At 40.9% G+C, this 60,196-nt stretch overlaps 3 protein-coding genes and 2 long non-coding RNA genes across 6 annotated transcripts; 1 reads left to right on the top strand and 4 right to left on the bottom strand.

Moving 5' to 3' along the window:
- Window positions 1–548: 548 nt before the first annotated feature.
- LOC133708203 (uncharacterized) lies at window positions 549–2,281 on the bottom strand. Its single transcript, XR_009845656.1, has 3 exons — window positions 2,195–2,281; window positions 1,551–1,641; window positions 549–887 (listed from the first exon to the last, which is right to left on the bottom strand). It is a non-coding gene; the product is annotated as an uncharacterized LOC133708203 (long non-coding RNA).
- Window positions 2,282–2,630: 349 nt separating this feature from the next.
- LOC133708583 (protein BLISTER) lies at window positions 2,631–14,963 on the bottom strand. Of its 2 annotated transcripts, none has more exons than XM_062134055.1 (13): window positions 14,486–14,963; window positions 13,076–13,769; window positions 12,369–12,949; window positions 11,387–11,506; window positions 11,078–11,143; window positions 10,371–10,481; window positions 9,962–10,038; window positions 5,676–5,743; window positions 5,001–5,114; window positions 4,645–4,808; window positions 4,315–4,383; window positions 3,486–3,641; window positions 2,631–3,180 (listed from the first exon to the last, which is right to left on the bottom strand). In XM_062134055.1, exons 1-13 carry the CDS (start codon window positions 14,552–14,554, stop codon window positions 3,100–3,102), a joined length of 2,370 nt encoding a protein of 789 aa, XP_061990039.1. In that variant the 5' UTR covers window positions 14,555–14,963; the 3' UTR covers window positions 2,631–3,099. The 2 variants fall into 2 exon arrangements, with proteins under 2 accessions (XP_061990039.1, XP_061990040.1); XM_062134056.1 differs by having other exon boundaries at window positions 4,645–4,805; window positions 14,486–14,962.
- Window positions 14,964–15,907: 944 nt separating this feature from the next.
- LOC133711766 (uncharacterized) lies at window positions 15,908–16,710 on the top strand. The gene is made up of 2 exons (XM_062137860.1): window positions 15,908–16,524; window positions 16,695–16,710. Exons 1-2 carry the CDS (start codon window positions 15,908–15,910, stop codon window positions 16,708–16,710), a joined length of 633 nt encoding a protein of 210 aa, XP_061993844.1.
- A 17,266-nt stretch (window positions 16,711–33,976) lies between these two features.
- On the bottom strand, window positions 33,977–34,672 carry LOC133710091 (uncharacterized). Its single transcript, XR_009846514.1, has 3 exons — window positions 34,607–34,672; window positions 34,466–34,518; window positions 33,977–34,025 (listed from the first exon to the last, which is right to left on the bottom strand). It is a non-coding gene; the product is annotated as an uncharacterized LOC133710091 (long non-coding RNA).
- Window positions 34,673–45,274: 10,602 nt separating this feature from the next.
- On the bottom strand, window positions 45,275–47,017 carry LOC133712474 (glutathione transferase GST 23-like). Its single transcript, XM_062138579.1, has 2 exons — window positions 46,592–47,017; window positions 45,275–45,896 (listed from the first exon to the last, which is right to left on the bottom strand). Exons 1-2 carry the CDS (start codon window positions 46,904–46,906, stop codon window positions 45,528–45,530), a joined length of 684 nt encoding a protein of 227 aa, XP_061994563.1. The 5' UTR covers window positions 46,907–47,017; the 3' UTR covers window positions 45,275–45,527.
- Between the last annotated feature and the right edge of the window lie 13,179 nt (window positions 47,018–60,196).

Genomic DNA, 60,196 nt, shown 5'->3' with positions numbered 1-60,196 from the left:
AATGTTATTTTGGAAGAGATACAATTCAAATATGCAATAAGGTCCATTATAATTCGATCTATCAAGATTTTATCAAAGTACCAATTTGACATCTTTGCCCGTGTAAAATATCGAATTTTTTGTTGTTATACAATTTTAGCTAGAAATATTTTATTATTCCTCAACTTTTGTTCCTATCAAATATGTTTCAAGTAGTTTTCTTATAGTCCATAATGCATAACGGTGAAGCAATTGAAGGGCTACGCCGCTACGGTATTGCTTTCAAATTGGCCTTATAGCTTCCATGCGCGTGCGAAATTCTTTTTTTTTTTTTTTACACATTTTTTTCTTTTTTTAAACCACTAAACAGAAGGCACTCATCTTTGGAATAGTGGCAAATCAACACACATTAAGGACTAAATTCCAAGTGAAAATCCTTTTACACCCCAATAGATATATACTCAAGGATTGAGTAGTATACATCTAAATTCTTAACTGATAAATCCTTGAGCAGGTAAATCCTTGAGTACACATCTATATGGATTGAAATTCAATATTTATACCACAACCACAATTCACAATTTACCCATGAATCTCGCCAGTAAATCAGTAACCAACAGAACAGCTATACAAAAAGAAGTTCAAATCCAAGATAAAAGTAAGAGTAATAATACTAACATAAGACATAAAAAGTCAAAATGGATTTGGTTTGTGCATAAACAAATCAATTGAAATTCGTTGCTCATTCTATGGAGGAGCAAAGTAGAGAATGCAAGTCATCCATCCAGTTAATACCATTCCCCAGGTGATTAGGGACATCTGCAAGAGTGCAAGGCAAATGAAGTATGTCACCTCTGAAAATGTGCTTGAATCGCCACTCAAAAGCATGGAGATTTTTGGCATGGCAACTGCAAAAAGAAGACATGACATGTGATGAAAGGATATAGACATAAAGATCAACATCAGAGAAATAATGAGACATCAAAAATCGTTCACAACAAAAAGGTAGAAACTGGAATGAAAAAAATTCCAGTGGAGGAAGGCAATCAGCAGTGAAATGTAGTTGTTATATCCTTCTAGAACTTAGTGGTAGAAACAATGTCAAACTGAAAGAAGCGCAGCTGTCATAATCCTAAAGGCTATAACACATTAAACCGATCTAATAATAGGCGAGTACAAATTATAAATCATTCGAAAATCACTTTAAATAAAAGTAAGGAGAAAATGCATTGTGATCCTCACTGCCATCTCGTTTCATGGTATTGATAAAAACTTCCCATTATGCAATTCAAAAGATTGGCAAGAGAAAGAAGCAAACTTGATTCAAGTTAATACCTGGTAATTAACACAACCTATAAAATATATACGAAAACAAAAAAATAAAAAACAACCATAAACAAAAAACAGGGAGTTGCAACGGAGACATCGTGACAACTCGAACACAAAAGAGACTGTATATTACAGAGAGTTTTGTTAAAAGGCTTCAAAAACGTTCGCACAATTAGCTTTAAGCCTATGGGTAACTGAACATGAAACTGATCTAAAATGTACATGAATTAGAAGAAAGACACCTTGAAACTAAGAAACCCTTGTTGGATGATCTGAAAGGGACACATCGCCTGGCAATCAACCTTCATCGTTTGTGGATTTCCTAGAACTATTCTGCAAATAATAAGAAGAATAATCAGACCAAACAACGTATAAGATAAAAGAACAGAAATAGATATGCCAAGAATTCCTATAGGCTAACAAAGAAGAACCATACCCTAATATATACACACAAAAAAGAACCCATCAACCAATATATACTCCATCTACCATTCTCAGAATCAAAATCATTCAAAAACACACACAAAAAAAAAAAAAAAAAATCATTCATTATTAACTTAGCATTGCTCATCAATCGGAATCTCATTGTACTTCTGACTAAAGTAATCGTCTTAAACCTCGCTCTCCTACTTTACTTTTTTCTTCCCTACTGGCAGTCCACCCCAGTTTCTCCGTAATCACAGGTTTTCCTTTATCCACCAAGCATCCTTGATCCTCTTCATAATGGATCATTCTTGTGTACATAGCCTCCTAAATGATCCACTCTTGCAAGACAAAATTATTCCATGTTCAATTTTCTTCCAATACACAAAGAACCCCAAAATTGGTTGGATGAGATTGACGCACATAATTGACAACCATTTCAATATATACAGAAAAAGCATACCTTATTGGTCGAATCGTAGAGTAACAATTAAAGAGATCACTCTCATTCTTGGTTCTCTGATTGCAGTTGCAGAAGTGAGGAATCGATTTAGTGGGCAAAAGCATAACTGCTGGGCGGTTTGGCACTCTTCCTATTATACGTGTCGCGTCCTCCTTTTTCTGTTTTTATGTTTGTTTTTCCTTTTATGTCCTTCAGGTATTAAAATTCGCTGGTAGTAGGTTAATATAAAGGGAGGGCAATTTTCGGGATTATCAAAAATTTAACCATAAGCTTTATTGGCTTAATTAATACTGATGTTTACCCAAACATGGTTTTCCATTCTGAAATTATCATGGTTTAGTCAAAAACTTCATTTCCTTGAGAACAGCAATCTTATACTGCTCTTCTTTTCAAATTTTCCAAGTAACCACATTCCACATAAAATGAGAGGGGCATCTGAAAAGCCAAATCATTTGTTTCATTTCTTGAGGCTTAAGCTAGCCTCAGTGTATATTACAAATACAACAACTATGGGCAGTATATCGCTGCAAGGAAAAAGAGAAAGAAAAGAGAAGAAAAAAAAAAAAAAAACAGAGACATAATACAATCTCTCGTCTGTATATCGCTTCTAATCCTCTCTTTGGGTATCCAATTGCCCCCTAAATCTACAAAAGTTCTAAATCGATAACAATGAGGACTCTATAGTCATGTCTCAGAGAAATGATAATTATATAATATTTTATCAATCAATGGGAAGGCCTCTCAATTCGTGAACATATTTCTACTTTTTTTGGAAGAAAAAAAAAAAGAATTGACTATAAATGGACTCAAAATATACAAATTACGACCTCCAATACATCAAGGGAGTGCAGGAAAACAAAACCAGATCTTATCATAGGGACTGACGAGCTTTACCGACTTCCATGTCACAGAAGCTTACTAGTTCTTCGTCTGGATGGCCCTCCAGGAAAAAGTTTCATAATCCATCCCAAGACCCTTTCCACCACCTACATACGAGAGCATGGAAAAAAAATGATATTTCTTTCATGCATGTAGGAATCATAATGCAGGCAGGAAAAAAGAAAAAGGCGTTTGAACTCAACCGAATTTTTTTTTTTTTTTTCATTTTTACTTTTTCTGGTAGAAGAAGGCAACCATCAGCTTGGATCAGAATATACATTTGTCATTTTAAACTCAATGTTAGCCGTCCAAAAAAAAAATACTTGAGAGAGAACTCTATTACTTCTGGAAGGATAGTGTGTATTTCTGCAGCCAGTAAAAATGAATTCAAATTAAACGAAAAAAACAGTACCTCATCCCCTTCATCTGCATATGGAGTACTGTCAGGCACATCATGCGAAATAGGTTGCCTCATTGGAACACTCTCATTAGCCATACTTTGGGCAGTCAAAAGCTCTAATCTCTGAGTTTGAGCTTCAAGTTTCCGGGATAAATCATTATTCAGTTCCTTCATTCATGAAAAGCAAAGTCAGTAAACATTTCAATGTCGCAAGACCTACATTTTTATCCGTAGACTAGTGAAACATTATGAACCAAACACAGATCAATATATAAGAAATCAAGTGACAGCTAACTGAGCATTGTAACTTCAACCCAAATTTTCCTGAGTACGGCACTGAAGATATGGAGACAAATAATTCATGTTATATACTACACAGCCTTGAAACTACAAACAACACAAACATCCTGAAAAATATTACACCATAAATCAACCCATCTACAAAGATCTGTCAGGTCAAAACCAAACCGATGCCTCTTTTCCTATAGGTAACACGACCTCAGTTTCAAAATGCATGGAATGCTATTGGCATAAGTATCTAGTATCTTGAGCATGAGACAGTACATGTGCATGCTCCCTATGCAAGTCCACACTTCACAGTCAGATAGTACATGTGCCTCTTTTGGCAACAGTACTTCATAAGTCATAACCCATATTTCATAGTCACTTCCTTTTCAATGATTGTATACTACCTTTTCAATGACGTATCAAACATCATGGCCTCAACCCAGAAACATATCTAGCAATCCCGAAGAAACATTCCGTTCACCGTAAGGGGCCGAGATACTAAGAATAAAAGAGGAGTATATTAATATACGTTTAGAATGTAAAAGTATGCTACCTTCAACTTGGAGCAATGTGATGTCTCAGATGCCAAAGATTGTATCAACTCTTCTTTCTCTAATGCTAACTGCAACAAGAAAACTCTAGTAGTGATTATGATTGCTATACTCATTAATCTATTTCACTAGAAAATATATTAAATTGCAAAAAGAAAGGTGGAGTACTGATTTTTGGGGTGACAGAGGGAGAGAGAGAGAGAGAGAGAGAGAGAGAGAGAGAGATCCACTTTAATGGTGCTTGATTTTATGAGCAACTAGATGTCAGGGCAAAGAAAGGACATAATGATCAATAGGTTGACCACTCAAACAATATAAGGGGTCGAAGGTACCTCAGAAACTAGTGTATTGATGTTCTCAATTGTTCGCTTCTGATCAGGAGGTATATTTACAGATGAGACATCAACACTTGACTGTCCATGTTCAGGGAGCATGGGGAAACAGGATACATCACGCATTTCCTGGTCTACGGTGTCGGGACCAACCTCCTCATCTGCTTCAATTAGGGAATTAAAGACCCAAAAAAAAAAGAGAAACCAGAGTCATATTTTCTCTAAAAATTCAAATGTCATCACTAGTACAGTTATATATTCCTCAGTGAAGTTAATATCTGAACACTGTACTGTGTACTTATGGAGAATAAGCAATGAACTTCCAATAAAGACACAACAAAACAACAGTTATTTACCTAGATCTTCTGTAGAAGTAAACACATCTTTCTTGTTAGTAGTACTCTTGCTAACATCAGCTTTCCTTTCATTAGTGGAAGCTTTCCTTAGCATAGACTGCAATAGCTTCTTCTCTATACCAGATAAATAGCAACAAATATGTGTAAGCATTGCAATACTATCAAAAATGTAAAGTTCAGGTTAGTATAAAGGTTAAAATTGAAAAAAAAAAAAAAAAAAAAAAAAATTATGGTCTATCACAACAAAGAATACAGGAGCCAAACTAGAAAGAAGACGCTACTCAATCATTGCAAAATAACCTGCCCTTGTTGGCATGCACAAGGACCTCTGAGAGACCTCGCAGCCAAAGAAGGTGGAAGAACCATCAAAATAAGGGCTTAACAAGTGACTACATATATCATACACCTTTCATTGCTGTTTAGCATACCCACAATAATATAGAAACCAGTTTACCCGCACCCAGAATTTCAATCAAGGTCTTCTGCTACATGAAACTCCAGGATATCTTAACTTTATTTTGTTATTAAACTAAGACAAAAAGTTCTGCAACTTGGCAAAACTCCATGGATCAATACAGAGTTTCCGTATTAGTGACGACTCCAGCAGTCTCCATTTTGCTTGTCTATAAAATAACTTTAACCTGATTTTCAAAAAAAAAATACAAGCACACTTACCTTCCTGAAGAGCACTGATAGTTGACTGCAAATCCGAACGGTCTTTTTCTAGGCTAGACAATCTTTTTCTGCAAAAATTCAGTACAAACATTCATATTAAGAACTTTGTGAAAAAATATAAAGAATGAAATCTTAATCAAGAAGATAAATAATTGTATTGCAACGGAAGGAGGAGTGGACAAGACTTCCCATTAGTATTACTTTCTCTTAGAAAGCTAGTAGCACACAGCAAAAGTCAGCATACTTAAAAGAGAAAAATGCTAGAAACTAACTATCCGAAATTCAATTGGCTAAAGAGGATAGACACTACACCGAGCCAAAGTTTGCTTATGAAAAGCCTACGAGCAAACTATCCACACTACACTCATAATACTGTGGCACTTCCCCTATAGTATGCAAAACTATCCTTCCATATTTTATTATACATGGCTAATGGGGGTAGACAGTACATGAAACCCTTACGTGGGTCAAGAAGATACCAATGGTTTTACTACTACCAATTCAATTGCAAGGAGCACCAAACAAGACCGTCAATAGCATATAAAACTAAAACCGTTTGGCCACCATAAAAAATAATTCGATGATCAAAACAGTTCATTCTTTAGATTCTTATGCAAGGATGATTGCTGCAAAAAGTCAACCAAATCAATCACCATTTGGTCATCTAAACTGCAAACAACTACAGCCCATTGGATAAAATTGAAATGAGATGGTAGTCAAACAGCTAAAGGGTGTCTGGTTTAGCTGAATTTTTGCACAAACAATGCTTGCAAGGAAAACAAGAGAGTGAATAGTCCAATTAATGAATTAAATCCTGGAGAGAGAGAGAGAGACGGGGGGGGGGGGGGGGGGAACTTGATGTAAATGAAAACACAACAGCAACTAAGTGTGGAACTGACACTTAGAGCTAGGAAAGATTACTCCAAACACCGTTGGAACCTAGATTTCTAAGGGAAATCAGGAAAAGCCTTGAAGTATTTCAATATGGGAATACTTTGAATAATGCTTCAGAACTGAATCATACAGGTCTGGGCTAAACACTTTTTAAAATACCACCAAACATTCCCTAGACCTTTCTAGAGCCCCACAAACAACATTAAAGACTCTTCCCAGATTACATTAAATGCTAAGACAGCTATTAGACAACTACCCCTCTTAGACTCTCTAAACAACAGTTAATAAAGACATTAAAGCAAAACAAACAACTACCAAGAACTACATCTTAATTACTTGCATCATTCTCCCCTTCCTCAAAAAAACTCGTCCTCGAGTTTACGGCTGATCAAAGCTTCCTTAACATCTCCGCTGTTGAGTGGATATAGATCCGAAACCTTGAATGTAGAGTGGATACCCAATTGCTTTGGTAAATCAACCTCATAAGCATTGTCTCCAATCTTCTTCATAATCTTGTAAGGCCCAATCTTTCATTTACTTAGCTTAGAGTAGGAACCAACTGGGTGCCTTTCTCTATGCAGATGAATCATGACCATATCTCCTTCTTGGAAACTGCAGGGACGTCGTTTCCTATCTGCATACTCCTTATACTTAGCATTTGACTCTTCAATTTTCAGCCTTATCTCATTGTGCAGCTCTTGCATTTTTGCAGCCACTGTTTCACCCTATATGCTTCCTTTTCCAACTTCTGGTATAGGGATTAAGTCATGAAAATGCAATGGCTGTTTCCCATACACTATTTCAAAAGGGCTTCTACCTGTAGTGCAATTTCTTGAATAGTTGTAAGCAAATTCTGCTTGTGCAATAACTGCCTCCCATTGCTTCGGGTTTTCTCCAACTAAACATCACAGCAAGCTACCCAAACTTCTATTAATAACTTCTGTTTGCCCATCAGTTTGAGGATGGTAGGCGCTGCTGTATTGTAACTTTGTTCCGAGCCTTTTCCATAAAGCTCTCCAAAAATGAGACAAAAACTTGGAATCTCGATCAGAAGTGATTGATTTAGGCACTCCATGTAGACGGATGATTGTTCCACACTTAGTTGCTGTTGCTGTGTTTTCATTTACATCAAGACTGGAAATTTCAACCCTGTGTGAGTCCTCCTTAGATCCAGCCTGTATGTATATATAAATAACATAAAATACCATAGCTCTCATGTCTCTGATTTCTCAATCTCAAGAGCACTGAAAAGTCGGATTCAATTTCTAATTCATTCAAATGTCCTCCGTCCCAAAGTTTTAAATATCGTAACACGCTGCATGAGACCAAAATTTGGTTAATGTCATCTGTTAGCTATGATAAGCCACTGAAGGATCATAGAAAGTTTGTTCTCAGTGATTCAAAGAGCGAAAGCAGTCAGCAACACTGACACGAGCATTCGGTTAAACCAAACCAGTTCAAGCCCTCCCATATCAATCAGTTATACATCTTAGCGCTGAACAAATGAATACAAATTGAGCGTCTCTTTAGAATGGCATTATTTTAAGAAAGTTCCAGCGTTGACAGAAGATACGCTAAAGAGGTGGCCACAGTTGGCCAGACCCTAAGACATACAAACAGCAAGAATAGGGCTACCCTAAAAATTTACTTACAAGCGAGTTTCATAAATATTCCAGATATCACTCAAATTTTGATAAGGTGCAACTACAAAAATTTCCATTGACTGGGAGATACTTAAAACCTTGCAGACAGGATCACATCCTCTAGAAAAGAGACAACAGAGTGTCAAACCCATAAAAGTAGTGCAATAGCTTACGTTGACACCAGGTGTGTTTGGCCTCATTTGTGAGCTTTCCCACATTGAAAATATGTAAAATATGTAAATGAGAGGTAAGCTACCTTACTTAGAAGACACCCTCTAGCACACTCTTATCACCATCATTCCCATGTGGCCTCTGGCAGACTAGTACAATGACCCTTTACCCTCTCTAGTGATCACTTTGTCTCTCACACAGATGCAATCCCCTTTGGGCTGAACCACTATATCTTAGTCTTTATATGTGATGTGCTACCCTTAACATGCATAAGCCAAGGGGCATCCAAAGATTGTTAGAACTTCTGCTACCATCTCACCAATGTGGGAAGAGACGAGCAAAGCCCTTCTCAGTCCTTACCCGACCATCCTTCACCAAGAAACTACTGTTGTGCAACAGACTTATGGATTTGTAGTGATATCATAGTGCTGATATTCTCCCCACTTAACCATCTTAGCAACACTAGATGTGAAGATTTATCTCATTAGGGTATGGTACTATCACACATAAACCACCCATCTAAATTTCTCAAGTTGTTTCATCTCTTTGTCGATGTGGGCTTTCAATTTCACATCCTTAGTTTGAGTCAAGCCACACAGCCCCAACAATTTCCTACTTGCTTAAATGCAACCTACGTCATATCATGGTCCCTTGCAACTACGCATTGACTAGAATTTTTCCAATGTAGCTCACTCCACCTATCGACTCCTTTCAATTATGATTTTCCCTGCGTTCCCGACCCGCTCCAACTTGCTAGAAATTTTTTGTCAAGCCCGCTCTACCTATCAAAAATCCTAGATCATTTGCCATACTCCACCTTGAATGACGTGTCCTAGTTGGCTCTGATAGCAATTATTACGTAACAAAATCCACGTGACCCATTCCAATGGTTTCATAAAGTACTGATATTCTCTTACGCTAAACCACCTCAAAAGAAATTGATATTATTAGAAATAAACCACCAACTTATATTCCTAACGTTGCCTCTTTTGGGATTTGGGACAATCCCTTTCCATATCCTTGGTTTGCATCAGGCCACGCAACCCCAACAACCACCTCACGCTACACACCCACGAGGTCAACCTGTTGGTCACACGTCGTTAGATCCTGCACAAACCTGCACCCGATCCCCAGCTAGGAAACGACATTGCCCGGCCAAATGCACCCCTGGCAAGCCCAAGCAGATTTACTTTTAGCATCCAACCATGGAGCAAATCTTCGCTCTTTACCAAGGCGATGGTTGCAGCTAACCTATCAGGTCTGACAACATAAGTCCAACAGCTAGGCCCTAGGTTACTATCATATCCTAATGGGCTCAGCACCCACTCCATTCCAGACAGATCTCGCTCTTTAACTCGGTAGACCACCTAGTAGCTCATAAAAACAGACAAATCCTGGTCTTTACCCCCTATAGTCCACTTTTCTCTCCCAAGTAGTAGCCCCCTTTAGGGGTGAACCACTATATCTTGGTATTACATGTGATGTGCTTACTTTACCATATACCACCTTGCCAAGGCACCCAAACTTATGCCAAAACAACATATTCTTATTTGACATCAAACAAAAAGAATAGCTTACTTGTATGAAGAGATTTCGGCTTGTGAGTTCTCCAATTGCCTCTCCAGCTTTAGCTCACTTGACCTTAGTCTGAGTGCCTACATAAATCAATATAACCATTTGAACTTAAAAAGAAAAAAGAACAAGTACACACTGTCAAAAATGTGCAAATTTCAGTACCTCACTTCTGTCAGTTTTTGCACAGAAATAACTACAAATACTTGGATATACTTTTATATTAATCAAAAGTATAAACATAAATAGTTTTTTGCTCCCATCCAGGGGAGACATATCATATGTGTTTCTGCCGATATATCAGTAAAATTAGACCCATATATCACTTTCTTCCGACCTCAATAAAATAAAATACAATGGATAAGTTATTTTAAAATGCAGTCCTAAAAGCCAACATACCAAGAAGAATCACTACCTTCTCCTCCAAACTAATAACTTCAGAAGCCAATAACTTGGAACGTTCATCGGCTGCATTACATTCTAGATGGGCATTTGCATATTCATTTCTGACGGCCTCAAGTTCCACCTGTTAAAGGCAAGAATTCCAAGGTATGAATTTAGATTAACAGAAGATAAAATGAAGACAACTGATAGGTGGTACACCATCCTATGCGATCAACTGACCAAGAATTGCTTCAAAAGTTTCAAAAAAAAAATCATCTTTTTTTTTCTTTTTCTGATAGGCTCAAGATGGTGGAAAAAAAATTTCCAATTTTTGCTTAATTTGAAAGTAGTAACAAAATGTCCAAACAAATTCAGAATGGGAAAATATTATGGCCTAAGAGGATAAAGGCTACTCTGAAATAAAAGAATCGAACTGGTGCTCCTTCTTTAACAAGTAAAATTTACAATGAAACATTGTCAACTGAAATAATGGCATCCTTATATACAATCCCTCGTACTTGTAAGGATATCCTTCCCGATTCTGTAAGTTAGTCACTTAACAATTTTCTGTCAGTCACCGCACCATTCTAGGCATTCTCTTAACACTCAAAGCATAACTGCATTAAAATGTATTCTATATAGATCTATCTATCTATATATATATGCGCATGTTATATAAACCCTTCAGATGTAAATGAGATCCAGAATGACCAGAAATAAGGGATTATCAACTCTAACCATCTGGGCCTTGATCTCCGCTTGTAACGTTTCCAAGTCAGATTTTAGTTGGTCAACAACGCTTCTCTGGAGGACAAGCAAACAGAAGAAAGTTAGATTGAAGCAATGACATGTTTAATGACCTTTCTAGCGGAGGTCATAACTATTGTCCAACAAAACATATAATGATATTTTTACTAGAAAGCAGACATAAAATAATACCACGCTGTATATCCATGCGTCATATATTACATGCTGCTACTAATGCACAGACAAACTAAACAGATAGACAAATAGAATACCCCGAAATATCATGTTATGCAGCCAAACCTGTTGGTTATAAGTCTCTGTCAAAGAAGAATTTTCAGAAGCCAATGACTCAGCTAAAGCACGTGAAGCCTCGAGTGCTCGTTGCAAAGAAAACTTTTCTTGTGTCAAATCTTCAATGTGCTGCATAACATGAAACGATAAATGCAGAACATACATTATCAAAAAATTATTCCAACCAAATGAGCTCAGCAGAGCAAATTTACCATTAAATTTAAATGTACAGAAAGCAAAAGTGTTAATTAAAGCTTTCTCTTTGCCAGTATTCCAACCTAAGATCTTCCACAAAAAGACAGAATAATTGCTCACAAACTATAATTCAAACACAGAATGGTAATGAAACTTAATTAACTAGATGACTAAAGAAACTTAGCACATAATGATTTAGAAAGATGAAATCATCTCACTAAAAAAAAGGCCAAATGGATCAGGTGAATAGGTATTGGCTTGGTAAACTTATCCTTCTCTGCTATGCTAAAGCTATTTTTTTTTTTTCTTAACAGAACAATGGCAACCTTGAGAAGTATTCTAGGAGCACATATGATCCAAATAGCCCCCAGTACCTTCCTGATGCATTTGAAAGACAGGTACTTCATGCTCTAACTATATATGTCAGTATCTCCATGTTATAGACTTCATTACAATCTACATCTCTTCATTCTAACTGTAGCCATGTTTACTGCCCCTCAAAAATTGTATCTCACAACTATGTCATCAGTATAACTTATTACTTGGGATGAACTTTAACAATCAACCCTATATTTCCATCAGAAAGGAATTTCAATAAATCAAACTGCAAATCATTCCATTCCTTCTTCATGCTACATGTGTATTGAACAAGGGCTCACAGTGACCAACTACTTAAATGCTTGAGGACATTTTTAAGCTCTAAATTAGATACATGTATATATATTTTAAATGGAGAAGAAATGGAAACAGTGGACATTGTAAAGATTCACCAGCAGATAATAATAGAATACAGTACCTGTTCCAAAGCTGCAAAATCATCATTTTGCTTAGATGAATAGAACTCGTGTTTTCTGTCCACGCTACTTTCAACTATTGGCCTCTGCTGGTCCACCCCAGCACTAGGAGAAAATGAAAACTTATTGGAATGCTCAAATGAATGAGGTGCAACAGGTCCATCGTCCATAGATGGCTTATGGAAAGGCAGTGATCCCAGGAAGCTCATGCCATTTGATTTAGAACTGTTGGAGAAATATGACTCCTCAGGCTCAGCTTGTTGAAAAGGACTCCCGGAAGAAGCCTTAGGAACATTAAGAGAATCAAGGAATGATGGACGAGATCTCCTAGAACTAGTATCAGGTGTAACTGACTCTAGCTGTACATGATTGGACGAACTTCTACCATCATATCCAAAACCACTGGATTCAGTTGTTTGCACTTGTGCACGCTGCAAGCTAGGCATACCACTTGCAGAGCTACTTAGTTTTCCTTCTCCAAATCTGAAAGTTACAGGATCACCAAAGTCTGCAGTACCACCACGCATGCTTTTCCCAACTTCTTGAGCAAACTCTCTTGCACTGGTACTAGGTTGAATCAAGTCTGATATGAATCTCATAACATAAATCCAGTCAGAATCTTACTCCAACCAAACGAATCAGAGATATTGTAAACAAACACTACAATTATTAGATAAAAAAAAATGGAATAAAAAACGAAATATGTTACCTTGATAAAGCGAAGATGATGAAGCAGGGCCACTAGCCATTGTGCTGAAATTACTGGCCTCACTTTGTGGAAATGTGCTGACAGAGTTCTGAGGTGAGATTTTTGCAACAGATTGTTGAGAAGTACCCAAACCTGCACCTACGGAATCCCTCGAAGAAAGTTTATGTTCTGAGGACTGAATCCCATAAAAGCTGGATTGGCTTGTGTTGCTTTCAAATTCTTGACTTGCTTGTGGACGTAGAGCAATAGGATGGTTAGAAGTGGGTCCATATGGTAAAACATCTGAGGTACCAGTATCTTTTTCAACATCATTATTCATCCCTTTTATATCATAGCTATAACCAACATCTGAGGGTCCAGAAAAACCTGAGACACCAAATCTCTTATATTCTTGATCTACAGAAAATGCATTAGAATCATTTGTTGAAGAACTACTGTGTGTATTATTTGAAGAAGCATGTTCCTTTTGGTGGGAAAAATCAATGGCGTTGTCACCGTTGCTCGATATTACAGAAGAAGCTTCAGTGAAACCACCCACAGGCCCATCAGATGTACCAGCTCCATCTGAGACTGTAACCCGTACAGTTTCTATAGGTTGTTTCTCATTTGAGCTAACTTCAGAGACATTGACCTGGCTAGAAGATGACGTCTTCTTAGCTCTTTCTGCTGCTTTTTTCTTACGGAACTCCTCCAGCTGCAAGAGAGAACAGGAAAAAGAACATGTTGAGCAAGCAATCATTCTCCAAATTGGCTAAAAGATTTCTAAAAATGTATTAAAACAAAGATACTTAACTATAGAAACCAATACCTAATGGTTGGTGAAATAAACCAATACCTAATGTCGTAGTTTAGTGGACATTATACTATGAATCTATCTATCGTCTACCTTCCTCTTTCTGTTTTGTACCATAAGGTGTCCATATATAAAGAATGTTTCTTCAAGAACTATGACAACCTACTGGAATTTCCCCGAAAGAAATTCATCATCAACCTGTTTTAAGTCTTTGTTCCTAATCTGATGCAACAACAATACCATTAGAATCAGTTCACGCCCTGTAGCTACAAGCAATGTTTAAAGGTTGAACTTCGACACTCAAAAACATATCGATCGAGCAGTCATCCTAATCCCACAGAAAACCGCTTCAAGGACCAGACTATGTCTTTAACATACATTATGAGCAACATCATATACATTATGAAAGCTAGCTAAAGATAATTAAGATTACGACTCATACAGATTACCCGGAAGAGAAGAAAAAGAAAAAGAAAACAATTGAATCAAATTCAACATGAATTAACAATGTTTCACATTTCTGACCTCACAGAATGCATCTGTATACATAAACACAAACACCAGACGCCCAATTCCAATAGAACAAAAAATGAACGAAATCGAAATAGAAACAATACCCGGCGCTTTCCAGCTTCCAAATGTTCTTGTTTCCGCGTCGAATTGGGCAACACCTGAGCCGAAGCCATTCAATCCCCCCAAAAAAAAAATCAAACAATTTCCAACATATATATATATATCTCCACAACTCCTCACACAAACCCCTAACGAAGCAAAACCCTAAGGACCTAAAAATTACAGCAACATCTGGATCAAGGAATTGAGAATAATGCTCAACGCTGAATCCTCAATTCGAATTCGATCAACGGTCGGATAATTTGGAATTCAAAACGTAAAAAAAAAAAAATGGAATCTTGAAGGAGATATGAGAAGGTATACGAAAAAAAAGCCCTAATATTTTGAGACTCCGATCTGATCGGAGAGAAGGAGAGGGCTCTGTGAGATTTCTCTGGTTTCTGGCAGATCTCTCCCTCCTCCCTCTCTTTCTTTCTCGCTCTCTCTCTGTTTCTGTTTTTTTTTTTTTTTTTCTGGGCGTTTTTGTTTTGAAATTTCTTTTTTAGTTTGATTTTTATGTCATGACGGTTACGTGGCGTTACCAATATTTGGGGATCTTCAAAAAAATAGAGAAAATAGATTACCAACTGTTTGGCAGATGTCGACGGTTTGCTAAACGGTGCGTACGTGAAATATATGCATGAACCGTCCAACAAACAAAATATTAAGCATTTTTATTTTTGAAACAGGTTGATAAGTCCATTGATAATGATAAGAAAAATGACAACTGAGTAATGTGAAAGCTACATCAAAATGAGAGATAACAAGAAAAAAAAAAAAGGAAACTACTAGTCAGTAAGAAAACTTTTGGAACGCGCCTCACGCGCCTTCCCCAAAATTCCCTTGCTGTACCCATCTGCTACAGTGATTGCCCATAGATTTCCCTTGACTCCGGCATCTCCCCCGCTCTTCTGAAGGCACTGGTGGCGTCGCCGGCTTTCATCTTCTCCGCCCTTCCACCGGGAAGCGGCGGAGCCTCTAAATCTCTGATGATGCAACGGAAACGCACTAAGAATGGTAATGATATTTCGACTGATCTCAAAGCTCTTCGCATGGAGGATCTGGACTCCACCGTCCAACCCCCGTCGCTCCCTCAGCCCACTCTGAGCTACGCCAGCATGCTGAAAAACCCAATCAATCGCTACCACACAACCATGACTGAGGATTTCGAACTCACTGATGCTGATTGTACCTATACCCAAGGCAAGCATGGACACAATGTCTCGTTCTCTTAGAAGGTCCACAACAAATTGGATTTTGACTGGCGCTGTGCTGTTGTTGTCAAACTTATGGGTAAGCCAAATTCCACCAACACTTTTGATTTCATGCTGAAAGGTCTGAGGCGTAAATGGCAAACCAAAGGTGGTTGGCATCTTATTGACTTGCCGAATGATTTTTTCATTGTTAAATTTAACCTGGAGGATGATATGAATGCTGTCTTGTGTGGTGGACCTTGGATTTTGGCTGGCCAAACTCTGATTGTGAGAAAATGGAATCCTGATTTTGATCCTATGAATGAAGTAATTGGGAAAATGGCTCTATGGGTCAGGATTTGTGGTTTGCCAGTCAAGTACTTTAAGGATTACACTGTTGCTAAGATTGGCAAAATCTTGGGGGATGTGGTTAAGGTTGATCAGGTCACCATTGGCCAGGCTAGAGGTAAATTTGTGCGGGGTATTGAAGTTGACTTGAGTAAACCTTTGCGTCCTTATGTTGAAGTTGAATCTGTGGCGTATAATGTTATCTATGAAGGAATTTCCTTGATTTGCTTCGAGTGTGGATGCTTTGGCCACTCTAAAGACAAATGCCCTACTGTGTTTGATGTGTCTCCTGCTCCTCCACATGGTGATGGTCCTAACTGTGGTAACAATGATCAGACCTTGGCTCCTACTGAGAATTGTGTCATGCAGCATGAGATGAATACTCCTCAATCTTCTTCTTCTGTGATTAAAGAAGATATGGGCCCTTGGATGCTTATGAATTACAGAAACAAAAAGAAAAATGATACTAGTGGAGCAAAGAAAAGTGTGAGTAAAGGTTCTAGGTTTACTGTGCTGCAGGATGATGATGCTAACGTTTCAAATGAGAATGAGACTATAGTTGACAATGATACCAAATTTGCCACTCCTTCTATTGTGAAACTCTGGACAAATTTCCAAGATAAGAAAAAGAAGCTCTCTAAACTTAGCTCTGCTAAACTTGGTACTGTGACAGATACAAAAACTCCTGACTCTAGTTCCCTGCGTGGAACTTGTTTGGCTCCAATTTTGTTGCAGCTGGTCAACAGTCTCTTTTCTGCGCGGGCGTGCCAGCACCGTTCGGGTGCGGTCGTCGGGGGTGTCCCTTGACCTGACTTCCATCAAGCGATTGTAGACGAGGAGAGCACCAACCTCGTCGTGGGATTCTTTGTGCCTCGTGGTGAGGACTTTGCTGAAGTTTCTTCTTGTTCACAAGTCGATACTCAATATTGCAGATTGAGCAGAGCGAAATCACCGAGAAGTATTGAGATCTTGCTAAAGCGTGACTTTAGCTTGGTTGGGTTGCTAGGGCGCTACCCTTGCTTGGCTGGTTCTGTAACCGTTGTGGTCGCGGCACTACCGTCGGCTCCCGAGGAGACTAGGACCGAAGCACGTTGACAGAGGGTTTGGTGGCACTGAAAGTCGGCTTCTGAGAAGACTAGGACTAGGAGTGTGATCACCGATAAGAGAAAGAGAAGGAGAGGAGTTGCTCTTAGAGAGGTTGCTCTAGAGAGAACTTAGATCATCTTAGAGATGTTGTTGAATTGTGTTTGTTCTCATTGATACTTGTTGTAGCCTCTATATATAGGCTACCAAGCAACACTATTTGGCCTTAAACAACTCATAATGGGTTAGGTTTTAGCACTTAAACATTAATGGAATGTTAGGTTTAAGCACTTAAAACACTAATGGAATGTTAGGTTTAAGCACTTAAAACACTAATGGAATGTTAGGTTTAAGCACTTAAACACTAATGGAATGTTAGGTTTAAGCACTTACTGCTCCAATTTTGCTGCAGCTATATCTCCACCAAGAACTCAAAATGGGCCTTCGACCTCTTCACATAAAATGATCCAAAATGAGTGCAGATCATTGTGGCAAATTTTCAGAGCTTTCTTCCATGTGGTTGGGCCGGAAATTCTGCTGGACCTCTTACAGGTCCAGTTTTCCAGTTTTGCTTCTGCAGAAAATTAGATTGATTGTTTGAAGGCCTTCCACTCAAAACTAGCTCTGGCACTCTTCATAAGAAATGATCCTTGGGCTGTGTAGAATGGATCTGCAGAGTTTCAGCTCATTTAGAGTTCATTTGGTCAGGCGGCCGCTCCTTCTGTTTAGCTCGGTTTCTCCTAGCCGAAGTAGAAAAATGTGCTAAAGTTGACTTTTCATGCTTCCATAGTAGGCTTTATTTAGCCTCTAAATATATATTTCGAACTTGTCGACAATATATAGCTTGAGCCACTAACATTGGCTCAATTTCTCTAAGACGTGCCTTGTCAGGCTAAAATGCTCATTTTGGGTCCAAACATTGCCCCCCAGACCTCGAAGTCAAAGGTCTTCGTCTTGACTGAAGAGGTCTTGAATCAGCACTACTCTTATAATGTTGTTGCTCCAAAGCCACTTGTATTGGCTTGAATGTTTCCATATAGGCCTCTAAATAGGCCATAAAGCTTGAATGCCACAATCTGGATTGTCTTTGTCATGAACTGACGCATCCTTTGCCAACTTTATTGCCCCCCATGGATCTGGCGAAACTTGGGCAGGTTGTAGGAGATCAGAACTTTAGCGTGCCCCCCATGTCTTATGCGAAGAAACTGTCTACGACTCCTCCGAGTCCCAGACATTGGGAAAGTATTTCTTCAAGTATCTGCCATTGATAGGGTTATGATAGACAACTCCATCCAGGTCCTTGAGATGAAAAGCTCATTTCTCTAAGATTTTATAAATGAAAAGCTCCAGATATTTCTTCGCTAACCACTTCTAATGTTGCGACTCGATCATAGGCCTCTTTCTCCACTAAGTACGAAGATAACCTATCGTACAAGGAGTGGAAGGCCTCTACCCCTTCTTCTGGAAGGTCGTAATCCATTAATTATCCATTGTGTGGGGCACAGCATGGCCGGGCCTCGCTAGGTCTTCTTTTGCAAGCGTGAGCCCCCACTGTGCCAACTCAGAAGCCGTCACCCCTGTGGGGCGGCCCTTGTTGTCGATGTTACTGACTTGCAATGGAGTAATTGGCTCAAAATAGTACCTGGCATCTACGTAATTCGCTGAAACAGGGAAAGGGCGAGGGTCTGCTTTAATTATCTCAGCCTTATCTGTCACCCTGTTCCACATGATCAACTCTTGGTGGAGTGTTGACGGAACACAATAGCTCCGATGAATCCAATCTCTTCCCAGGATGGCACTGTAGGCCGCGTAACAATCCGTAACGAAGAACGCATAAACGCCTTCCGCGGGACCCACCTTGATTTATAGGAACAGTAAACCTAACGTCTTGGTTACTGTGCCCGCGAAGTTCTTCAATGTGAGAGAGGTAGACTGGATCTTCTCCTTCTTGATTCCCAAAAGCTGCATGGTCCTTGTAGTAATGACATTCACAGCCGCGCCGGTATCAACCATTATCTTGCTGACCTTAGTCCCATTAATTTCCACTGTGATATACAAAGGTCGCATGTGTTGCACCATGGCGGGCGTGGGTCTTGTGAAGCTCATGAAGAAACCCTTGCTGTTAGCATCTTCAGTCTCAAGGAACACTGCTTTTTCCACCGGTGTTGTTGCGGCTGAAGTGATCTGCAACTGTTGTTCTTCAATAGCGTTAGTTTCTACGCATTCCAGCGCAGCGACTGTAACGCCCTAAACTGCACCTCACCAGCTTAAGCACGTCACAGTGCCGCGAATCTCTAAAACATAAACCGAACGCTCGATTTACATTCTAAAGATCGCTAGGCATTTTATTTGAAAAACTTTTTGTAGAAACACAGCGGAAGCTACAAATACTTTTGAGGTGAAAAACTTGAATTTGTTAAAACCTATCCCATCCGTCCAGAACTTGGATAAAAGCTAGCATGGGGTACGAATCCCTATGAAAAGAATTCAACTCATTGTGACACAAGACTAGATTTCAACAAGTCCTGAACACGAAGATTGCGAAGTATAATTCAGATTGGAAACCAAACAAAGATTTACCGAACTTGTTCCGCACACCCAGCTCCATCCGCTACTGTCCCGTCACCAGTGCACAGTACCTGCATCCATACTGTTGTAGGGGTGAGCTTTCGTCCTCGCTGCTCAACAGGAACTCTAACTCGACTAGGTTTGAAAATCAATAGACCAGTATTGGGAGCGCTCCAGTATGAAACATACTTAAACCAAATATTTAGAAAGAACGACAAACTTTATAAGAATGCTTTTTAACTCGAAAATCGATGCATGATACAAAATTGAATACGCGCGCTGAATCTTACCAGATGGCCGGTCCCATAGACCCACTACACGACCTTACCTCAATTTACTTCATCACCAGGTAAGCGTAGCGAGAGCGTCCGCTACCTAGCTACGCACACGTACCGAGCCCGTCATTACGATCGGAATACCCGGACGACCGGCGTAACTAACCCTCCGGAGGTTTTGGGGATCGAACCCAAGGAAGTCAGAGCCACCCTTCGCTCTCAAGCCATCACACATTTTCTCACGGATTGGTTAGTATGCATTGCATTTGAACTTAACCAAACCGTACCACTTAACATGCATCGCTTAAATAACAATATATAAGAAAACAACTAACCGAGGAGAGTCCTGAATCCCTACCTGGACTCCGATGCTTTCTCTCACGTACTCCGAGAGTTGCGAACCTTCTGTTCCTCGGATAACTGGAGTCCTAGATTCCGACATTTCGATAGTTAATAACTTTTGAACAATTAAACGAAATCTCGACGATTAATATATCGTCCAAACCAACTTTTCCTGGTTTGACCAGGACTTGACCAAGGTTTGACCAACCTTTCCTAGTTTGACCAGGATTGACAAACTTTGACCATTGTTTGACCAATCGTTAATGGTTCGATAATTACCTAAATTATCGAACATTGACTTGAAGTTACGTTATCGACCAAACATATATTGAGTGCACCCGATTACTAAGGCCACCCAATATATATATACTTATATATTAATTTCTTTCACTTTCTATCCATTTAACATAAGTACAAGCATAGAACATGTTTCCAATTTCATCAACATTTTATCTCAATCACGCTACACTTGGTCTTTTACTTCCATTTCGTATCTTGTCGCATAGTAATTACACGGAATTTACTATGGACACCCAATACTTTCCAATTTCCATATAAGGTGTACCCAAAACTACTATTTCACACAAGGTGTGCCCAAATTACTAAGGACACCCATACTCACACTTGACCATTTTCATCCTTCACAACCATTTCCTGATTCACAACAAAACTCAATCCACAACTATAATATCAACATTCAAACATAAACTCCAAACACCCAGAACTATACAACTCGATTAGACTAGGCAAAACACTACAGTTCATCCAATATGCCAAACGTGCCAAAAGTGCAGAACCTCGATTTACCTTGGGTAGCACGAATTGCAGGTGGAAAACCCAAGCTTCTACTTCAACTCCTTTCCGAAACCCGGCTATGAATACACTGTCAAATTGATGCCCACCAATTCACAGTTTCTGGAATTTCATCCCCACCAAAACATCAACCCGTCAACAGCGTAACAACCATCACAATTCACCAAAGCCGAAAGCAATTCAACTCACCTTGTTTTGATCTCGAAACCGAAACCCGACTGACGATGAACTGAGGTGGAGAGCGAACCAAGAGAAACCAGAGAAGCCGCCGGCGTCGAAGAACAGCGCCGGATCACCAGCAGCTCAGACGGTGGCCGGAGTAGTCGGAAATTGCAGAACTCGCCGGAGGAGACACAAAGCTTCCCATCGTCGATTCTTCTTCTCCCATCGTCGATTCTTCTTCGCCGTCGTGGGGTGGCCGGACGCAGTAGCGCCGGTCGGATCCTACTGTGGGTTTCTGGGTTTCGTCGGGTCAGAGAGAGAACTCTGGTTCTCTTCCTCTCTCTCGATCCTCCTGGATCTCCCAACAGAGCTACACTTAGATATATAAACTGAGATCAATTAAGGATGGACGGCTTGGATCAAGCGGTGGATGGTCCAGATCAAACCACCTAATTTCTATTTCTTTAAGCAATTTCCTTAATCCCAAAACTTCCAAAATACTTAAAAATTAGCTCGGGTATCCGGAAAATTCTCCGAAAATTTTCACGAACTCGTCGTGACGTGTACTTCATTATCCAACTTCTAAATTGAGGATTTCACTTCACGAAACTTTCTGAAAATATTCTCGCGTACTTTACCTTTTATCGAAATCGATAAGTAAATTATCGAACTATTTCGCTTAAGCTCGATAAATTTTTCCGGGGCTCACAGTTCCACCCCCCTTAAATAAATTTCGTCCTCGAAATTTCATGATTGGTCAAACGGTCAACCATACTTCACCTTTCATGTTGGACTCCAGTACCCATAACATTTCCAATTCCTAATTCCTTGTGGTACAACTCGACTATTTCTAGTCATACATATCGACACCGGAGCTAACATTTCTCTTTACCAAGTGTTCCTCATTTATTACCAACAGGATACACTTTGCTCCGCTAGTTTTCACTTTTCTGTAACCACAAGACCTTTCTCATAACAACCAGAATGAGGAAGTTAACCATTTATCACTCTCCTCCAAACACTGCCATACCTGGCATTTCCATAGACAATCTATGTCTATACCAAATAAAACTGGGTAACTACCAACCCTATTACCATTATTCAATACTGCCACAGCTGGCAACTCGCAGACGATTCACGTCTCCAACCAATCCCCGCTCACAACAAGCACACCGTGATCCGGGAATTTGAACTTAACCAGAGACATACGTAACTACCCGTAGGTATAATTAGGTTCCACTCGTGGAACTCTCATTAACCAGGAACAACAAGTAGACGTTGTCGTCGCTAACATGAAATTCGCAATTCACAGTGGAGGATATCATTGTCCTCAGAAGGACAATACCCGCGAACTTGGCTGAGCATCCGTCCTTCTAGTCAAGCTATACGAGAAAAGCACGACGGAACCTAACAGCCGATTTCTAGAAGTTATTCCACGAATTGCCACGCGACGACACATTACCGATTTTTCCTTGCTACGAGCTCACTACGTAGTCATTTATGACTACTACTTTAGCTAACGCATGCATTCCTCGAACTCGAAGGCGAAGTACTTCCTATAACTGTGTGAAGAATATATCCCTTGTTAACAACATCGAATCATGTTGTCCTTCCCGCGACAGCCACGTGTCAATGGATTTCTTGGAACACTAACTCAGTTGAACTGACGTTCCACCTTGATAACAAGCTCCAGCAAGGGTTTCTGTCACGATTCGACGAAATTCGAGGATCACCGTTTTAGGTTTACCTCATAGAGACTGAAGCCCACACGCTTCCATGTATAGATCAACGTCGATCTTGAAAGCTTCGTAAAAATTCGAGGAGCTTATGGTTAAGCAATTACGAACAGCATTCATAACGTACCTGTCGTCAAACATTTTTCCAGGTTGCACGCTGTTCGGACCAAAACAAGCCATGTCGCTGAAGCTGTCAGTTGCTTTTCCAGCGATGACAAGGCAACTTCCCACCTTTCATTCTGCGCTAAACTCTTCCTTGAATTTTGGTTGCTAGAAGTCCCGTAGTGTAGAGAATATCTTCCCTTACTACAATTTACGTTGAACTTGACTTTGAAGAATAAGCAACCAAAGTAACAACAAAACTTCTTTGGAAATTTCCCAAGGAAAGGGAATTAAGCTCTAAGGAACGTCAAATGATTTTTCAACACTCGATGTAAACTCTCGGAAAAAGGAAGAGAAAAGAATTGAAAATTTTGCCCAAACAATTTGCAGCAAAAGTTTTCAAATTTTCTTCCTTGCAAGGCAGATTTGGAAAAATTACCACGACTTCAATTTCAGCCGAAACGAGGTAAAACTTTTCAGATCAGTACCCAAAAGGCTGAACACTGTTGGGTTAAAATTTTAAAAATTTCAGAATTCTGGAAGTCATTCAAAGCTGATCCCAAAGTTGCTGCCACAAAGAATCAGCAGAACCTTGAGTTTAGAAATTTTCACTTTTTGAAACTGACTTGGAGGGGTAAAAGTTCTCACCTTTGGGTGAAACTGGTTGGAACGATTTCCTAAAAACAAGATCGGTAACAACTTCCAAATCATTTTAACCAGTGTACTTTGGCAACCTGAAAAGCTTTTCTCAAAATCGAAGAATTTTAAATTTTGGCAACAATCCAAATGACGGAATTTCAAGGTTTAAGGAGCATGCTTTGCAACCACAACCAGAATTTTAATAATGTAGGGAAATGGTAGGACAACACCAACCAAACGAAAGAAAAGAAAATCAACGTATCTATTAGTAAGGAAGAGATACTTGCAGTCCTCAAAAGATCCTTACCGGTAACGCGCATCATTGGAAGCGGTTAGAATCCGAAGACGTGCTAGCTCTCCCTTGTAGGATGCTTTGCTCTTTGGTTCCTTATCGACTTCCTGACGAGTGACGAAGCCTCAAATAGACACAACACACAAACATTCCATCGCAAAGATAAAAGAGTGCGAATTATTTAGGTTACAATCCCATAATCCTACATGGTAACACAAAGACAGAACGAAAATCGTTCGATACGAGCTCTCACGATTAAAGTGAGTTAGACTTCCTTTCTCTCCAGCGAGTCAAAGGGCGCTAATCGAGTTGTGTCCAAACCGGAACTATATTTTGAAGTCTGCACTCCTCGAAATATATACCCTTCATTAAATCACATGCGAGCAATTCCTCCTTAAACGCGTCGAGAATCAGTAGGCGATGAGCTTTGTAATGTTCAATCGTGTCAACGATACCTATCACCCTTTCGACCGCTTCAGCTATATCTGATAGTGAAGTATACTGACGATCATCATTATAATAGTGAAGCATATGTTCCCGAATCTTGGAGTTGAAACCAAGAATGTAACTCCTTGTGACCGCTTGTCTTGATCTCGTACGACCAGCCTTCCTCTTCTCCTGAAGGCCGCGAGTGAATAAACAGGTATACTGACCCACAGTCCAGTCCTCCTACAGTAAGTCGGCTGCAAAAGGCTCTGCTGGAGGCTGCACTTGTCCCCAAGGTGGCCAATCTGAAGGTGCCTGAAAATTAACCGAGGGACCACTAGCTGTAGATCCAGTTTCTGGACCCGTCAATGAACTCACTTCTTCTGGATCTTCATCATTATTCACTTCCTCTACTTCCCATGGCTCTTCTTCATCAGACGACATTGTCAAGCTGAAATGAAAAACAACTTTCAATACCACAATTTCATTCAACAAAATTGGACTTGTAGTCCCATGCTGCAATCATTGCAATCCGAAACCAACAATTCCAACATCAATCACCTTCCCATATACTCAAGTTTGTCGTTCACATACCTTGCTCCTTTTATTTTACCTCATACTGGGCTCTCAACTTTCCCGCGGTCTGTGCACTGTGGAGGAGCTTTGGGTGGCAATACTCGTTCAAATTCAAAGAACAAATCATAGCATACACAATAATTGGACTTGAAAGAATTTAGGACAATTCACCACAATCAAGTCTGTGGAAGTAACCAAATAAACGAGACTCGACAAAATACCCAAAGAAGAAATAATTACCAAGCCCAACATTTATAGCAATGAGCACAATTTAACGAACCGGATTCATTGAACAAAACGATGGCAAACAAGCTAATCAGTAAATGAATTCCACAATATAACAACATGCAAAAGGAATAGAAAACCGAGCAAACACAAGTTCAATTTCAAGGGCAAGTCGGAACATAAGTCAACCTTTCGAAGAAAGGATAACGACTTTCGGATTAAGGGACCCAAAGGAAGAACAACAATAGTTCCGACCAACAAGAAGTCAAAGTTCGGGGAATAACTCTAGAGTCATTTATTTGTCGCAAGTTGTATTCAGAAATTAACAACTTTCAACCTCGGTATACATTAGGGGGATCCGGTGGCCAGTCGGGCCCTAAACCAAGTGAAGAGTTGTAATTATATGAACACACACTAGCAACAATCATTTCTCACTACGAAGGAGTGAACCAGAATTTCATGGTAAAAAAATTCCTAAAATCTCCCACGTAACCGGAAATCAAGACTCTAGACAAACTTCGAAAAACTGTTTAAATTAGTACAAGGTTTTGTTCCAAAAACCTCAAATCTAAAAACACACGTTAAAGGTAAACAACGATTTTTTTTTCCGCTAAAGCTTCCCTTTTTCGGTCAAAAGCGTCTTTTCGACAAAACACATTTCAAAGTTGGTTCGGGTTAAACACGTAAATAGTAACAACCGAAATCCAAAACTTTTGAACAGTAACGGGAAATAAATCCCTTCTTTTCCCAAATCGCCTTTCAAAGCACTTTCGCTTTTGGCACCCCTTTTTCTAAATCTCTTTTTGGAAACACCTTTAAAACTCGCTCGTGAACCATTTTCCGAAATCCTTTTTCCGGAAACTTTCTCAACGTTTTTCGGAACTCGGTCTTAAAAACCGAAGTCACCCCTTTTCAAGTCAAAGGTTCGGAAACACGTTCTCGAACAAGCATTTCTCAAGTCAATCTTTTAACAGGATTTGAAAATTTTTCACGAGCCAGCAGAACTTTTTCGGGTATCAGAGGTTTTTAAATCGTTGAAATCGAAAAGTCGGAAGCATTGCTCTGATACCACTTTCTGTAACCCCCCAAACTGCACCTCACCAGCTTAAGCACGTCACAGTGCCGCGAATCTCTAAAACATAAACCGAACGCTCGATTTACATTCTAAAGATCGCTAGGCATTTTATTTGAAAAACTTTTTGTAGAAACACAGCGGAAGCTACAAATACTTTTGAGGTGAAAAGCTTGAATTTGTTAAAACCTATCTCATCCGTCCAGAACTTGGATAAAAGCTAGCATGGGGTACGAATCCCTATGAAAAGAATTCAACTCATTGTGACACAAGACTAGATTTCAACAAGTCCTGAACACGAAGATTGCGAAGTATAATTCAGATTGGAAACCAAACAAAGATTTACCGAACTTGTTCCGCACACCCAGCTCCATCCGCTACTGTCCCGTCACCAGTGCACAGTACCTGCATCCATACTGTTGTAGGGGTGAGTTTTCGTCCTCGCTGCTTAACAGGATTTCTAACTCGACTAGGTTTGAAAATCAATAGACCAGTATTGGGAGCGCTCCAGTATGAAACATACTTAAACCAAATATTTAGAAAGAACGACAAACTTTATAAGAATGCTTTTTAACTCGAAAATTGATGCATGATACAAAATTGAATACGCGCGCTGAATCTTACCAGATGGCCGGTCCCATAGACCCACTACACGACCTTACCTCAATTTACTTCATCACCAGGTAAGCGTAGCGAGAGCGTCCGCTACCTAGCTACGCACACGTACCGAGCCCGTCATTACGATCGGAATACCCGGACGACCGGCGTAACTAACCCTCCGGAGGTTTTGGGGATCGAACCCAAGGAAGTCAGAGCCACCCTTCGCTCTCAAGCCATCACACATTTTCTCACGGATTGGTTAGTATGCATTGCATTTGAACTTAACCAAACCGTACCACTTAACATGCATCGCTTAAATAACAATATATAAGAAAACAACTAACCGAGGAGAGTCCTGAATCCCTACCTGGACTCCGATGCTTTCTCTCACGTACTCCGAGAGTTGCGAACCTTCTGTTCCTCGGATAACTGGAGTCCTAGATTCCGACATTTCGATAGTTAATAACTTTTGAACAATTAAACGAAATCTCGACGATTAATATATCGTCCAAACCAACTTTTCCTGGTTTGACCAGGACTTGACCAAGGTTTGACCAACCTTTCCTAGTTTGACCAGGATTGACAAACTTTGACCATTGTTTGACCAATCGTTAATGGTTCGATAATTACCTAAATTATCGAACATTGACTTGAAGTTACGTTATCGACCAAACATATATTGAGTGCACCCGATTACTAAGGCCACCCAATATATATATACTTATATATTAATTTCTTTCACTTTCTATCCATTTAACATAAGTACAAGCATAGAACATGTTTCCAATTTCATCAACATTTTATCTCAATCACGCTACACTTGGTCTTTTACTTCCATTTCGTATCTTGTCGCATAGTAATTACACGGAATTTACTATGGACACCCAATACTTTCCAATTTCCATATAAGGTGTACCCAAAACTACTATTTCACACAAGGTGTGCCCAAATTACTAAGGACACCCATACTCACACTTGACCATTTTCATCCTTCACAACCATTTCCTGATTCACAACAAAACTCAATCCACAACTATAATATCAACATTCAAACATAAACTCCAAACACCCAGAACTATACAACTCGATTAGACTAGGCAAAACACTACAGTTCATCCAATATGCCAAACGTGCCAAAAGTGCAGAACCTCGATTTACCTTGGGTAGCACGAATTGCAGGTGGAAAACCCAAGCTTCTACTTCAACTCCTTTCCGAAACCCGGCTATGAATACACTGTCAAATTGATGCCCACCAATTCACAGTTTCTGGAATTTCATCCCCACCAAAACATCAACCCGTCAACAGCGTAACAACCATCACAATTCACCAAAGCCGAAAGCAATTCAACTCACCTTGTTTTGATCTCGAAACCGAAACCCGACTGACGATGAACTGAGGTGGAGAGCGAACCAAGAGAAACCAGAGAAGCCGCCGGCGTCGAAGAACAGCGCCGGATCACCAGCAGCTCAGACGGTGGCCGGAGTAGTCGGAAATTGCAGAACTCGCCGGAGGAGACACAAAGCTTCCCATCGTCGATTCTTCTTCTCCCATCGTCGATTCTTCTTCGCCGTCGTGGGGTGGCCGGACGCAGTAGCGCCGGTCGGATCCTACTGTGGGTTTCTGGGTTTCGTCGGGTCAGAGAGAGAACTCTGGTTCTCTTCCTCTCTCTCGATCCTCCTGGATCTCCCAACAGAGCTACACTTAGATATATAAACTGAGATCAATTAAGGATGGACGGCTTGGATCAAGCGGTGGATGGTCCAGATCAAACCACCTAATTTCTATTTCTTTAAGCAATTTCCTTAATCCCAAAACTTCCAAAATACTTAAAAATTAGCTCGGGTATCCGGAAAATTCTCCGAAAATTTTCACGAACTCGTCGTGACGTGTACTTCATTATCCAACTTCTAAATTGAGGATTTCACTTCACGAAACTTTCTGAAAATATTCTCGCGTACTTTACCTTTTATCGAAATCGATAAGTAAATTATCGAACTATTTCGCTTAAGCTCGATAAATTTTTCCGGGGCTCACAGCGACTTGTAAGGCATACTTAGCAGGGAGCACATAAACCATATTGCAAGAGGTATCCACCATTTCTGTTTCGTCCATGTCATCATCAAGATTGAGCTTGGGTTCATCTGCTGGGATATCGGCGTTGAACCTTTTAACCATGAAAGCAACCAATGATTCCTCTGCGGGGTTTACCGCCTTGGCTTGTTCGTGCTCCTGTACCATGGGAACCTGGTTCAGCGACTCTGAAATTTGTTTTGCCGCTGGCACTTCCTCTGGGAGAGCGACCACCAAGCTTTGAACTTTCTTACGCCTCCACTGCACAGTCGCGGACCTATTGTTTTTGCCCCCCAGCCTGTCAAATATTGAAGGCTCGCTATCTCTTCCTTCGAGAGATATTCTCCGCCAAACGCTAGGTTTGCGGGTTGGTGGCAATTCTCGCTTCTCGGGAGCTAGGGACTTCTCCTGACTTTCCTTCTGGTGAGCGCTGGTTTTTGAAGCCCGTTGCGACATCTTAGGAAGCTGCTGGAGAACCCGCGGGGCGATGAACCTTTTGGAGGTCAGTGCCTCCACCTGTCTCTGGTATTCTTCTGGAGATCTCACCAACTGCGATGGTTTAATCAACCCCTGATCCAGCGCTTCCAAGGTTCGCTTTGCTTCTCCAAACCTCCGCTGGAGTTTTCTCTTCCTTGAAGAGCTCATTTCCACTGCCTTGCCCTTCTTCTGGGTATACCATCTCCCTTCCTTGATAGTGGATGTCGGCACCGGAGGAATATACGGTCTGGTCATAACGTCTGACCGCTCGTTTGCTCTTTCTTCTTCCCTCGCAACCTTCAATTTCTTGAACAAATTAGAGTCCCTTGGATAAGAAGTTCCTGACCCAGCGTACATTCTCGGACTACCTGGTTGGAAGCTTCTAGAATGTGCTGGTAACTTTATTGGTGGTAAAGTACCAAAGCGAATGGTCTGTTCTTCCTCTTCGTGCAACGCCTGGATATCACATTCCTCCTTGCACTTTGAACATAGCATGACAGGTGGGGCCGGCTTTGATCTCCGCTTCACGGACTGCTCCATCACCTTTTCTAAGCCCCCAGTGGTACGATTTGGGCTCAGCCTCTGTTGATCCTTTGTGTCCCAAACTACGTTAACCATGTTGACTCCAGTGTCTGGGAAAGGATCCAAATCTACCAGCGTCGCAGCTGTTGCTGGTGCTTCAACCTGTAAGCTACCATTATTCAACCAGATCTGAATCTGATCCTTCAACTTGACACAGTCGGCTGTGTTGTGATTCCACAAATTGTGGAGCTTACAATATTTTTTCCCCCTTAATTGCTCCGGTTTGGGGAATTGTCCGAAGTCGGTCTTCACCATCTTCGCAGCGATCATCTCATCTAGGATCTCATGAGCTTTATTCGCATTATAAGTGTAACTTACGAATTCAGGTTTGGTGAAGACCACCGACTTGAGTTTCATTGGCTCTTTACACAGCTTCAGCTGCTTTAGCGTTGACGCCTTCTTCCCAGTGAGCTCGAGCGCTGCTAGCTACCTCGTCCTCTTTGGACTCTTCAGCCTCTGCCAGGCCGGATTCCTCACACCTATAGTAAGGATCATAGGAACTTGATTGATGGCTGAGCGCAGCCACTGTTCTATGCTTCCCAGGCATGTATGTTCCCTTCGAGGCGTTTTTCATAGCGTCCATCTCCCTGAGCAAGTGCTCGAAACTTCCTACTTCTGTGATAAGTTCCCCCATGGAATTGAACATGCTTCCATGCTGTTTTTTGCGTTGGCGGGGCTCTAAGCCTTTGATTGCCAACTTCACCAGTTCTTTCTCCGGCAGAATCACGTTCAACTTTCCTTTCTGGATCTGAAAGCGCTGAAGGTACATGACAGCGGATTCAGTTGGCTGCTGAGCCATCTGAGTGAGTGAAGCCAGATCTACTTCCGGCTCGATAGTCCCGAAGGTTTCTTTAAACAACTTTTCCATCGCGGGCCAACTCGCGACAGATCCTGGTTGCAGCTTAGTGAACCAGGTGAAGGCAGACCCTGACAAAGAAGTGGCGAAGATATTACACTTCAGGTTGTCATCGTTCTGGTACTGACCACACTGTACTCTAAACCTGACCAAATGGGCCGCGGCACTTTCGACTTCCTCTCCCGAGAAAGTAGAGAACGTGATGTTCTTATATCCCCTAGGATAAGGTGATTGCATAATGTGCGGTGGGAAAGGCCCGTGATAGGCCTCCTCCAAGTTAGGCCTCTGGTTCGCGGCCCTAATCATCTCCTCTACCTCTTCTCGTCGCACATAACCTGGGCCAGGAGGAGGAGGTGCAGCCACCGTCTGATGGGTCGTTTGCACAAGAGGCACCTCGTGGCTAGTAGTTGCTGTTCCATCTTCCAGGCGAACGACCCGAGGAATACTGGGTTGTTGAAGAGTAATCGCTGGTGCGGACACATCCTTGGCCAAAGCAGTGATTTTGATTGGAGTGCCCGTCTGATCAATCCCATAGTAATTCCCTGGGAGCTCTTGGTAGACATTCTCTGCCCCATCGCTATCATACTGAGCAAAAACAACAGGAACAGCCAGGGTACCGTCACCGAACTTCAGAGTTTTGCTCTTTTGCCCAATCGATGGTGTTGCTTTGTCTTTGCCACCAATCAACAACGCTTTGTCCTTGCTTTTGGTAGACATTGCGGTGGCAGCTGCAGAGGGTGTGGCAATACTGCTGATAGCCTTCTCGCGGGCATTAGGCGGAATGTACTTACCGGATGCAGAGAGTTGGTCAAGGGAACCGAGGATGGCGTTGGGATCTCCCAATGCTTTATTCAAAACCTCCTTGGCATGTCCCAATTCGGCTTGCTGCATGGCAACTTGGGTCGCGAGATTGGACCCCTCTTTGCGCACTGCCGCGATGTCAGCTGCAGTATCTTTGCTTTGTGTGTTAAAGGTGTTAACAGCACTCAGAAGCTCCTTATATTGCGTGAGATTCGTGTCAGCAATCTTATCTGCATGAATCTTGGCTTCATTGGCAAGATTTTGTGCATGCTCCTCAGCCTTCTGGGCATTCTCGTTCATTCGTCGATCGAAATCGCGAAGCCGCTGCTCAGTCCTCGCAATTGACGTGGCCAGGTACCTCCTATAGTTGTCGTTGTTGACCGTAAGGATGCGGAGTCGTTCATCGATGCTAGCATCCTCTGGGATAACGAGGGGGGTGAACTCATCGCTCTCAATTGTTTCGCTAACCGCAGCAACTACTGTGGTAACGGGGACATTGGCCACCTTGCTAGTAACAGAATTCTTGCCCTCAGTAGCGGGCTGTTGACTTTCTCCTCGTTCGGTCGTCATCTCTGTTGAAGGCGTGTGGAGAAAAAATCTTTGAATTACTAATTCTTCCGAAAGACCACGACAGTCTGCACGCGAGTGCGGTCTGTAACTGGAGGTCTTGTGTTTCGGGCAATTAACGTAAACCTTTTGATAAGGGTTTGCGCTTGACTTCCCAATAGCTTCTGGATGTCTCAACTTCTTAATAGTGGTGTTGACAGGACCCACCCCAAATTCCACCCTGGAATCCGAAGTGGCCCCGCGGGACCCACCTTTAAAGGAGTTTTACCAAAAATTTCGGCATAACCTCCCTTAAAAATGGATAACCCAAAATCCTGCGGAAACAAAATTCACTTCTAATAATCCAACCACAACTCCTGGAGCCACCCTGCTCCCAAATTCCACCAATCCCATCTCAAAGCTAACAACATCATACATAATCTCCGAAAGGTACAAGTTACTACAATCACCAAAGTTAGGTCATAGACCTCAAATATAATTCATACAAGTTTGGGTCACATATCCCTTAGTAATCAGAGCATTCTAGGAATAAAGTTTAACATAGAGTACCGTAGGCTAAATAAATAACCTACAAAATATGATGACGGAAGCGGATGCGGTCACTATGGCTCACTTCAGAACGCCGAGCAGCAACACTGAAAACTGGGCATTTAAAACCGAAGGGCCCAGGGGAAAGTACATAAAAACGTTAGCGTGAGTGGACAAAAATAAACAAATATAAACCAAATGGATTTTATACTTTCCCACATTTTTCGATATATATAAAATCCGGATGCATGCAACATTTATAAAACACTTAAGAAAATAATCCGAAAAACATTGAACTCCAGAAAACCGACTAGCCCCGCTAGTCACAACAACAGAGTAAAAGATTGAAATTTCAAAACTCGAAAATATAAGTCCAGCCCCGCTGGTTAAGAAAACTCAGACTAGTCCCCGCTAGTCAAAAATAGTATAAGTAGGGGAAGATGATAGCCATACGAATAAGCCACTCAGGCTTGGGTGATAGCCTCCCAGGCTAAAGAACTCCCATAACTCCCGTAATATACCCTTACGCCACTAAGTGTAGCGATAGGATACTGGGCTACAGAATTACTGTCACAGAGACAGTAACCTGCGCCACAAAGGCGGAAGGGCTACGGTGATCCCATCACCGCGCCACAAAGGAGGAAAATCAATGCTAGCATGATAAAATCACCCCTCAATATGGCACAGGGAAACATAACCGAAAATCCAGTAAATCCAAATACATAAGGCTTCCCCCATCTCTCGTAAAAGAATTTCCAACGACGTGTCCCACACGCCAAGATAATCTCAAGTTCAAAATAAATAGGAGAGAAAATAATAATAAAACATAATCTCCATGAATCGAAACAAAACCAATTCCAAGTTCATCATCAAGGCACTCCCAATGCCAAAGCCGAAAGTCGATAAATAAACAAGAAATATAACTCCATCGAAATCCCATTTCGAAAATCCTTTAAAAGTCTCAAATCGACGAATAGAAATATAATAAAAAAAATATAATTCCGGAAATCACCTCGGAAATAAATAATTCGTCAAATAATAATCAATCTCTGAAAATAAATCATATGCTCGAAATGTAATATGATAAATAATTAGAGCATTACTTCAAGAAATAAATGCATGCATCAATTCTTAAAACAAAAGTCCACTCACAATATATGCTCAATCCTGACGTCGCTCGGTATTTTCCTCGTATGGAGACTCCTCTCGTCCTGTACGAATAACATTCATAAATATATATATAATTCACAGGACGGAATTAACTCTACAATACTTATAATTGGAAATTCAAAACATCCCCCCCCTTTCCTAAAATCCAACTCCTCAACTCTCCACAACATCCATCCTTACTCCCACAATAATCTCTCATCGATAAATAAATTCTAAAGTGAATTCGAAAGAAATTCGGTGATCGAATTCACGAAAATCAATAGTTAACCAATTAACTCAATTCGTAAATCTTCCGATTTCCACCAAACTTCATGCATTACATTCTACAATCAATATAGGGTACATGGGATTAAAACGACAATTAAAACACAGCTCTACGCGCCACCACGCGCTACCTACAGTGATGACCACCAAACTCCGGCACTAGCATCTACACAACAAGCCCAATCAACTTCCCAACTACAACATCAACCAATTTTACCTCGAAGTGGTCGAATCAAGCCGGTGAAGGAAAGCCCCGAAGCTTCAAGAACCCTAGAAATGAAAAATCATCAATTCAACCTCTACAATGCAAATTGGAACGAACTACCTTAGGGGAAATGATCACCATCAAAAACCAAACCTTCGATGTCAATATGGTGGCCGGAGGTGGCCGGAATGGCCGGAAATCGGCGAAATCCCAAAACTGTAGCCGGAGAGAACTTTGCTTCGATCTGAGCTTTTCCGGCCAAATCGTCGAAAACTAAGGGCACCAGCGTGACCAGGGGGAGGAGACGACCCTGTGGTGGCTGGCTTTCTGCCGGGTGATGGCCGGACGGCGGCCAATCGAAGGGAAGAAGGATTTCCCGAAGAAGAAAGAGGGGAAAATCGGGGGAGAGGAGAGAGAAAGGTGGGTTTCCGGTTTTGGAAACCTACCACAGTAATTTCCTTAAATATATAATTTTCTTACCATGAACAGTAACTTTCTTAATTCACTCATAACTTTTGCATACGAACTCCAATTTTTACGTACCACATATGCCCGCGCTCGGGTTAACGTCCTCTACAACTTTCATGAAAGAAATTTTCTCAAATTAATAACTCATAAAAAGTCAATTTTTAACCACCCCCCTAAACGTTAAAATTAAAATCGTGAACGGTAACCAATAAGAATTTCATGTAACTCGGTAAAAAGGTATATCAGGTGTGGGGTGTAAAAGGTGTGGTTTACAGCTCACAGTATGTCCCACTGGGCGTGCCAAAATGTTTGTTTTGAAGCCCGGTGGTTGAATGTGCTTCAAGAGAAAAGACTCTTCTGATGTTGTCCCACTGGGCGTGCCAAAATGTTTGGCTCCAATTTTGTTGCAGCTGGTCAACAGTCTCTTTTCTGCGCGGGCGTGCCAGCACCGTTCGGGTGCGGTCGTCGGGGGTGTCCCTTGACCTGACTTCTTTCAAGCGATGGTAGACGAGGAGAGCACCAACCTCGTCGTGGGATTCTTTATGCCTCGTGGCGAGGACTTTTGCTGAGCTTCTTGAAAATCACAATCGATACTCGATGTTGTAGATCGAGCAGAGCGAGAACCACCGGGAAGTAGAGAGAACTTGCTAAAGCGTGACTTTAGCTTGGCTGGGTTGCTAGGGCGTTACCCTTGCTTGGCTGGTTCTGTAACCGTTGTGGTCGCGGCACTACCGTCGGCTCCCGAGGAGACTAGGACCGAAGCACGTTGACAGAGGGTTTGGTGGCACTGAAAGTCGGCTTCTGAGAAGACTAGGACTAGGAGTGTGATCAAGTGTGATAAGAGAAAGAGAAGGAGAGGAGTTGCTCTTAGAGAGGTTGCTCTAGAGAGAACTTAGATCATCTTAGAGATGTTGTTGAATTGTGTTTGTTCTCATTGATACTTGTTGTAGCCTCTATATATAGGCTACCAAGCAACACTATTTGGCCTTAAACAACTCATAATGGGTTAGGTTTTAGCACTTAAACATTAATGGAATGTTAGGTTTAAGCACTTAAAACACTAATGGAATGTTAGGTTTAAGCACTTAAACACTAATGGAATGTTAGGTTTAAGCACTTACTGCTCCAATTTTGCTGCAGCTATATCTCCACCAAGAACTCAAAATGGGCCTTAGACCTCTTCACATAAAATGATCCAAAATGAGTGTAGATCATTGTGGCAAATTTTCAGAGCTTTCTTCCATGTGGTTGGGCCGGAAATGCTGCTGAACCTCTTACAGGTCCAGTTTTCCAGTTTTGCTTCTGCAGAAAATTAGATTGATTGTTTGAAGGCCTTCCACTCAAAACTAGCTCTGGCACTCTTCATAATAAATGATCCTTGGGCTTTGTAGAATGGATCTGCAGAGTTTCAGCTCATTTAGAGTTCATTTGGTCAGGCGGCCGCTCCTTCTGTTTAGCTTGGTTTCTCCTAGCCGAAGTAGAAAAATGTGCTAAAGTTGACTTTTCATGCTTCCATGCTTCCATAGTAGGCTTTATTTAGCCTCTAAATATATATTTCGAACTTGTCGACAATATATAGCTTGAGCCACTAACATTGGCTCAATTTCTCTAAGACGTGCCTTGTCAGGCCAAAATGCTCATTTTGGGTCCAAACAGAACTGATTTGCAGAATGCCAAGACAATGGTGGCCTCTTGTTCTGGAGCTGCTGTGTCCAGAATGCCAATGAAGGATGTCTTTAATAATATGGGCAGCCATAGTGGAGTGAAATCCACTTTTCAATATCAAAGGAAATCCAAGGGCCTCACCACTCCTACCAACAAACATCAATCTCATATTTTCAAAAAACTCTCTTTTGAAAATAATGAGGCTGCTGTGTTTGGTAATGGGATTTCAGCTATATTTGGTCACTGCCCTCCTGAGGAGAGAACTGGGGCTTGTGGCTTGCAAATTAATTCTAACCAGTACAGTGATGTTGTTATTGATGCTTCTTCTGCAATTGAAGACGATTCTGACAAGTTTACTGAAATGACTTTTGTTGCTAATAGCTTGTTAACCAATGAGGATTTCCTGCCTTCCAATACCTTGGAAGGTATGGTTGATGCCTAATCCGGCCGTTGGCCTCTCCTTCTATGCTTTCCCAATGTTTAAAGCTCTATTTTGGAATTCTAGGGGTGCTGGAAATGAGAACTTCAAAACTGCAATTGCAGACCTTGTCAAATTACATTTTGTTGACATACTGGCTATTTGTGAGCCAAGGGTTCAATTCAAGAGAGTTAGTAATGCTCTCAGTTCTCTTGGATTCCCTGACTCTAGAATGTTGAAGCTAGGGGATTCTCTGGTGGAATTTGGTTGTTATGGGATAAAAATAGAACCCAGGTTGATTTTGTGGATGAGAACTCTCAATCCATATCATTTAAAGTCTCCATTCCTGGTAAGCAGACCTGGTTGTTTACTGCTATTTATGCTAGTCCTACCCATGTTACTAGAGCCTCACTATGGGGCTACCTGGAAAACCTTATGAATACTGTCAACTTACCTTGTATGCTCATGGGGGACTTTAATGAGCTTGTTTCTGCAGCTGATAAAAATTGTGGTACTCTTTCTGGAAGATTTGGTGGTCTTCGTGATTGGATTAACATAAATGGTATGATTGATATGGGATTCCAAGGTTCTTGTTTCACTTGGAGCAACCACAGAGTTAAAGAGAGACTTGACAGGGGTTTCTGTTGCTCTGCTTGGAGAGCTTTATTTGCTGATGCTTTTATTAGGCACTTGCCAAAAACAAGATCTGATCATTGCCCCATTCTTCTCCAACTCTTCTCCAATAATGTTGTGAACAATAATGCTACTGCCTTTAGATTCCAAGCCATGTGGCTCAACCATAACACTTATGATGATTTTGTTTCCAATTCTTGGGCCTCAAGTGAGGGTACTTTTTCTAACAAAGTCACTCAGCTATCTTCTGATCTATCTAAATGGAATAAAGATGTCTTTGGGCACTTGTTCTATAGGAAACAGCATATCCTTGCCAGAATTGGGGGTATTCAAAAAGCCAGGGACAGATTTGAAAATCCGTTCTTAATTAAACTTGAAGCTGAGCTCATTCATGAGTATGATGTTATTTGTGAGCAGGAAAATCTTTTCTGGAGGCAGAAATCAAGAGACAAGTGGCTCAAAGATGGAGATAGGAACACTAGATTTTTTCATCTGACCACTTTGGTTAGAAGAAGAAGAAACAAGATTGAGGGTCTTTTTGACTCCTAAGGTGTTTGGTCCACTGATTCCACTGTGATGAAAAAAATTGCTGTTGATTTTTTCACTAACCTCTTTTCTGTTGGTTGTGTTGAGGATACCAAGTTTACTATTCCTTGGCTCTTCCCTGAAATTGATCTGAATAGCCTTGGAACTCTCTGCAGCCCCATCACCCTAATTGAAGTCAAGCAATCCCTATTCTCTATTGGAGGCCTAAAAGCTCCTGGCCATGATGGCTTCCCTGCTATTTTCTTTCAGCACCATTGGCAGCTTTGTGCCAATGATATTTCCAAGTTGTTCAAGACGCCTTCCTTAATTGTACCATTCCTCCAGGCCTAAATCATACAATCATTGCTCTGATTTCGAAGATTGAGGGACCTCAAAATATGGTAAACTTCAGACCTATTAGTCTTTCTACTACTGTTTACAAGGTTATTTCTAAAATTATTGTTGCTCGGATTAGACCTTTGATGAAGAGTTTGATTAGCCCCAATCAGGTCAGTTATGTGCCTGGTAGGCACATCTCTGATAATGTTATGATTGCCCAGGAGCTGCTTTTCAAATTTAAGAAATCTCATGGTTAGTTGGGTTTCTTTGCTTGAAAAGTTGACCTCTCAAAAGCCTATGATAGACTGAGTTGGAGCTTTATTGAAATGGTCCTCTATGAAGCCCAATTCCCTCATAATCTGGTCAAATTAATTTTGCACTGCATTAGATCTGTGAGCTTTCAAATTTGTTTCAATGGTGAGCTCACTGAGTCTTTCCATGGCCAAAGAGGTATCAGACAAGGTGATCCCTTGTCCCCCTACATTTTTGTCTTATGCATGGAAAAGTTATCTCATCTTATTCAGTCTACAGTTGAATTTGGGAGCTGGAGACCTGTCTGTGCCTCTCAATATGGTCCCTTGGTTTCTCACCTTTTTTTTGCTGATGATCTAATGCTCTTTGCTGAAGCGTCCACTCAACAGGCCAATGCTTTGAAAAAATGTCTTGATGCCTTTTGCTCCTTATCTGGTCAAGCTGTGAGCTATGAGAAGTCTCTCATCTTTTGCTCTCCTAATACCTGCAGATCAGTTGCTTCCAATATTAGTGGCATCTGTGGCTCTCCCCTTACTAGTGACCTTGGCAGGTATCTTGGAATGCCTTTGATCCATACTAGAGTAAATAAGCATACTTATGCTGGAATTTCTGATAAGGCTCAAAGCAGGCTTTCTAGTTGGAAAAGCAAGGTTTTGAGTATGGCTGGCAGACTCACTCTTATCCAGTCAGTTTCTTCTGCCATCCCAATTTATGCTATGCAGACTGCTAGACTACCTGTCAGCCTTTGTGACAAATTGGATAAGCTCAATAGAGATTTCATATGGGGTGACACTAATGATAAAAAGAAAGTTCACTTGGTCAGCTGGGATACTATCTGTCAACCTAAACAGCTTGGAGGCCTTGGTATCAAGAAAACCTCTTAAATAAATAAAGCTATGCTTGCAAAAGCCAGTTGGAGAATTTGGCAGGCTGACGCTGGTCTTTGGGCTTCCATCTATAAAAAAAATATCTGCTGAATGGTTGTTTAACTGATAATAATTACAAGCCTCCTCTGGATTGCTCTAGTACCTGGAGAAGTATTTCTCATGGGGCCGAGCTGCTTAGAAAAGGCCTCAAATGGCGTGTAGGTGATGGCAAAACCATTAAATTCTGGTATGATTCTTGGCTAATCCCTAGTGCTCTGATTGATCATGCTCTCCCTAGTGCTGTTATTCACAATGATGCCACGGTTTCTGATTTCTGGGATGATTTTGGTTGGAATATTGAGATGCTCTCTTCTGTTATCCCCACTCACCTGGTAGACTTGGCTATAAATACCCCAACTGGTTTTGAGGGATGTGGTGATGATATTAAAATCTGGGCGGCTACCTCTAATGGTTGTTTTACTGTCAAGTCTGCATACAATTCTTTTTTTGACTTCTCAAACCCTGTTAACCCTCATTGGAAAATCATTTGGAACCTTGATATCCCTCCTAAACAAAAGACTTTTCTTTGGGTGCTTCTTCACAAAAAATTGTTGACTAATGTTCAAAGAGCCAGGCGTGGCTTCACCAACAGTAGTACATGTTCTATTTGTAACTCTGCTGATGAGACTCTCCTCCACCTTTTCAGAGACTGCTCTAGATCTAGACATATTTGGTCTGCTATTCCTAAACCCGGATCCATCATCGCCTCCTTTGCCCTTGACTGGCATGGTTGGATCATTGCTCAACTGCACTGTAAGTCTCTAACTCATAAAGGCATCAAATGGTGTAATCTCTTTGTGGGTGTCTGTTGGTTTATCTGGAAATGGAGGAACAAGCAGATTTTTGACCCAACCTTTACTCTCCCTATTAATCCTGGGAAAGTTATACTTGACTCTGCTGATGAGTGGAGAATTGCTGCTTTCAAGGCTAAAGTGTCCACTACGTGTGATTTTAGTTTGTTCTCTTGGACAAGGCCTCCTGAAGGTTATTATAAGCTCAATGTTGATGGCACAAGAATTGCTTCTTCTGGTTCAATTGGTGCCGGTGGTGTTATTAGAGACCATCTTAGCCATTGGATTACTGGCTTCCAAATTAACCTTGGTACTGGTGCTATCCTTGATGCTGAAGCTTGGGGGTTGTACTATGGTCTCAAAACTGCTAGAAATCTACTCATCTCCAATCTAGAAATTGAGTCTGATTCTGCCATCCTTATTAATCTCTTGCAAAGATCTGATCTATCTCTGCACCCTCTTGGATCTCTTGTGGAGGGTTGTCATCATTTCATATCTACCTTGGACAGGTCTAGAATTAGCCATATTTTTAGAGAGTGCAACATGACAGCTGATGCTCTAGCCAAAAGGAGTACTGAGCATGCTCCTGGGTCTCATCATCTTTGAGGATCCTCCTACTCATGCTATGAATGCTTTCTTGGATGACTTAGCTGGTGTTTCTAGACCTAGAAGAACTGGGATTACTGTTGCTCCGTAGTTAGCTTTTCTTTTCTTTCGTTTTTGGGCCTCTGTGGGCTCCTTTTGTAACCCAAAAAAAAAAAAAAAGAGAGATAACAAGAGTACCAGCAATAAAAGGTAACATAGCAAGAATACTAATGATACAATAAAGCATTTGATGAAGCACCCGACATAAACCAGGCTATGTAAAAATATACTAATGGTATGATCGACCATGCTTCCGCGCAAAAATATATATCGAATAGAGAGTAGTCTTTCATCATGGTAACCGGTAGTATGACCGACTTTATATATTTCATGTATTAAAAAACGGCGAATATAGAGCAATCTGCAACCCAAACAAATGAAAAATCAAAATTCAGAAACCCAATTCCTAAGCATAAGAGAGAGAGCCCATAACATATCCCAAATACAGACCCACACACCAGCAGGCTCAGAGACAAAACAAGCCCATTTCCAAGCCCACATGATATTGCTCTAGGTACCCGGGCCTCCCATGACTGCCAGATATCTCTACAACTCGATCGTGCTGTCGGAGCTCCACTAACAACAAAGTGGCTGCCACCGCGAAATGCCCTATGTCCTCCAGCCAGCCTCATCAGCTCGATTCGAAACCCAAAACAAGGGCACCAGTGGTCTGTGACCAAGACCTCTAAGAGGGGAAAATCACATACGCCTTGCTCAAAGTACATGACCCCAGAAAAGGAATCGAGATAGGTTCCCGTCGAGGCTGAGAGGAGGTGCTAGAGTGCCATGCGAAAACACGGCAAACTCCTAACTTGAGCAAAGTAGCTCTACTAGGTTTTTTTTTTTTTTTTTTAATCCTCAAATGAAGTTGAAAATGTGTTAGGGAAATTTATTTTGTTGCTACAAGTGGAATAATATAAAGTTACCTATAAGTCTCATTTAATATACACACAAACCTATTGACTAAGGAGAAAATTTAGTTTTCTTTCTTATTTTTGGTTTTGTAGCCTACAAGATTGAATTTTAACTATCTAGTCTTTAGATTGTTTTTCTTATTTATATGCTCGTTTTAATAAATGAACTTAGTAGACTTAATGAGGGGTGTTGATCAGGTCTTTGTTTGCTTAGTCTAGAGACATGTTTCAAGTTGAGGAGTTGATGTAATACGTTGTTTTCTGGCCTCTATCGATGATATTATTCTATTTATCTCAAAAAAAAAAAATAACAAGTAAGGCTCAACAGCTTTGAAAAACAGTTAATAATATTTGAAGCTTTTTCATTTACATGTAGTTATATTTTTACCTTTGTTACCAGTGATTTATCATTGAATTTAAATTCAAAAATAATACTTAATAAAAGTATTTTAATTGTACAAAACGTGCACCCTTCTTCTAAGCTAAAATGTATCTCACAAGGGCGAAAGAAAGAGATGAACATCTATCCTACTCTGGAGCTGAAGGAAGGGATGAACAAATGCAACTCAAAGGTGAAAATATTTAATTGACAACTGTGTAAACGAACAAATTCAACTAAGAACAAACATAATATTATTCTATCGGTGAGCTGTGACATGGTGGTAAGTTATAACATTGTAAAAGTCATGGGTTCCGTTCTCACTGACATAATAGTAGGGTTCGGTACGGGCCGGACCGAGATTTTGATTTTTCAAAGTTGGTATTGATGGTACCAAAACCGAACGGGTTCGGGTCCGAGCCCATTTCTAGATTTAAGTTTTTTTTTTTAATTGAAAAAAATTGATCGTGCTCTCAAGCATCTACCTAGACCACCTTCTTGGCTCTAGCCATGACTTACAGCCAACTGAACAAAAATAAAGCAAGCAAAATCAGCATCACCAATATAGAAATGCATAGACTATGGAAATCCAATTACATCTCAAATATCAATTTTTACGAACCAAGATCTCAACTTTTACAAACCTAGATCTCAAGAAAAGAAATAAAATGAAAAAAATAATAAAATTACCCTGCAGATACTATTTCTTTCATTGAACATAATACACAAACTGACAAAACCCAGATCTTAACAAAGATAATCAAAATTGATGGGGACAAATCTGGGAGGCATTCCTTGTGGGTGGTGCGACCAGGTGGTGCCACCGAGGTCGACTGAAGATGGTGGTGGGCTGAGGATGCTGGAGGTGCAGTGATGCGGTGGTGATGTCTAGAGTACTGGACTTTTTGAAAGAGAGAGGTTGAATAAAGGGTGAGGGAGGGAGGGAGAGAAGTGCATAGATAAGAAAGATAATATATATATTTATATATTTATATCAGTACGGGCTAGACCCAAACGGTACTTAAAATATAAAAACTGAGGCCGTCTCGTTTGTTCGGTTCGATACGGGCCGGGGTGAACAGTAATTTTCATATTTTTAATAGCGGCCCGTTTTAGTTATTTTTGGTATGGGCGCAAGCTCGGGTGTGATTTGGTAGTACTTCGGTTTGATATGCCCAACCATCGTATATTGATTATTTGGTTGAAAGTCTACTGACCAGTTATGATTTAGTCTACTCTTTTATTTTATAATATTTAAAAGTTGATCACGGAAGAGGAAAATATTCGGATTAATAATTCTACAGATGATTAAGGAGCACATAGGTATAACTAGGACAGTGGATAGATAAGAAGATCGAACATCCATGCATCAAATAATGTCTTGCGAAGACCATGAGCTAATTACTTATTCATTTATTAAAAGAAATACATGCATAACATATATGTTTCATTCTAGATCACGAGAAAGACAGCACACGGTCATCCCCCTCGCCACCAAGTATAACAAGCGTACTTTCTTGACATCGAAATTGTACAAGCATGGTCCCGATGGTATTATACTCCACGTACAATTTTTACACTTATCCCTATTGTGGTTGTATATATCCAAAACGTGATATCCACCATTCCATTGAAAACTGCATGTAAAGATTGTAGTCCAAAAAACATTTGGTCGGAAACTGAACTCAAACGAGCCATGAAGGGGGAGGGCATGTGTTCCGAGATCATCGTCTCTTGATTTGCAATGAAGGGTCAGGACCAAACCTTCACCCAAGACTTCGATATCGTTAGTGATTTTAACATGTACTTTACTGAATATTATATATACTAGCTGAGCACGTGGTTAAGGAAAAGAAAAGCAGCACGCCAGCACCAGCAGGAATTCAATTCTAACGTTGGACAACGACATGGTTATTCGAATGAGGTTATTTTTTCCCAAACATCAAAGGATGAAGAAGCACATTCATATTCAAGCTTCATTATATATTCAACACCTCTCGTATTATTTTAATAGTAATGTCATATTTGCAATATCGGTTTCTTTGTTATATTATTGTGGTTAATTTGACCAAAATGCACGTGAACACACTTGGGAAATTTTGGTACGCTCTCATGCATGTTCTTTTTTCTTTTTCTTTTTTTACAAGAAATAGAAATTTCATAAATCTCAAAACCTCCTGTATTATATTAATGCAGTCCCGTTTCCCTGGTCAGCTGCTGACCAAGGATTGTGTGGTCACTCACCGTCCAATTTTAATCGGACGGTTGACAGCTCTCACCACAGATCTCATCACTTAGCTGTCAACTGTCCGATTTCAATCGGATGGTGAGTGACCACTCAATCCAGCTGACCAGAGGAACATTTTCGTATATTAATGATAATGTCATGTTTGCAATATTAGTTTCTTTAGTATATAAATGAGGTTCATTTGACCAAAATGCATGTGAACGTATTTTATTAGAAATTTGGTATTTTAGAAATTTTGGTATGTTCTCAATTTTTTTTTTTTTCACAAGAAATATAGGTTTCATTAAATCTCAAAGCCAAAACGACACATATAATAATAGATCTCTATGTACTTGTGCTCTAAATCAGTGGCCAAGTAAGTAAGAGAAAATTTGTTTCATCCACTAGTATAATGAAGCTCAATTATTTGAGCATACATGACTATGAAAAGTCATTTTATATAAAATAAAGTTTCTTGAATCTCTATTTGTCAATGCACTCAATTGTGGTACTCCAGGTTATTCTTCGACTTGGTCTAAACAACCACATAGAATGTAAGCTAAGCTAATTAAGCTAGCAATCTGATAACGTGTTATGAACTAGAGAATATATAATACAGAAATAATAGAGAGAGAATGGTTAAAAAGAAAATAGAAATGTATCATTCAGTCTTATTAGCCTTTTTTATATAGAGATAGACTTTATATCATAAGTATATAATTAATTAGTATTTATGTGAACAGTGATATAGATGATAATAATTACAACAAGAACATACTTAATTATCATACTCATGCTGAAAGGTGAAGGTCATTTAACATGTAAGAAAACAATCACACAAGTGAAAGACTTGTTCTCAGGTTCTCATTATTAACTTCTCCTTTGTACGTAGCTAGGTCACAGACTTCTTAGAGACAAACATTTCCCTTACCCGTGTCATATGAGCCAACAACTCGTTATAGTCAGGAAGGTTGTCTTTGATAACAGGAGCGTCCTTAAAGTTCTGAACCCATGCATGCAATCGAGGCAAAGTGTTTGGCTCGAGCAATTTCACCCCTACCATTTCTTGGATGATTTCAAACCAGGAAGCCAGCCATCCATGTACTATGTCTACCAATCCTATGCTGTCTCCCCCGAAAAACTTCTTGTCTCCAAGGCCTTGCTCTTCCAATGTCCTCAGCGTTTCCAGTACATCTTTTATGTTTTTTTCGCGCTCTTCCCCAGCAGTATGTAAGAGGAAAAATGCATAAAAAGTGGGACTCTGATAATCAAAAATACATATAAGCATTATATGTAACATGTTGTAAGGAAACTATTTGGTTAATTCTTAGTTTAAACAAGATTATTAAAGTGAAATGCAATATACACTTTATTATGTGGGAGCGTAGTAATTACTGAAATAATACGTATATAATCTTGTGACGTAAATAAAAAAGAATTAATTATGTGCAATGCCGTCCGTCGGCTCTTGATGCAGCTGTGAGGATGGATGTCCGCACTTTTTCTATTATATATATATATATACACACACACACACACATTAGCCTACACACAGAGTGTGTAGGAAGATTATTTGTTTGTTTGTTTTTTTATTTTTTATTTTTTTAAAGAGTGTGTGGGGAGGTAGTTAAAAATAGTGGGAGTTTCCACCCTCACGTTTACATTTTCTACTACATTTAATTATATTTATATTTATATTTTTTATTTCGTTAATTGACTTTATTATCCCTATTGATTATTTCTGATTTAAAGTATTTTAATATACAAAGGGTAAATTAGTAAAAAAAATCAGTTATAAAGAGCAAGATCTATTCTCTTAATAATAGTATAGATATATGACTACCAACAATCCATCAGTTCCAATTAACAATTAAGCCCTTAATTAGTCTCTCAAAAGTTAGAATAGCTGGAAAGAAAAGGAGATCAACACAATTGATTTAAAATTTAATATCATACCCGATCGGGAGACGCAAACTGCATCCAAAACCGAGCCACGGCTTTATCATGAGCATCTTCCGGGAGCAATGGATTCTCAGGCCAAGTTTCTTCAATGTATTCAAGGATAACACATGACTCAACAATCGGTTTGCCACGATGAACAAGCACCGGGACCTTCTTGTATACTGGGTTGTACTGCAACAGCAATTCACTCTTGTTGGAAAGGACGTCTTCTTCTATATAATCATACTCGACGCCTTTCAGTTTTAGAGCCCATATCACTCTGTAAACAAAATTGCTTGGCCAAAACCCCAGTAGTTTCACTTCTTCCATTGTAGCTAGCTAGTACTCGAGGCAAGCAGGAGAGGCAGAAATATATGGGTATTGGATTCTCACTTGAGCTCATTTCTCTCCCAACCTAGCTATGCTTGACTAAATAGCGACATGTGTCATGTGGCTATAGTCTAGCTTAATCAAGTGGCAAATTAATCATTCAATAATAGCACAATAACGTGCTTGACTGACTTACCAAAGTTTGTTCTAGATTTAGTGATGAAGACAAGTCGTGCTATTATTTAATTTATTTTCAACTTCTAGCTTATTTTCTTTTAGAAATATCTTATCTCTAAGCTTCCTTGGCATTAGCTTTTCGTTATCCAGACATTTGTTTTTGTTTTATTCATATGGTCAAGGAGCACATTGTAGACTATAGAGTAAAAGATATGGACGTGTGTGTCATTATTAATATTGGACTTTACACAAGGGTGCGTCTGGAGTACGCCGGGCGTACTCTACACCCTTGTGGGCCCAGTACGCGTGGGTACGCGTGGATGACTGCTATCTATAGGATTTGAATTTGAAGGGCACAAATGTAAATCTATCACTTAACTATCGTTATCAGTGAAAATGATACTGTTATGGTAAAAGTTTGAGGATATTTATGACAAATCCCACTATACGACAAACAAAAGTAAAAACCACTCTGTCTCTTCTCCATATTCCTCTGCACTGTACAATCACGACGGCCTCGTCGATCGCCGGACTTCTCTACGCCATTTCACACCCAACTTTCCAATTTGGATTTTCTCAACTTTCTGTCTAAACCCAAGTTGGGTTCTGTAAAGTTTGGAAGAGCAAATCTTCACTTGATGAAGTTTATCCTATAATTACAACTTATCACTTGATGATGAGGATAAGGACAAATCTTCAACAGCTTCTAAGCACGTATGATATGAACATATATATGGTCATTTGGGCTCTCTGGGCTCTGTGGAAGAAGAGTCTGGAGGAATAGAAAACAGAAGCTTTAGGTGGAAGAAGAGTTGGGTGTGATATATTTTAATTGAACCAAAAATGTGACACTGGGATTGCAAATTAATTTGGTATTTTTTTAGCAAAGAACAATGTAATTTGTTTAAATTTTTTTTTTAAATTAATATAGTTTCTTATAACCGTGTAAAAAAAATACATGGGTATCTAGTATCTACAAATACGTGTTAAATACAAAGGTAATGCCAAATCTACCGATTTTCAATTTGTATTATTTGGATCACACAAAATCCTTATATGCCTACTAGTGTTGTATAACATGTTTATTGGTTGTAGAGAAAAGTATATCTTCCGAGATGAACAAAGTGAAAGAAATAGAATTTGACAAATTCGACCGTTGGATGTGATCAAGGCAGAGAAATAGGTATGGTAAAAAATTTACATGTTTTTGTCATTGTTTCGGCCTTGATCCACGTGGTCAACCCTAAACCCAAAATACTCATCAAATTAAAATGCTCATAATCACTGGCTCACAACTTCTTTTCTCGATCCGTCAGCGCTCACACTCTCATGGGGATGAGCTATATTAACCCGTGTAAGAAACTCGGGATGTTTATCATCTCCCCATGATTTGGCTCCTCTTAGAAAAGTATAGGCGTATACTGGGTTGACCCTTTTTATCAATATGAAAATGAAGGCCTACCGGGTTAATATTTTTACACTGTACCTATTAATATGCATTAAAATACATGAGTAATGTCAATTCTACAAATTTTCAATTTTGATTATTTGGATAACAAAATTCCTTATATGCCCATTAATGCTGTCTCCCATGATTATTGGTTATTGGGAAATATATACATTCCAAAATGAACAAGGTGGAGGAAATAGAATTTGGCAAATTCAACCGTTGGATGTGACCAAGGTGGGAAAATATGAATATGGTAAAGAATTTACATGTTTTCATCATCGTTTCGGCGTCGATCCACGTGGTCAACCCTAAACTCTAAACACATATTTAACTAAAAAGCTCATAACCACTCCATCACAACTTCTTTTCTCGATCCGTCAGCACTCACACTCTTGTGGAGACTAGCTAGCTGCATCAACCCATGTAAGAAATTCGAGACGTTTATCTCATTGTGATTCGGCTCCCCTTAGGGAAGCATAAGTGTGTATTGGGTTAACCCTTATGACCAATATGAAAATGACGGCCGATCGAATTAATTTTTTTACATGGCACCTATTAATACACATTAAGTTCATGACTAATGCCAAATATATCAATTTCCAATTTTGATTATTTGGATCACACAAAATCTTTATGCCTACTAACATTGTCTAGCATATTTGTTGGTTGTACGGAAAAATATACATTCTAAAATGACAAGAAGAAGGAAATTGAATTTTGTCAAACCAACCGTTAGATGAGATGATTGAAATATTTTATGTTTGCTGTAAAAAAATCATAAAATTTCATCATCGTTTTGAGTTTGATCCATATGGTCAACCGATGATATATTTATAACACTATTTATTAATTACATTGTCTAAAAGCAACCCCTTCAAGACTTCTGATAACCGACTGTTAGATGTAATGCTCATTTTTAAAATATTATCAGCTTTCGACTTTGTGTCAACAACGATCTACTATAATGTCTTCATTATTACTAACACTAAAACATAATTTGCCAACCTGTCACTAATACTATGAGAGCATTTTTCATGATCATTTCTCATATGGTATATCTCTATTATTCATGCATAAAAAGTCAAGAGACCGAATCTTCACGATTAATTTTTCTAAACACTTAAATGTTAAATTTTGTTAACGTTAGTGATCCGTGGGATCTCTAGTTAGCTTAAGTGAGAGAGAGAGAGAGAGAGATTGACACGAGATGTATAGTGGTTCGCCTCCCGCCTTAGCGGGAGACTACGTCCACTTGAATGTTTAACTATGTGTGTTGAGCCTTACGGCCCAAGGAGATTACAAAAGATGTAATGGGATCGTGTTTAAGTGGGAGGAGGCATTCCTTTTATAGGTGAAGGAAGCCATCTCCTTTACATTTTCTTAGATGTGGGACAAGAACCCACTATTCTAGTCTAGAAGAGCATATTGTGGAGGCAACTTGGCAAGGCCGGAAAGGTGGCTTCCAGGCGACGGATTTGTGACTTCCGGATACCGTAGCGTAGCTTGAACATAGGGCTACAAGATGCAAGTAGCGGTTGGGCCTCACCATGGCTTGTGGGTGTCCCAAAGAGGGTGTTAATTATGCTTGGTGAGATAGCAAATACTCCATATTGTTGGAGGTATGTATGATTACACGCATTTATATACGTGTAATTATATCTAAAACACTAGAATTAAGCTAATCCTCAAGTCAATTATTATGTAATTAATCCACTTTTATTTATTTTGTAGAAAATAAACGGAGTTGCGGAAATCGTGAGAATTTTGGAGGAAAATGGTGCAAAATTGGAGTGAAATGGGGTTTCCGACAAAAATATGAAAAAAGTCAACATTAATCAACCGTGGTCAATGTCAACGAGAATGCGGAACCCGATCACCGAAAAATAGTGTGCGCAATTGTATCTTGATGGGAAGAAGATTATGAAGAAAATAATAATAATAAAAGATATAGAAAGAGGAGGCAATTAAACTTTGGTTTAATTAAGCTTTGGTTTAATTAGACGAAGTGGTGTTAGCTCAGTAGTTAGAGCACCCACTACCTAAGATCAAGGTCATGGGTTCGAGTCACCATGGGGGTAGGAGTGAAATCCCTTGATCCTCTTTTAACTAAAGAGAATAAAAAAAAAAAAGCTTTGGTTTAATTAAATTTTGGTTTAATTAAGCTTTGGCTTAATTAAACTTTGGTTTAATTATGGAGGAGTTGCACGTGCTATCAACCATCAGCCACCATTCTTTTTTTTTTTTTTTTTTCACTTAAATCCTTCACGCACAGCCATCCGGATTGGGATGATAATTCTCTCCTCCCTTTGATATATATATATAACCCACGACCATTCATATAAAAAAAAAAAACCCTACAGAGGACAGCGCCGCACCAAAGAAAAACAGAGGCAGCCCCTTTGGGCTGCTCTCTCCTCCTTCTCCTCCATTTTTTCCTCTTTTTCTTTATATTTTATTTTGAGATTTGAAGGACTACTCACACAAGCTTCAAGGATTCATCAAGAGCTACAAGATTCAAGCTCTAGGTATTTGTGGGAGTTGTAATTCAAGGGAAGTCATGCTAGCTTTCTAGCTAATTGTGGCTACCCATGTTTTCTCCCACACTTCTATACTCTTCTCTCTTTGAATTTTGTAATCTTGATGTCTATAATTATGAGTTGTGAGTAATTCCCTTGTTGGTGGTTAGAGTTGTGTCCCTAACCCAAATTTTGTGTAAAAGATGTTTAATTTAATGTAATGATGCAATTTTCATATGATGGATGCTTATATCTATTTTTGTTGGGTTAAAATGCATGTCTAGGAGCCTAGTCAACTCTAGGGTGTGTATTTTGAGCATGTCTAGGACGGAGTTAGAGGCTTGACCCCCCTCTAATTCCTAAGCTAGAAACCTTCAATTTCGTATTCGAGGGGTTATAAGCATGGTGATTTACACCCGTTGCGTGATTGCGCGGGCGGGTCGCTTAGTAGTCTAATTCCTCGATCTCTACGCCTCTTGATGTGAATTAGTAACCCTTGAATAGGCTCTAATTCATGCCAAGTGAGTTCCTACGGCCCTTGAACCGGAGTAGGAATACCATGAAAGGGAATTTCGGTCCTTGAGCCTTGAACCGCCTTGGATACGACTACCGCCAAAGTAGGAATTTGCATCTACATTAGATTAGCTTCCGACACATAGAATTTGGGTGAAGGAACTTCCCTAGCACCCGACATTCTCATTTCCATTGTTTACATTTCATTTTTATTTTTTATTTCTTTACATTTCATTACATTTTGTTAATCTAAAATCCTCTCTCAAAATATTGAACTCTTCCACTCATTTGTGAATATCCACCACTAGGCTCTTAGTTTTGATTAGGTTTTGGTGAGAACCAAAGCCGAGCATTGCTAGGGCTTGGTGCCTTAGATTAACATTTTTATTTCTTTTCTTTTTCTTTTCTTTGTTTGCTAAGTGTCTTTATTTCCGATTACCCAAGGATTGTGGGTTAGCCACTAATCCCCGTGGTACGATAAACTTTGGGCATAATATTTCTCTATCTTGACAATGATACGTACGCTTGCGTAAATGTGTATCCAAGTCAATGTACAAGTCCCCGAAGTCCCCAAGTAAGAGGAGCTTCTTGGTTGGGGAGTTATACACATGATGTCACCAAGCATAAGTAACCGGGCGGTACGGAGCCCTTACAAGTCCCCGAACTCCGTAAGCAAGAAGGGACTCATTAACCTGCACAACAAAGGCAAAAAAAAATAGGCATATGTAGAATGCTCGTTGCATTGGGCAACAAATGTGAGTTGCATTGATATGTGTTGGCATATATGAACGTATGGGGTGCGTGATACATGTTAATGCATATACGCGAATGGTGCCGAGTACGATCGATTATGACGTACAAACTCGAGAACGCGTATGGTCGTGTGAGCGTATGGATTGCATATGATAAATGTAAGTTGCATGAGCGGTGCGAAGGTAAGCGTTTGTAACTCATGAACGATGACCGCGCGTACGGTTGTGTCTGTTTGGTTTTCGCTCGTATTAATGGAACGCGAAAAGAATTTGATTTGTCGCGGTCGGTAAACGACAAATGGTAGAAAAATTCAATGTTCCATTAACGTGTGGTGTGTTGAGTAGACATGAGCGTAAAGCTCGAGGATTGCCGGGAAGGCATGAGCGGAAAGCTCGTGAGCGGGAAACTCGGGGTTGCCGGGAAGGCATGAGCGGGAAGCTCAAGGGTTGCCGGGGAGGCATGAGCGGAAGCTCGGGGTGCCGGGAAGGCATGAGCGGGAAGCTCGTGAGCGGAAGCTCGGGGTGCCGGGAAGGCATGAGCGGAAGCTCGGGGTGCCGGGAAGGCATGAGCGGGAAGCTCGTGAGCGGAAGCTCCAGGGTTGCCGAGAAGGCATGAGCGGGAAGCTCAAGGGTGTCGCGAAGGCATGAGCGGTAAGCTCGTGAGCGGAAGCTCAAGGGTGCCGCGAAGGCATGAGCGGGAAGCTCGTGAGCGGAAGCTCAAGGGTGCCACGAAGGCATGAACGGTAAGCTCGTGAGCGGAAGCTCGTGGTGCCGGGAAGGCGTGAGCGGTGAGCTCGTGAGCGGAAGCTCGGGGTGCTGGGAAGGCGTGAGCGGAAGCTCGGGGTTGCCGGGGAGGCATGAGCGGAGGCTCAAGGGTTGCCGGGGAGGCATGAGCGGAAGCTTGTGAGCGGAAGCTCGTGGGTGCCGGGAAGGCATGAGCGGAAGCTCGGGGTGCCGAGAAGGCATGAGTGGGAAGCTCCAGTGTTGCCGAGAAGGCATGAGCGGGAAGCTCGTGAGCGGAAGCTCAAGGGTGTCGCGAAGGCATGAGCGGTAAGCTCGTGGTGCCGGGAAGGCGTGAGCGGTGAGCTCGTGAGTGGAAGCTCAAGGGTTGCCGGGAAGGCATGAGCGGAAGCTCGGGGTGCCGGGAAGGCGTGAGCGGAAGCTCGGGGTTGCCGGGGAGGCATGAGCGGAGGCTCAAGGGTTGCCGGGGAGGCATGAGCGGAAGCTCGTGAGCGAAAGCTCGTGGGTGCCGGGAAGGCATGAGCGGAAGCTCGGGGTGCCGAGAAGGCATGAGCGGGAAGCTCGTGAGCGGAAGCTCAAGGGTTGCCGGGAAGGCATGAGCGGAAGCTCGGGGTGCCGGGAAGGCATGAGCGGGAAGCTCGTGAGCGGAAGCTCCAGGGTTGCCGAGAAGGCATGAGCGGGAAGCTCGTGAGCGGAAGCTCAAGGGTTGCCGCGAAGGCATGAGCGGTAAGCTCGTGAGCGGAAGCTCAAGGGTGCCGCGAAGGCATGAGCGGGAAGCTCGTGAGCGGAAGCTCGGGGGTGCCGCGAAGGCATGAGCGGTATGCTCGTGAGCGGAAGCTCGGGGGTATGGGCGCGAAAAGTTCGGCGGTGCTGCTGAGGCACGAGCGCGAAAAGCTAGGCGGTGCCGCTGAGGCACAAGCGCGAAAAGGTCGGCGATGCCGCTGAGGCACGAGCGCGAAAAGTTCGGCGGTGCCGGGTGCCGCTGAGGTATTAACTGGTAGCTCGAGGTGATGCCTTGAGGCATGAGCGAGACCGTTGCTAATTATGCTGGGCTGTATGTACAAGTCCCCGAAGTCCCCAGTCAAGGAGGGTGTTCTTGCGGGTTGATACCAAAGCGTAGCTTTGTGCCGTATATCAAGCATAATTAGTGCGAGTGCGTCGTCCATCTAGAATTGGTTGGAGCGAACGCTTTTGCCCTTTCGGGTGGGCCCCTGCTAGGCCCTGCGAGGAGTCCCCCACTCCTGGCTATAGACCTCCGGATGGTCAGAAAATTGTTTGATGAGGGGAGCTGCGCGGAGCAGAGGGTGTTGGGTAGCGAGCCCAATCTTTGGTACCCAAGCGTCGGGGTTAACTGCCGGATCAATGGCTGCCGTGGGCTGTGTTAACTAGTCCCTTTGCTATTTCTCAGAGGAGAAACTTGACTGCAATGCCGCGTAGCGGTCATTGTCATTATGAGGCGTTGCCTTACCGCTTGGCGGTTGAATGAAAAATGATAAACACAGAGCAAGTAATAATATTTTGTATGAGCGTCCCATGTTTATCTAATTGAGTTGCAATTAAAGTAGAAGCATGGCATATGTGTATAGCATGTACTTGTAGTAAAGTTGCTAATAACATTTTGTATTTTTGTAGGCATGCTTAGAGATCGCTTGAGATCGATATAAGAAGCATGGCATATCTAGCATGTGAGACCTAGAAAATGTTGCCAAATCTACGAAATGTTGTAGGCATGCTTAAAAGTTTATGGAAGCATGTAGAGATATATCAAGTGTGAAATTCTATAAGCATGCTTAGAAGTAGTAAAAGCATGGCATGTGTATGGCACTAGCTCTAATTGCAAGAGCGTAAAAGAGAAGGTATGATTGCTTATCTTATGCCGATTTGGAGCGAGTCGGAGTTGGAATTGAGATAAGTACCCAAATCATGTTGGAGTTGTCCAAGCATGACGCTCCATTGCTCCGGCGAATCACCTTAGTAGAAGGAAGATGATTTTGCTAATTTGGGGAAATGATCGGTGATTATGTCTCCGAATTACTCCAAATGATGTGATGTCACAGTAACATGGATTGCATGGATGGCCACACAATTAAGTGGTTACACTTACTTTGCCCAGAGTATACTAGCTAATTCTGAGAGATAGCACATGACAACATCACAGTATGAATTTCGGTTCTTGTGTAATACACAACATGCATGTGCACAACTATATATAATAGTGAGTTTTAGTTTCACTTAGGAGTATATCAGATCATGGTATTGAACATGTTCACGTGTATTGACCTGTACATGGCATTTGAACATATTATATTAATGTATCACATTTATGAATCATATATATGCACTGAGCTGCACTAGTGTGGCACTAGAGTAGCATATATGGTTTGGGATATGCTGCCGGTCTCAATAATATATAGTAGACCACGTAAAGAAATTGTGGATGTGTGTTGTACTGCTTGTACTGCTGCACGTGTATCTTTGTCAGGTTTTGATAGGAGGCAGCGAACACGTGGTGCCCAAAGGTCCATATATATGTTGGTATGCACAGTGTAGTGAGCAAGATAGATGCTTATAAACAAGAAGTCTGGAACTTCTAAGAGAGCATGTAGATATTTAATATAGCCTTTCAACTTATCTGTTTACTGAAGCTTGCGCTAGTACGATTTCCTTGCGAAGGCTAGAAGGAGACTAGAGTGGGTTTGCAAGGCTGAGTGCCCTGAGTACACTTCTGGGTGTCCAGATCTGCAATTCATTGCGAAGAGCTCATGGCTTTGCAAAGGTAAATGGGATGACGGTGGTGGAGATCCGAGTTTGCAGCAATGGAATTTGCAATGATGGCCGGCGTTCTATGATGATAGACGGCTGGCAGAGATGGTAGCTAGCGGAGGAGAGCCGGCGATAATTCCCAGCGGGGGAGTTCGGCGAAGCTGCAGCAGCGGTGTTCCAGCGGAGGACCGGAGCGGATGAATGCAGAGGGAGCGAAGATGGCTAGCGGAGGGAGCAGCAGTCGGGTCCGGCGGAGCTGCAAAGCAGAGCGGAGGTTCCGAGCTTGCGTTCAGCGGAGCGGAGTCCGAGCTTGAGTCCGACGGAGATGCAAGTTGGGCGGAGCCTCGGAGTTGCAGCTGGCGGAGCTGCAAGTTGGGCGGCATTTGGAACTCAGCGGAGGGGAGAAGAAGAGTTTGGCGGAGGTGGTTGGGTGCCCAGAGCAAATCTCTGGGTGTCCAGAGAAGTTTGGCGGCAATTTTTAAATTTTTTTTTTTTTTGAAGGTTCAGCGTTGACCAATATGGTCAGCGTTGACCAAGCCTTGATGGGCGTTGACCGACTCCGCTGGGCGTTGACCGACCCCGCCGGGCGTTGACCGACCCCAATTTGATGTTGAATGAGCGTCGACTCGACATTTTCGGGTCAAAGTTCGTGGTAGGTGACGAAGCCTTTGTGTGTCGGCTTCCCACAGACGGCGCCAATGTTAACGTTAGTGATCCATGGGATCTCTAGTTAGCTTAAGTGAGAGAGAGAGAGAGAGAGATTGACACGAGATGTATAGTGGTTCGCCTCCCGCCTTAGCGGGAGACTACGTCCACTTGAATGTTTAACTATGTGTGTTGAGCCTTGCGGCCCAAGGGGATTACAAAAGATGTAATGGGATCGTGTTTAAGTGGGAGGAGGCATTCCTTTTATAGGTGAAGGAAGCCATCTCCTTTACATTTTCTTAGATGTGGGACAAGAACCCACTATTCTAGTCTAGAAGAGCATATTGTGGAGGCAACTTGGCAAGGCCGGAAAGGTGGCTTCCCGGCGACGGATTTGTGACTTCCGGATACCGTAGCGTAGCTTGAACATAGGGCTACAAGATGCAAGTAGCGGTTGGGCCTCACCATGGCTTGTGGGTGTCCCAAAGAGGGTGTTAATTATGCTTGGTGAGATAGCAAATACTCCATATTTTTGGAGGTATGTACAAATTTATAAGTAAAATTTAATCAATTCAAAGTTTATGGTAATATGGTATGCCTCTATTATTCATGCATAAAAAGTCAAGAGACTGAATCTTTACGATTAATTTTTCTAAGTTTTGATGCAAGATTAGCCAAAGCCAAGTCACTCTTCATGAAAGACTAATTTTTCTTTTTCTCTCTGACCTAGCCGCACGCTAGGGTTTACTCTCAATCTTTGGGAGATTAATCTTCCGTCCACTTCCATGGATGTCTTGAGTTGGAATTGCAGGGGAATCTGCAACACAACTACTATAAGGGCGCTGAGGGATTTGATCACACAGAATCAGCCTCAGATTGTCTTTCTCTATGAAACAAAAATCAGTACTTTGAGGGATTTCAAAGCGTTGCACAAGGATCTAGGGTTTGCACACTCGAAGGAGGTCTTGAGCGTTGGTCAGGCAGGAGGCCTGGCGTTATTCTGGACAGAGGATGTCGATCTGCATATGCGTACTGTCTCTGCGCATCACATCAACGCAGAAATTAGGGGTGCACCTGGTGAACCGTGGTGGAGAATAACAAGGTTCTATGGTCATGCAAGGACAGGAGATCGTGGGGATTCTTGGCAGCTTCTCCGTGATTTGGCTGATTTAGATTCTCTTCCTTGGGTGATAATCGGCGACTTTAATGAAATACTGAACAATAGTGAGAAGTTAGGAGGGCCTTTGCGTAGTGAAAGACAAATGCGGGGTTTCCGTGATGCATTGGGATATGGTGATCTTGCTGATCTAGGGTTTCATGGAGCAAAGATGACCTGGTGGAATTCTGAGACTCAAATACGTTTGGATAGAGCAGTTGGTACCTCTACATGGAGTGACATCTTTGGTTATTCAAGGGTGAAGCACTTGCCGCCCAGTGATTCTGACCACGTTCCCATTCTGTTACAAGCTAGTTCTGTACCTCTGCCCAAGCGTCCTAAGCGGCACAGGTTTAAATTCGAGTCCTTTTGGTTGCAGCACCAAGAGTGTGATCCTCTTGTGTTATCTAATTGGAAAGCAGAACATGGAGGCGCTCCTATGTTTGTACTAACAAGAAAGATCATCAACACGAGATGTGCCTTGGAATCTTGGCAGCGGGATACATTTAGACTACGTCAAAATCAGATGGTGGATATTCTGAGCAGATTGGAATTGCTTATGAATGAGCCGATGTCTGAGGCAGTTTACAATGAGAAGAAAGTTTTAATGATTTCTTTACAGGATATTCTGTCGCAGGAAGAGGCATTTTGGAAGCAACGGGCCAAGGTTACTTGGTTGCAAGAGGGTGATAGAAATTCGGGTTTCTTTCACAGGAAGGTAGCTAATCGGAAGCACAAAAATAATTTGTTGGGACTGTTTGATCATGAGGGGCAGTGGAAAGATGATGATGAAGGTATGGAGAATATTGTGACTTCATATTTTTCAAAAATGTTTACTGCCACTGATCTTGATGTTGACGCAATTAATCTGACCTTAGCGGCAATTCAGCCGTGTGTTACTAGTGATATGAATCAAAAGCTATGTGCCCCATATTCAGAAGAAGAGGTCAAGTGTGCTTTATTTCAGATGTACCCGGCGAAATCTCCTGGCCCTGATGGTATGCCTCCATTGTTTTTTCAGCATTATTGGGAGGATATTGGGAAAGATGTTACTGAGGCAGTACAAAGCTTTCTGCACACTGGTTCTTTGTTAAAACAGATAAATTTTACTCACATTTGTTTGATACCAAAGGTGTAGAATCCTAAGAATATGGCAGACTTACGACCTATTACACTTTGTAATGTTATTTACAAACTTTGTTCTAAAGTAATTACAAACAGACTGAAGGTTTTCTTGCCATCTATTATTTCTCCTTTTCAGAGTGCATTTGTGCCTGGGAGACTGATCACGGATAATATCCTAGTGGCTAATGAAGTAGCTCATTTTGTCCATAACAAAAGGGAAGGTCAAGTTGGGTATATTGCTTTGAAGTTGGATTTGAGCGAGGCCTATGATCGTATGGAATGGGTATTTTTGCGCAAGGTTTTGGAGAGACACTACTAGAATTTTGGCCTTAGACATCGGCCAAAAACCGATGTTAAAAAAAAAAATCTACCGATGTCTTAGTGGGTGATGTTAAAGATCAGGAAAAAAAGACATCGGTTTTTAACCGATGTCCCCCACAAAAATAGACATCGATCTAGCATCCAGGATCGATGTTAAACTGTCATTATGATCACAAATTGATGTGTTTAGCTATCGTTAAATCTTCATATTTTAACATTTAATACTTAATGAAGTATAGGCCCAGCAGCACAACTTTACATTTTAACATCGTTTTTCAAAACACAAACGATGTCCTTTAGTCTTTAGCACATCAGTTCTCATTATGTATCGATGTCCGGTAACTCTTCAGACATCGTTTATTGAATCTATATTGATGTCCAATCTTACATAGAACATCAATCAATAGGTTATATTCGATGTGCACTAGGCTTTGGGACATCGGTTCTGCCATAATATTTTGATATTCATTAGCTAGTCAGACATCGATTTTTTTCTTTTAGAACTGATGTATCAGTTCTTATTTACTTTGTTTTTATAGTTATAAACTGATTTGTAACAAATGCTAGGGTATTCAATCCACATTTCTCAAAATAAAATGATTCAAGAGTAGTTGTAACATTGGGGCATTTAGGAGTAACATTGTAACATTCAAGAGTAGTTGTATCATGATCCTTACAATTTACAAAAAAAGGCACTTACACCTAAAATGAAAAAAATGGTCAGAAAGCTAGGGGAACAAATTTTACATTTAAAAGCACATAAGCTTGCACACTTGCTCAACATTCTCTCCATGATAGCCTCCAACCCAGGATCCGCATTTGCTGCTTCAGCATTTGATTCTGCTGCCTTAGATTTAAGACGTACTGGCACACTCATCTATAGCTTTAGCTAAGGAGAGGAGAAACAACAAAACATGTTACATACATGCTCTCTCAAATTCCATATAACTAAACAAAAAAACACCATAAAAGAAGAATATCCAAGCTTTTGACAGTTTAAAATGCATGATGATAGCCACAGAAACAAAAACAAATCATCACTTCTCCCCACAATGGATTATATACAATTAAGAATGGAACACTATACAATTAAGGGTCATCCTCTTGCCAATTCCACAGCAATATACGCTT

This window comes from Rosa rugosa, chromosome 5, assembly GCF_958449725.1.
Source record: "Rosa rugosa chromosome 5, drRosRugo1.1, whole genome shotgun sequence".
Lineage (NCBI taxonomy): Eukaryota > Viridiplantae > Streptophyta > Magnoliopsida > Rosales > Rosaceae > Rosa > Rosa rugosa.
This window is presented reverse-complemented; position numbering and strand designations above follow the sequence as displayed.

Excerpts from the sequence above, each read along its gene's own strand:
- LOC133708583 (XM_062134055.1), bottom strand. The coding sequence starts at position 14,554 with ATGGCTTCGGCTCAGGTGTTGCCCAATTCGACGCGGAAACAAGAACAT. Across the intron at positions 12,950-13,075 it reads ATCATCTTCGCTTTATCAAG|ACTTGATTCAACCTAGTACC; the intron begins GTAACATATTTC and ends GATTCATATCAG. Across the intron at positions 10,039-10,370 it reads TTATTAGTTTGGAGGAGAAG|GCACTCAGACTAAGGTCAAG; the intron begins GTAGTGATTCTT and ends TGATTTATGTAG.
- LOC133711766 (XM_062137860.1), top strand. The coding sequence starts at position 15,908 with ATGAATGCTGTCTTGTGTGGTGGACCTTGGATTTTGGCTGGCCAAACT.
- LOC133712474 (XM_062138579.1), bottom strand. The coding sequence starts at position 46,906 with ATGGAAGAAGTGAAACTACTGGGGTTTTGGCCAAGCAATTTTGTTTAC. Across the intron at positions 45,897-46,591 it reads AGTTTGCGTCTCCCGATCGG|AGTCCCACTTTTTATGCATT; the intron begins GTATGATATTAA and ends TTTGATTATCAG.